The sequence below is a fragment of the Mesocricetus auratus genome, unplaced genomic scaffold (assembly GCF_017639785.1).
Source record: "Mesocricetus auratus isolate SY011 unplaced genomic scaffold, BCM_Maur_2.0 Super-Scaffold_100020, whole genome shotgun sequence".
Taxonomy (NCBI): Eukaryota; Metazoa; Chordata; class Mammalia; order Rodentia; family Cricetidae; genus Mesocricetus; species Mesocricetus auratus.
In genome coordinates, this window is record NW_024429201.1 from 17125265 (window position 1) to 17197353 (window position 72089).

Here is a 72089-nt window from a genome sequence, read left to right on the forward strand (position 1 = left end):
AGGAATGACGAACAAGTGGGTCAACACCACACTGGGAAAACCCACAGAAACACATGACCTGAGCAAGTGGAAACTCATGGATCTCAGTCTAACAGCTGAAGAACCAACATAGGACCAAACCAGGTCCCCTGAACGTGGGTGTCAGCTAGGAGGACTGAGCACTCTATGCTGCCTCTGGTAATGAAACCAGGATGTGTCCCTAAAGAACTTCAGGAGCCCATTCCTCATGGAAAGATACTCTAGATACACCAGGGAGGGTCTATGCCCTGCCCCAAATGAATTGGCAGGTTTTGATGATCCCCCATGGGAGGCCTCACCCTCTCTGGGGAGTGGATGGGAGATGGGATCGGGGGGTCATTAGTGGGCATGGGAGAATGGGAGGGAGAGGGAACTGGGATTGATATATAAAATAAGATTGTTTCTAATTTAAATAAAATTTATTTAAAAAACAAAACACCAGAGGATAGATGTGTTATACTGAGCGACCCATTTGTAATGCTCTGTTATAGCAAGAATAGAAAACTCATCATTCGGCATTCCTTGTCTCTGAAAGCAAATGCTTGTAAATGATACCATGAATTATAGAATGCTTGGAGGATCCCAGTTTTTATTTTTCAAAACCCCTTGACCCTGTCTCATTAAGTGTCATTGACAAGCAATATTTTTGGCAAAATCTGTTTATTTGAAGGCCTTTCATTTAGTCTGCCAAATTGGGAAGACTGCCAAATTATATCTTATTGAGGGTTTAGTTGTTTATATTTGTATTTTGTAGCTTCACTGTCTTTTATCTAAAAAGAAGAGCAAGCAGAGACAAAGCAAATGAAATGAGGAAAAATTGTATTGGATTCCAAGATCTCCAAGCCTCTTCAAACACAATCACATCATCCGTGTGTGTTGTGTTTTCTAATCATGTGTAAGGTTGTAAATGGCCCACCATCACCCAAACAAGTGCATCTCCTATTATTTCCTCCTCACTTAGAGAATGCATTAAAAGCAACACGAGATAAAATTGCTTCTCTGACCACAACTAGAGAGAGTTTGCCTGTGATAAATCCTGAGGGTCTCTGCAAATTGTCATTCCATCTTTTTCCTACCAGCACTCCTTGAAAAACAATCCATTATTCAATAAATGTGGTAGGATAATAGAACACAGGAGATGTATTTGTCAAACAGATGGTTTTAAGCTTTTTCAAGTAAAAAACCATTATCTTGAAGCTGGAGAGTTGGCTCAGGGGTCACAGGAAATTGTTACTCTCGTAGAGGACCCAGGTTTGATTCCCAGCACCCACATGGAATCTGTAACTCTACTTTCAGGGGAACCAATGGCCTCTTCTGACTCTGTGAGCACCAGTCATGTATGTGGTACACAGACATGCATGCAGGCAAAACATGTTTACATATAAAATAAAACTAAATCATAAAAAATGAAAGCAAAGCAGTGTTTGGATGAGACCTGAAACTCATACAGCTCTGTGTGATGACTTTGAATATCCACATAAACACAGAGCACCTAATGGAGTAAAATCGGTATTTTCTGACTGACCCTTACAACAGGCACTATCAAGAACTCTAAAATTCCAAAATGGCTGTATGAGTTGGCACTCCCACCACCAGTGGAGGAGTGTTCCCCTTTCACCACAACTTCTCCAGCATAAATTGTCATTGTGTTTTTTATTTTAGCCATTCTAACAGGAGTAAGATGGTATCTCAGAGTTGTTTTGATTTGTGTTTCCTGGATACTAAGGATGCTGAGCACTTTATCAAGTCCCTCTCAGCCATTTTAAACTCCTCTATTGAGAATTCTCTATTAAGTTCTGTAGCCCACTTTTTAATTGGATCCTTTGGTATTTTGGAGACTTGCTTCTTCAGTTCTTTGTAAATTTTGGAGATCAGCATGGAGATTCCTCAGAAAAATGGGAATAAACCTACAAGACCCAGCAACTCCACTCTTAGGCATATATCCAAAAGATTTACATTCATACAACAAGGGCATCTGTTCCACTATGTTCATAACAGCATTATTTGTAATAGCCAGAACTTGGAAGCAACATAGATGCCCCTCAACCGAAGAGTTGAGAAAATGTGGTACATTTACACAATGGAGTACTATTCAGCAGAAAAAAACAATGAAATCCTGAAATTTGCAGGCAAATGGATGGCACTAGAAGAAACCATCCTGAGTGAGGTAACCCAGTCACAAAAAGAGAAACATGGCATGTACTCTCTCATATATGGATTTTAGACATAGATCTGGGGAGTGCCAGAGTACAATCCCATGACCAGAGAGTCTGGGAAACAGAAACTTCATTCAATGGCTGATAGAAGCAGAAGCAGACTCCCATAGCTAAACACTGAGCTGAACTCAAGGAATCCAGTGACAGAGAGGGAGGACTGATGAGCAAAGGGGTTAAGACTGGGCTGGTTTAACCCCCAGAAACAGCTGACCTGACAAGGGTTAACTCTTGAATCCCAGGCATTAGCCTGGGAATCCAGCATGGGACTGATCAAGACCCCCTGAACGTGGGTGTCAGTGAGGAGGCCTAGGTAATCTATTGGGCCTTGGGTAGTAGATCAGTATTTATCCTAGGTATACAAATGGACTTTGGGTACCCATCCAACAATGAGAGATGTACTCTCACCCTGAACTCTTGGGGGAGGGTCTAGGCCCTGCCCTGGATGAAATGACAGACTATGGACACCCCCATGGAGGGCCTCACCCTCCCTGGGGAAATGAGGGGATATTGGAGGGGTTGGTGGGAGGGCATGGGAGGAGGAGAGGGAAAGAGAGAGGGACCTGGAATTGATATGTGAAGCAACCTTGTTTCTAATTTAAATTTAAAAATAAAAATTAAAAAAAAGAACTCTAAAATTCAGTGGCTGATACAATAGAAAATGAGAGCTGTCAAGACCTCGTTAACCTCAACTTCAGTGCAAGAGATGGCAGAGGAACCAAAAGGAGAGTGAGGACTTGGGGGCAGGAACAAAGCAGGTGTTTTTTGTTTTGTTTTGTTTTTTATATCATACCACCATCTCTGGAAACTAACAGTAAAGCTCTGTGCTATTTGCTGACTCCCTCTGTTGTCACAGATTGAAAATATCATCACACCTTTAAAGTGCCTTTGAATGTTGCCAAAGGAACAGGAGTGAGTCTGAGCAAGTCTCAGAGTTCACTTACCGGTCTGTGAGAAATGCAGAAGGAGAAACCTGTTACGTGGAACTGTACCCAGACAATCTACAAAACTGTGAGTGTGGAAAACTTTGTGTCAAACCTCTTATTTCCTCAAAGGAAAACATGGAGGGAAAGAAAGCAGATAACAGCCTAACATATAGATTTTAAAGCTTTTTTAAAAAAAACACAATGTCAATATTTCTTAGCAGACATGCTTAAAATATACCCAGGGATGCTAACTGGCATGGTAACAAACACCTGAAAAGAAATGACAGGAAATGGTTTCTGAAAAAGACAAGATAGTGATTGCGTTGGAGATGAAGAAAGAACAGTCACTAAGGTGGGATATGAAAGGAATGATAAGAGTTGTTTATGACCTCAAAGTCCTTTTCCCCTTCCTCCATGCTTGTCCTCATGGCAAGCTGATGAGAGTACTCTTGTTCTCTGTTGGCATTAGCTGGAAGTTCAAAGTAAGTATGGAAACCATGTTCAGACTCTCTAGGAAACCTATAGTTCTCTCTCCAGGACTCATTAGATGAGCAAGAAGTCTTTTCCTAGTCTCTTTGTGAATGTTGGAAGACTGTAGACTGCCACAGTCAAACTTCTAGAGTGACTGAGGAAGCACTGTTTTTGAAAGACTCCCTGTATAAAAATGTCCTAAGTGAAACAGAACCAAATGCTAAAACAGAATTCAAAAAAAAAAGAGTTAATGACAACACAGAAAATCACAGGCAGAGTATAAAAAAGAATAATTTAAGTTATTAATATTTTGAAATATTAAAGACACAGGTAAATTGACAAAAAATATAATTATACATGTGATATAGTGCTTGGGGTTTTAGCTACACCATATTGTTTCTAATCTCACTTTTTTCTCCTGTCTTTTGGCTATTTTCTTCCATTTCTATACTGTTTAACAGGAATCAATCAAGAAACATTTTATTACCAAATGTAGCCAATTCCCAAAGCTAAGAGAATCCCTTGTTTTGTTTTGTTTTTCCCAGACACAGTAATTGACATGGATGTAACCCAAGCAAAATGAATAGTGTCTTTCAATGAATCTAGAATAAATTTTATGACTCTAATGCTATGTAGTTGAAAGACTTGTGTTTTCTTTACAAAATCATGTGTTAATCAGCAGTTGTGGCAAAAATGCTAACATAGCTCCATGGTTTGCAACAGAGACATTCATTTCCTATGCTAGGTTTTTAGGTCATCTTCGGATTTACTTGGGGCTAAGTTCAGCTTTTTCTGCGTGTTTTGTTATTTCAGGATCCAAGTTAAAGGAGAGATTTCTATCTGAGGCATGCTACAGTCCTGGAACAGGAGAACTAGAAGACTCTTGGAAACTTGTGGAAAACTGGTAGAGCCATATGGCCACACCACACACAGGTGGTGTGAGAAAGTAAGCCTTTCAATTAACAAGGGCAGAAGAGTAAATTTTATACAACAGTAGCACCTACCAAATGTTATATTAATATATTACCACTAATAGTCATTGATATATACTATTGGTTATGTTAATGTATATTTGAATTATATGCACTATGTTGTTGAAGAAGAAATGTATTTTCTTGTATCTTATATTCAGGAATTTTATTGAGGTCTCATTCACTCTCATTCCTTCTAAGTTTTCACTCCTTTTTTTGTATACTCACTATCTAAAGTGTCACAATACATTTCGGACACACCATGTAGATTTAAGTAAGCCTATACTTAAATGTCTATATAAACTCAGCACAGTTGAACTAGTAAATTAAAAGGTCTCAAATAATGTATTGCTCTCATCTATGCTTTTTTACATTTATGATCTTTGATGAGATTGGCATACAATTTTTTTACTCTTATATTGGTGCGATTTGGGTGTTGGGCATGCTAGAATAAATAATGCTAACTTCTGCAACATTGAAACTTGAAGCAATAGCAGTTCATTTTAATAAAAGTTTCTCAGCTCCAGCAAACCCTAATCTGATTTTCCTTGTCTCCTGGCAACAATCCATCTGCTTATTTTCCTGCCATTTTCTGAGGCCTTGCCTCTTTCCTGCATCTATCTGTCATGTTCCGAGGGGCAGGAAAGAACGTGTTGCAGACCACAAGGGAAGGATCAAAGATTGAGGCTTGAAATCGGTACTGTTTATTATAATCCTCCTGCACAAGCAAAAACTGAGTCATGTAAGTACAATCAGAAGAAATTACAATGAATTGTGCAGATGGCTTCCCTCCCATGTGTAGCGTTCTGGAACCAAGTCCCAGCACTGAAAGAGAAAAACTGGAATCAGCTTTTATATAAATGCTTGATAGATCTTCCTGCTAAAGCCACTTAAGCCAGATTAAGACACATTTTTAATAATTTTTATTTAAATTAGAAACAATCTTATTTTAAATATCAATCCCAGTTCCCTCTCCCTCCCACCCCCCCATCTACTCCCCAAGGAGGGTGAGGCCTTCCATGGGGGGTCATCAAGTCTGTCAAGTTATTTGGGGTATTCCTTCATGGGGCATGGGTTCCCAAAGTCCATTCGTGCACTAGGGATAAATACTTGTTCCACTGCCAGATACCCTATAGACTGCCCTGGCTTCCTAACACCCACGTTCAGGGGGCCTGGTTCGATCCTATGTTGGTTCCCCAGCTGTCAGACTGAGATCCATGAGCTCCCACTTGCTCAGGTCAGCTGTTTCTGTGGGTTTTCCCAGCGTGGTCTTGACCCTTTGCTCATCACTCCTCCCTCTCTAAAACTGGATTGCCGGAGTTCAGCTCAGTGTTTAGATGAGGATCTCTGCTTCTGCTTCCATCAGCTATGGGATGAAGGCTCTAGGATGGCATTTAAGGTAGTCGTCCTTCTTATTATAGGGGAAGGGCATTTAAGGTAGCCTCTCCACTATTGCTTAGATTCTTAGCTGGGGTAATCCTTGTGGATCTCTGAACATTTCCCTAGTGCCAGATTTCTCTTTAAACCTATAATGGCTTCCTCTATCAAGGTATCTCTTTTCTTGCTCTCATCTTTTCTTCCCCCTAATCCCTCATGTCCTCCTCCCTGCTCCTCTTTTTCCCCTTGCCAAGTTGCACTGGTTTTATATCTAATTTCCTAGCTTGTTCTTTTTTAACTGTGGATGTAAACAAGGTGCAGAGAGTAGGAGCATGCCTGACTGCTATCCTGACTTGAAATCTCCTTCACCAGATACATTAGTCCATTACTTTTAAATTCAAACTTAACACAAATTCTCAGGACAATGATAGAATGAAGAAAACTCTGCAAAAAAATCCTATTCTAGCTCCTAATAGACTCATTGTTCCTCTATGAAACCTTATAAACTGAGAATCCACTGTTCTCATTTCTCTTAGCCTTTATAAAGGCCTACCAGAATCGTCCATTGAGCTCTGTTTACAGTACGGTACAAATTTTCTATCCCAAAGTTCCAAACTCTTCTGTTGCTTTCTTGCATATCAGTTCTGAGAACCTAAATACATGATCACATCATGACCCCACTCTTACTACAAATTTTCTTAATGATTTATCTTTCTCATTGCTGTGAGAAAATGCCTGACAAGAAACAACTCAAAGAGAGGCAGGGCTTCTTATGACTTATGGTGTGAGCAGATACAAAATGCACTATAGGAGAGAACGTGTGGTGGTAAGAGTGTGAGGCAGCTGCTCACGCTCTATCCACGGTCAGGAAGAGGAGTGTGAACATGAAGCTAGCCTGGGCTATAATATCCCAAGGCCCTCCCTCAGTGACTCACTTCCTCCAGCAAGTTTCCACAGCCTTCCAGACAGTTCCACCAGCTGAAGACCAAGTGTTGAAACACATAAGACTGTGGAGGCATTTCACATTGAAACCATGAAGTTGATTAGCTGACTAGTCATTTTGCATGTAAACATCCAGTTGTCTCAACAACATTTATTGAAAAATCTCCCTTCCCAAACTTATTGCTTTTGTTGATTTGCCAAAGATCAATAGATTTTATTTATGTGTCAATTTCTGTTCCCTTTATTCCATCCCATTGGTCTATTTGTTCTTTTGCCAATATGATTTCAATTACTATAGCTTTCTACTCTGTCTTAAAGTAGAATGATTCTGCTAACTTTGCTCTTCAACACTGAGTTGGCACCCTTATGTCTTTCTTTTTCTGACTTATATAAATTTCATAATCAGTTTGTTGATACCCACAAAATAACTTTATAGAATTCTGACTGGTACTCTGCATTGCTGAGTCTCATTATCCACGGACATAGGTTACCTTCCCATTTATCCAGCTCTTTATTTCTTTCATCAGAATTTTATATGCCTTGTGATAAATGTGTAATTGAGTATTTAACTTGGAGAGAAGATTATAAAAGCTATTGTGTATCTTTGCTGATTTATAACTCCTCTCATTTATTGCTGTGATATGGGAAAGTGATTGATTTTTTACATTTATTATACATGCTAGAACTCTGTTGCAATCACTAGTCTAGTACTTTTTGTTGGTTATTTCAGATTCTCTACATATATAGCCATACCATATATAAATAGAATAGCATTTCTTCATTTCCAATCTCTACACCATTTATTTTACCCCCATTTTGATTATTTCTTTACCTCCACGAAGAGTTCAAAATGGCAATTACTATCTTCCATCCCTTAAGCAGAATTATACAACTGTGATTTGTATTGGTTCTGTAGAAGCCTGATAGTAATTTTTGTTGCCTTATTAGGAAACTTTATTTTCTAGCTTCAAGATTGTATGCTTTACCTTTATCTCGGAGTTATATTAAACCATATTAAAGCTTGTTATGAGCATCAGTGTTCAGTCTAATTCTTTGGCCATGCAGAAGTATAAAATCTGACCTCTGGCTTCAGTTTCTGGTCATGATTTCCCAGCTCCCAATGTCCTCCCTACCTTGCCACTTTCTAGCTGTGCCAGGGTCAAGCTGAGACTTCAGGCCTTGTGTGAGTACCAATGTAATCTCCATGCTTCATAAGATCCTAGATTTTGGTCTTTCTGCCCTGAAAAACTTTTAGGAGAGAGGATGAACTTCCTCCTTGAATACTGGCTTCAGCAGTTGTGCCTAACATTAGCAATGCTGCCCTATTACAGGCTGTCTGCACATGGATGGGGTGAGAGGCTCTACTCTTTGCTCTCTGTAGGTGGTAATCAGAAGAGCTACCAAATGACACAGTTGTTGGCAGCCCAGCTTGTCTTCACCCTGTCACACCCTGGGCCACAAAGCTTTCTAGGCGACTGCACCTGTTGACATATGGGTCATGAGCACAGGCCACAGTGGCCCAGCATCCCTGCAGTAGGATAGCCTGCTCATTATTAGATTTCCACTCAGCAACTTTAACCCAGCGGTGGGACAAGAGGCAGAAGTCTTTCAAGAAAACCCACATGCTACTGTGAATGGGTAGCATGCCTTTGAGGCTTCCCAGAGGGAAGCAGGGAGCTGCACAGTCTTCCTTCCTCTCTTAATGTTCAGACCACTGCCCTGAAATGTGTCTGGCCAGCTGGTCAGGGAAACAGGTGCCAGGCTTCAGGCGAAATATTGAGTCGTGTATGGTTTGCCTTTCCTATCTATCGGGCAGCTCCATTCTACACTTTTATCCTGAGGATGAAAAACAAAAAGAAATTAGGCAGTCATTATCCAGAATATACACATAATATCCTCTAGAATAGACCCTCTACAACTCCATATAATCTAGGTGTGTGACTCCCACAACTTTAAATCTCAGATTTTTAGTTCACAGTGATTCTAGTTTTCAAAAATGTTCTAGTCATCACTATCCACTCCAATACCCATGATAATTCACTTTAGTCAGCAAGTGGATGTCACAATAAATTTAAATTTCTTCATTCACTTATCATATACTAGTCTGTACTCACTATCTTCTGTCAGTCACTGGACTAGGTGTGAGGTATATAAGAATAGAAATCCTGGACAAGATCCCTGCCTGTGGAGAGTTGGTATTTTAATGGAGGAAACAGAGTAGAGTTAGCAGCACAAATAAAAAGTTCAAACTGCCATAGGTGCTTTGAGGGAATTGAGCCTGAGCCAACAGAGATCTGTTTCTCATCACATTAGAGTGATCTGTATTTTCATCTTCCTCATTTCTGTCAAAAGCCCCCAAAACTGTAACCTTCATTCATTTATCTTGCTTTCCCTAGTGCTTAAGAGAGAGCCTGACCTGTGATGGTGCAGAGAGGGGAGGTGGTAAGGAATAGTCACATTGATCCAGGACTCAGTGGATGATAGCAGCTTATTTTACATAGAATACGGAAAGTCCCAAGACAATCTACACTGCACATTCTTGGAGACGTTTTGTGTTTCATATTCAAGCTCGGTGCTTTTATCTGACATAGAGTCAACCCAGAAGCAAGTGTGAGTTTTATGGAAGAACAAAGACCCTACTTTTCCTCGTCCCTTCTAGTCAGACACAGTGAAGCACGGAAGACTGGGGCTGCAAGGGTTAAGCTGTGCAGTCAGTGCTGAGAATGTCTATGTGTCCTGGGAGCTTTGGTGATAATTAAGTTCCCTGTTCTCAGGTTTCTTGTCACCTTCCTTTTAGTTGCTGGAACAGGAACAGCGTGTTTCAGTCTTTGCTGCCCAAGGACTAAATGAGCAGCTGTGTTTTGTCCCTGTCCCTTACCTCTGGACCCTTGCCTGGTTGTCCTGCTTCCTTGAACGTCCTGTCACTTTGGAACGTCCCCAAAAAAACACTGGCTGGAACAGTGCTGGTATCTCTAGGCAGGTCCCATGACCTCCTCAGGTGACACACATATCCTTTATGATTGCACAACTTCTGGTGGCTGAGAGGCACGTACGGTGGGAGACAGGTGGGTGAGCACAGCTTTTGGAAAACTAGAAACATTGTACTGTTTGTGGGGAACTGAGATATGAGTAATTATCACCTCCAAATGACTGGCAGCACAATAAAGAGGCTGAGGCCCCAGGGGTTGACATCAGTAAGTGAGTGGTGTGGGAAGTAGCTGGCCCAAGGCGGAGCAGGCAGGCCACCAGCTCTGGGCACAGGCCCTGCCTCTACTCCTCTGCCCAATGGCACCTTTTCTCTACAAATCCTGCAGCATTGACTGTGCGAGTTCTTGCTAGAAACTGAGAACCACAAGAACATTTAGGCAATAGTGAAGCAATTGTTATGAGCCATGTGTCAAATACGTGGACATTATTATAAAAAAAAGAATGTGAGACTCTCTCTGGGGAAAGGAAAACAAACCAACACCCCAGTCTTGGGAATGGGAAGAAACTGTAGAAAATTTAAGCTACAGCCCTAGTATTCAATAAAAGAGGAAAATCCTTACGAAAGGGAACATGATTTATTGAGTTGAATCATTCGTTGATAGAAGGGCTGGCATGCATTTCACTGTGTCCCTCCGGCTCTGCTTAGTTACAATGAGGGAGTGAGGGCAGGGAAGCCTGAGCTTAGTGCAGACTGGGGGGGGGGGCTCAAACAAAGACTCATAGGACAGTAATTTATGTGTGTGAGTGTGCGTGAGAGAGAGACAGACAGACAGACAGAGAGAGACAGTGAGAGAGAGAGATACAGAGAGAGAGGGAGAGAGAGAGGGAGGGAGAGAGGGAGGGAGGGAGAGAGAGAGAACTGAAGGAGGAGGGAGGTCAGGAAGAGAGGCTGAAGCAAGAACATGAAACAAACCAGGTAACTTTAGCATCCAATAAGGAGACCTGAAACACACACTGAATGTAGGTGCTTCATGACAACAGGGGAGAAATCACGCAAAATAAACTGTGGTGCTCAAAACACACAACTGAGCACCTCATGTATACCAGCTGGAGACAGGCAGGCGAACAAGGAACATGTCTTATGATAATGGCTTTCTTACGGTGTCACTAGAATTTAGATTCTAAAAAACAGGTAGGATTTGCCAAATGTACCAATAGGAAACAAAAACTATGAGGAACTTTTTCTGATCTTAACTGGAGATGACAGGACATGATGAACACATAAGTGATTTTTTAAAAAAAGACAATTCTTAATCTATACTAACAGACAGTGATATCTGAATGGTGTTCACTGACATTGAAAGTGGGTTATGGTCCTTCTCACCAAAGTAGGCTACCAACCTCAACTAGTGCAATTCTGACAGTATTTGCTGAAATTAACATGTCTCTTTCTCATTTCGTTCTATTTTCCTCCACTATAGTAATATTAAAATACACACAAAAGTAATGATCTAGAAGACAAACTCCACAGTACTGGTTTGAGTAAGAATGCCCCCCATAGCTCATATGTTTGAATGTTTGATTCCCAGTTGGTAGAAATGTTTAAAAAGGATTAGGAAGTGCAGTCTTGCTGAAGGAGGTGTGTCACCAGGGATCACCCTCTCTGCCTGCTGTCTGTGGATCCGGATGCAAGCAAACTATTAGCTACTGCTCCAGCGCCAATTCCTGCCTGAATGGCGCCAACATCTCTGCCACGATGGCCGCGATTTCACTCTCTAAAACTGTAAGCAAGCCCACATTTAAATGCTTTTTATAAGCTGCTTTGGTTGTTGTGTCTCTTCACAGCAAATAAAATAAGGGTATTACCTCAAAAGTATTTGAATGCATTCATGTTAGCAGTCAATAAGTGTTCTCAAGAACAGCAACAAGAATGATGAAATTGATAACTAATACTTCTTTCTTCCACACATAGTACAAATGGCCCTTTTGTAGAGGGAGGCCATAGGCCCAGATAGTACATTTTTCCTGTTATGTCCTCAGATGTGTGGAAGACCTGAGCCAATCAGATGCTTAATCCCATGCACAAAAAAAAAGACCTTTCTAAAAGGCAGCACCACCGTGCCAATACACTTTTTAAAATCTAAGCTTACATAATGTTCATATTAAACAAGTGTGTGTGTACATGTGTGTCTGTATGTGTGTGTGTGTCTGTGTGTGTGTGTGTGTGTGTCCTTTAGGGAAGTCATTATATCATTATAACCTGTTTTATTGTCATTAAAATGAGAGGGCTGAAGGTATCTATACCTGATAGTCTTCCTAGTATTAACATTTTACAAGCTATTTCTATAAATAAGTTATAAATGTCTATAAATAAGTTATAAATAATTTATAAAATATATTATAAATTTCTCATACCAAACACTGTATCTAATATATTATTTATATATTATGTCTCTTTTTACTGTGGGAACATTCCATATGTGGCATGATGTTATGCAAGTCTTTATTACAATCATCAACATTTATTAAAGACCTCTGCCTAGTCAGATGTCACCAACTGCTACCAGGAAGGAACGTGAGGAAGCCCACATTGTGCAGATTCCATTCATAACTATGTGGCAATCTCAGATCACACATAGACTTCCAGTGTCTAACATGCCCTTGGCCTTCTATCACCCAGTCCTCTTAGGAGGAGTTGCCTTGGTCCCTGGGGGGCTGAAAGCCTGGTCACTTGGCTGGAAGGAGCCTTGTAGCACTTACAGAAATGGACATGAGGAAAGATTCCTCTTTGGAAAGTGATAGCACCTTGCACCATGGTGTTCAGGCTCTGACATGCCACGGATTAGCTGGCATGCCTCTGGAACCAGGCATGCCCTTCCATCCATGTCCTGTGGTTCAGAAATTCTTCTCATGCAATATAAACCATTTCAACCCAGTTGGAACTTATCTCATTTTTTTAAGGTTCAAGTATAACACATGAAAATGTGTGGTAGGGACTATAATTCAACTTCTGAATGCTGTGATTTCTTTTTTTCTGTTGGATACAGCTTAGAGTATACAGGGTACAGTGACTGGAAGCTGTGATTCATGTGAGTAAGGCCACCATGCAATATTCTAGAATACAGTGGATTTTAAAAGTGACCTTTGGTGCCATATAGATGTGTCTTTGATTCTCATCTCCATTATTCATTGATCACTTGACCCAAGAAGGGCTTATTTTCAGAAAATTAAAGTGAATGCTAGCAAGTTGACATGAGAATTAACTAAATTAACACATGCAAATTACTCAAAGAACATGTAGTACCTATGAGCATGATGAGTCTTGAATCAGTTATTATCATCACCAGTAACATTAGAGTGATAAAGCCAAAGAACCCTCCTCTCCCAAGTCTGCCTGTGGCATATGTCTTTAAAAAGTTGTTGACATAATTGAACCACAAAGCAAACAGTTGGGTGCCAGATGCCTATGGCTTGTCCTGTTCACTTTTGAGTATGTCAGCAAAGGCCACACTACTTACTGCCAAGTAGGCCACAGAGGTGATAAACTTAAGGTACAGATGTTACACAATATGCCTGAGGTATGACATAATTGGCACCACACATCATGACATACCTCCTTCCTGCTAAAGATACAACGTAGATTTTTCCATAGGATTGCTAGAGAATCTTCTGGGCCCAAAGTTCAAATACATGTGCAGACTTGAAAAAAGAGAAGAAATTATTATGGAAACTTTTTCAGAATAAGTAGCTGTGTTATCTGTGACCTAGATATACTCTCCATAGTCAATAACTCATATCTGAAATATTGTTTGCTGTTTGTCTTCATATATAGGTCAAATAAAATTTTAATTAAAAGAGTTAAGGATAGGGAGCTGGGAGTGGGGGCACACACCTTTAATCCCAGCACTCAAGAGGCAGAGGCAGGCGGATCTCTGAGGTCAGTCTGATTTCCATAGTGAATTCCAAGATAGCCAGGGATATGTAGAGAGAAACTGTATCAAAAAAGAAGAAAGGAAGGAAGGAAAGAAGGAAGAAACAAAGGAAAGAAGGAACAAAGGAAGGAAGGAAGGAAGGAAGGAAGAAGGAAAAGTTAAGAATACCTTGGTGAAATGACTCAGTAGGTAAAGATGTTTACTGTCAAGCCTGATAACCCGAGTTCGAGTCCCAAAACACATAGTAAAGAACTGATTCCTGAAAATTGTTCTCTGACCTCCACAACATGTGCCACGGCATATGCATATATAATCACCTCCCATTAATAAATAAATGCAATGAAGCTTTAAAAGAAACATTGTTTTTAAGGAAAATTATCAAATATCTTGAGTAGACAATTTATCTGCCATTTTTGTTAACTATTCCTCTACACACTCCATCTCATCAAAGCTTATGGGGTAAATAAAGTTGATCATGGAATACTATGGAGCCTATGTCTTCAGAGTACTAGAAATATTTTATGGAAGAAAAAAATGTGTTGATAGTTCTTTGATTTATGTAAACTATACATACTGGAGAAAAGTTACAGGCAGAATAAGAGTTTAATGTTATCCCATTGAGATTTTCACTTGGGGAAAAGAGGCAAAGATGCTCATGGGAAATGAGTCAAGGAACAAATCACATCATTTCTATCACTTTCTAACAAAATCTCCTGGTAGTAGTTTTGCCAATGGAGTTCATAGAGGACACACCAAATGGCCAAACTATATGGCATACAGGCCTAAGCATAAGGCTGCTTGGAGGTAAGGTGGCTACCTGGGGAATCTCTGGGCTTCTAAGCCTTGATGTCAACATAAGCAATTAAGTGCTAACTTGAGCACACATACAGCCTCTCAGAAGTACTCAGATGGCAGTCAGGGGTGTAAATTAATATTATACCAATTTACTCTGGATCTACATGTAACTCCAGAAACAATAAGCCGTGTGTGGGGCAAGTGCATTAAAATATATAAAATATATAAGCAGCCAAAAGCCACAAGCCTGAAGCATCTTCAAAAGAGACCTAACATTAGACATACTTTAATGACTAACAGGTTTGATGAAAAGTCCAGTGTGTGGATTCACTAGCTAGGATATCTACTACCTTTGAGATCTTGCACAAACTACCTAAGCTCACTAATCATTAGGTTTCTCCTCATTGTATAGGTATCAGCTGTTCAAGACATGACCACGAACGCACAGTGTTTAGCACAAAAGCCAGAGTCCCTAAAGTTTCACTTTGACACTCTGAACACCGTCCCATAGGACCCAAGAATTCATCAGAGGTTGGAGGAGGAGGCAAGCAAAAGCCCAACCACTGACCCTGCCCCCTTGCCCCAAGAAATGAAGACACAGTACTAGTTACTGCCAGGTCCTCACATGACTCTAAGGATGTGGATCTGACTTGGGGATGCAAGGGAATGAAGAAAAGGCAAACACATAGACACACAGAACTGGGTAACGTGGGCTGTGCTTTCTGGCAAAGAGACAGCAGAACCCCGGAAGCTCAACATATTTATTTTACACAGTTGAGCAGAGATGTAAGGTCATTGAATGCAGAAAGACAAGGAAGCGTGGTTTATGGTATGTAGTTGCATCAGAGTGAGTGTTAGCTAATCACAGTAAGAATAGTCTCCAGGCTGTTAAAATATCAATCAGTTGAGAGAAAACCACAGTGGACATTTTCTGCACATGGTCTCAACATTTTCCCTCAGACCAAAGGCTTTGCCATTCCTCGGAGCCTAGCCTGGGGAAGGCTTTGACACTTTCCTTTGGGTCTGAGGTTTTGGATTCTTGATATGGCTGTGTCCTGTCAACAATAATGTCAACAATACACTTTTGTTCAGGACTTCATACACTCATTGCTTCCTTCAACAACCTAAAGTTACTCTTTTGGATGGGACTCTATTTCCCTGTTCTGTGATATCCAGTTCTAGACTTAGAAACATATGAGCAATCTAAATGAACAAGAATAACAAGAATAAATCATTTGCATCCACACAGACTGCAGAAAACTAGTTTCAAAACCAAAACCACACAGGTTTTGTGCCTTGTGTCCCTGGGTCCCCGTCTCAGGGGGTGGTATGTCTGCTCTCTGACTTGAAAAACCCCTTGGCTCTCCACTTGTTTAATCTGATGTTGTCTGACAACCCTCCTGCCTCCACTGGCTTTAAATCCTGAAGCTATTCAAGTTCAGAGGCCATGCTGTGGCACCCAATCAGAATCCTTGGCAGCCTAAGCAGCTACCTGAGGTCTGAGTTGGAACAGGCTGTGACCCAATTTCTGCCTCATGAGAGAAAAGTAGACAAACGGGTTTTCTGAATTTCCTATTTTCTCTGCTCATAGTGTGTTTTAATCTGTTCTTTGAACATTGGGTCTCCTTATGTGAAACCACTCAGCAGTCTCCCCTTTCCGTCAAATTTGCATAGAGTCTCCTCAGGACACCTTTGGTCACCCAGAGTCTTTTCACCTCTCACAGCAAAGGTGCCAAAGAAGAGGTTTAGTTACTAGGGAGCATGTGGCATCAAGTTTGACACATGCTCCTGGGTTCACAGTCTTCACATTTAGTTACTTATTCAAGCCAAATTAAGTTCTTGTCTTCATTCTGCCAGGCTAAGGAGAAATGCCACTGAAGATCTCAGCTCTGCTACTCCTCTCCCTCAGTGAGTCTTCAGAAGAATGCCTCTGGTTTTTTTATTCACTCTGCATACTTTGGAGATGCAAATCCATTCATCCTGTCTGAATTGCTATAAGCTGGGTACTCACTAGTAGGTCAAGGATGGTGGATGGAGACTCAGACTGAGATTCACTTAATGCCCCCATTGCCTTCCATGCAACATCAGAGTAAGGAGAGAAGCATAAGTCCCACAATGCATGATCTCAAAGAGCACTGTCTTCTGTTTGGTGGCCTCCACTATTCTGCTGCTTATATTGTTACTGTCTCCCCGCTGGCTTGACTACCTGTGTGAACTCACTTTCCAGAGAGGAGAGTTCTCAGGTACCACTTGCATTTCCTGAAGTACAACATGTAGCTTCCTGGAAGTGAAGAGGCCTGTCTACTCCTTGATCATTTTCTTGGAATGGCTGATAACACATAGGGAAAATTAGACAGATTATCTTGGTCAACTACCTTGCAGTCCTTACATATAAACACACTGTATACTGCTTTCAGATCTTATTCTACTGGAAATACAGAAATAACAAACATCCTAGTATGTTTATCCATTGAGCTGTTAGTGATGAACATTTTAAGGTAAGATTTAAGACGTAAAATGATCAGGGCAGAGGATATCCACAAATAGCATGTTTAATAAATATTAATAAAAACAATCAGACATGGTTGCCTAGTCTCCTGAGTCCCTATCAGAATTTGACACCATTTTTAAACTTTATCAAATTGATAGGAATCCCCCAAAACCTTGCTTTCATTTTTATTGTTTTGGATTTTAGTTAGGCCAGCAATTGTCCCCATGTATTAGCTATTTTGCCTAATACTCTTAATGACAAAATATTTCTAGAGTACTGAAGCTCGTGACTGAGTACTGATTCCTATGGAATAAATGAACCCTCTAAAGCCCCATAAAATTAGCCAAATTTTCATACTCTTCTAACAGAAGAAAATCAAAGTATCAAGTATTCACATCATGAGATGGAAACATGGTTCTTAGGATGACGGTGCCTGCCACCAAGTCTGACAACCTGAGATCAATCCTCAGGACCTACTTGGTGGAAGAAAAAAACCAGCTCCCACAAGTTATTCTGACTTACACACACACACACACACACACACACACACACACACTATAAATATTCAGTCACACCTACACCCACTGATGAACAGCAGTAATGAGATGAGGACCTGCCAATCTCAAGGGAGACTGCCAATCATGTAGGAGTCCTCCCCTGGCATCCTTTCACCTGCTCAGGACTAGAAGGGGAAAGTTCTGAGTTGTAAGTGTTAATCAAAACCTTCTACAACCACCTAGCGAGACTGGTGCTTAGAGTAAGAGGTGTAAGTAGTGTGCTTCTCTGACAGTTATCTTTCCTGCATACATAAGCTTTGGACAATGTTCTCAATGCTTTTCATAATATAGAAGCCTTGAACAGGCTTTTGAACCCACAGACAAACTTCCAGATAACATGTAAAATGTACAAAAAAGAAAGGAATATAAAAGTATCCAACTGTGTTAGAATGTACTATATTATATATTTATATTCATTTACATAAAATATACTCAATAAATGTGAGACAAATATTCATATAAAAATCATTATTTTATATTTGTGTGTGAGTGCTTAAGTATATGTATGTGTGACACCTAAAAGCAGTAGATGTGGAGGCCAGAAGAGGGTGTTAGATCCTCTGGAACTGGAGTTTCAAACAGTTGTGAGCCTCCTTGTGGGTGTTGGGAACCAAACTTGGGTTCCCTGAAAGAGCAGCCAGAGATTTTAATATATGGGTCATCTCTTCAGACCTAAATATTCTTTTTTTATTTAAATTACGAACATGAATGCTTCACATGTCAATTCCAGCTCCCTCTCCCACCCCTCCCCCCTGTCCCTCCACCAGTCCCCTCAGCCCCCCATCCAATCCCCACATCATTCCCCAAGGAGGGTGAGGCCCTTCTTGTGGGGATCTCCAAAGTCTGTCATTTCATCCAGGGCAGGACCTAGGCCCTTCCCCATGTGTCCAGGCTGAGAGAGCATCCCTCCTTGTGGAATGGGCTCCCAAAGATCATTCATAAACCATGGTAAACACTGATGTACTACCCAAGGCCCCAGTGATTTCTGAGGCCTCCTCACTGACACTACATTCATGCAGTCTGGATCAGTCCCCTGTTGGCCTCTCAGGCATCAGTCTGGGATTCAACAGCTCCCCCTTATCCAGTCAGCTGTCTTTGTGGGTTTCACCATCATGGTCTTGACCCCTTTGCTCATCACTCCTCCATCTCTGTCACTAGGTTCCAGGAGTGCAGTTCAGTGTTTAGCTGTGGGTATCTGTCTCTGCTTCCATCAATCACTGGATGAAGGTTCTAGGATGGCATATAAGGTAGTCATCAATCTTACCATCAAGGAGGGGCAATTAATGTAGTCTCTCCACTATTGCTTAGTTTGCCAGTTGGTGTTATCCTTGTAGATCTCTGGAAATCTCACTAGTGTCAGCTCTCTCCTCAAGACTATAATGACTCAATCTCTCATCCTGCTCTTCTCTATTCTTACCTCGACTCAACCAACTAACAAGACTAATGAGAATCTCATCAATTTTGGCACAGTCAGGTGCATTCAGGGTGGTATGGCCATCCACAAGTCTCATAAATTTAGAATTAGTACTGGAGGTAAATAATATCAGCAACAATCGTGAGACAGCACCAAAGGTAAAAACTAATACTGATGTCCTTTGTTGTCACCATTCATCATTTTAAAAATGCGAAGTTTTGGTTGAAAGTGTTAGAAGTTGGGGAAAGTAAGATATAATTTTTACCATTTTCATTGTGGGCATTAAGAGCTCTAGGAGTAGATTAAGAACTTGTTTATAACAGATGGAGAATATTAATTGAGGAAGAATCATGCTTCAAGACTTCCCTTTACAAGCCCCATAACACACACACACACACACACACACACACACACATTATAAAGAATTTTTACATTTTTTATAGAGTCCTATTTTAACTATTGCTTTGTATACACCCACATGCTACTGATTTCTTGGTAGACAGACAGAAGGATAGGGATGGAATAGATATCAACAAGCTGTTTGTCCATAAAGTCAAATGGGACATTGGAGCTTACAAGCCTGTGGTTGGTAAAGGACTGTGGAACAGGCCAGCCAAGCAAGCCTGAAGAAATACATAAACTGGTCCTGGTGCTTGCTTTCCCAACCAGGAACCATACAATTATTATCCCTTGTCTCCTTCGAGAATTTCAGAAGATAAAACAGGCTTCAATCCTTCTTCCATCTGAAAAGAGTGCTGTTAAGAATGAGGAATCTATTTATTTTGCAAATGGATGATCATCTGTCAGCGCTTTCCTTATTTTTGTTACTCCTATACTTAATTCTTATACATTATTTGTTTCTGCATTCCCTTTCCAGTTTGCTAACTTCTTTATTCCACAAAGCTTAGTTACTTCATATTATAACTCATACAAAGTTGGATTTCTACGCATTACATGGGAGTAGAACAATACATCTTGTAATGCCAGACTAGAAAAAGGAGGGAAGGAGCAGATCTAATATGGCATCCTTTTGGCTTTGTGCAATTCAACATCTTCAAAGATTTTGTCCTTCCACATTGGATAGAATCCCTCCTGGCTTTCTTGGAGTGCCTCTTCATTCTCTGGGCATTTCTTACCTTACATACTTTGAACATCAAAAGACATCTGGTTCTAAATCTTATGGCTATGCAGCTAGTTCCCTCAGCAGAATAGGATCTAGTTATGACCACATAAAAGCAAGTACAGATTTTATCTATACTTCTAAGAAAATATTATTGGCAAAAACCACGCTTTTAATGTACTCAATGTAGTTGAAATAATGGAAATCTCATCTTTGAGAATATTCAATCCCCTAGACCCTTTCTGCCACTCCTGCCATTATTTTACAACCCTAAACTATTTCTAATGTTACTTTAAATGCCACTTAGTCAGAGAGTAAATAGGTATCATCTTATAGACGCTCATCATACACAATAATTCTAATTATATAAATTGCTTTTTAATTATTATGTTGCTGTCGCTCTCCATAGTCTAGGTTCCATGGTGACAGTGATCATGCTTGCTTCAATGCCCTCGATGCCTAATTCAGAACCTAACAGATAGTATGACTTCTATAAATTTTGTAACAAAATATTAGTTCTTATTATCTTCAACAGTGGGACAGCATTACAGAAAGTTATAACCTGTTTCGAGGTCAGAATGCCTGTATACAAATCTATCTGTAACTTTTATTAGCTGTAAGATCTTAGGCATATTTCTAGGCTTGTCAGCACCTCATTGTACGGATATGTCAAGTGAGGACAACAGCATGTGTGAGGGAAGCTTTCTGAAGACAAAGCATGTAGTGTAGCCAAGTCAGTTCCTATCATCATGACCATCATTGGGGAGGAGGCTATTTGAAGGAAAATAAAGATAAGGCATGGAAAACTTAAAAATATCTCACTTCGCATCAAGTCCTTTCCTGGATTTTTTTCAGCTGAGGGTAATACAAAGAAAACCTCCCAAAGAGAAAGACTGCTTTAAGTAAGTCATGATTGGCACAGATTCCTATGAACATGAACTTTCCAGTAGGTAAGAAGAGCTAGGCATACATATTTTCTTCTGTACAAACTCATAATTTTTTTTGGCTTTGTGCAACTCAACATCTTCAAAGACTTTGTCCTTCCACATTGGATAGAATCCCTTTTGGCAAGATTTCTCTATGTAACAGCCCTAGTTGTCCTAAAACTCACTTTGTAGACCTGGCTGACCTTGAACTCACAGAACTCCACCTGCCTCTGCCTCTTAAGTGCTAGGGATTAAAAGCATGAGGCACCATATGTGACTCAAACTAATTCTTTTACCCCCCCCCCAAAAAAGAAAAGAAGAAACATGTTGAAAATAGTTGCCTGGTCACAAAAGAACTTCTAACAATGTCAGCAAATTTTCTGACAAAAGTCCTTTTTGGTGGCACCCTTACCAGAGTGTGTGGGAGAATCTAGGGGACAATGACTAACAGATGCCTTGCATTCACATCTAAGCTGTTGGCTACCAATGGCAATCATCAGATTTGAAATCCATGCTGACTGATTAAGTACTAAGTTAATCTTGATCACAAGATCACATCTTTCTACTTATGTTTAATCCTAGTTGAGTACTTGCTGTTTAACTTCATGAAGAGTTTCTCCCTTGGCCTATGTGTCAATTTGGAGAGGCAGGTTCAGGAACATTTCTATAGGAAAGAAAAAAGAAACAGAGCACCATCAAGTGTATGTATACATATATAATTTTGGATACAAATAAGCCCCTTAATTTGCTCCTTCCCATTACATCAACATCTCTCAACAAGCACAAGCTTAAAACCCCACGCTCTATGTCCAAGAGGTCTACCTCTCTATGATAAAATGTTAACACATACCCAGTCTCATGCAGGTCTTGTGAAGATAACCACAGCTGCAGTAAGGCCATGAGTACAGTGGTTACATCACATCCAGACAGTACCTTTTTTTCTACACACCTTCCCATCCTCTCACTCTTGTATCCCTTCTGCTCCTTTATCCATGATATTACCTATGTGGTCACCACAGGTGCGTTACCACTCAAAAGGTAGTTGCCATTTAATGTTTGAATCTTAGATACTCTGGAATGGAATTGTTTGAAAGAAATAGAAGGATTAGGGGGTGTGTTCTTGTTGGAGGAAATGTGTCACTGAAGGTGAATAGGCTATGACGTTTCAAAAGCACACACTAGGCCTAGGCACTCTCTGTCTCTCTGTGTCTTTCTCTCTCTGTGTCTTTCTTTCTCTGTCTCTGTCTCTCTGCCTGCAGGTCAGAGTATAAAGGTCTCAAGTCCTATTCCAATGCCTTCCTACATGCTGCCATACTCCCTGCCATGATAATAATCGAGTAAACCTCTGAAAATGTAAGCAAGTTCCTAGTTATATGCCTTCTTTTATAAGAGTTGCCTTGGTCATATGTCTTTTTATAACACTACAACAGTGACTAAGATATTCCCTGAGCCTTGAACACTCCATTTAGAGCAGAACACTCTATCACTTATTTTCAACACATTGGCCAATTAACGGCTTTCTACATGAACTGTTCCTGCTTTAGCAAGAAGTTTCTCCAATGAAGACTGGGCATAACACTAAATTATGAATGTAAAAAACGAGTCTTTGGAAGGCATTTTGACAACCTGACCATGTACCAAAACAATAAAAGTAGTTGCCCCATCCAAGGCATATGACCTCACTACCCCTAGGCTCTTCACCAGGTTTACAGAGTCACGCATGTGTTCCCTCTGGTGGGAATGGGCCTCAGATCCAAGCAGAAACCAGTTGGCTACTTAGTTCATCAAACTACCCTCCCTACCAATGTCCTGTCACTCCTGGAGATGCAGAATCAGAGTCCCTCTTAAGTCTATGAGCCAGTTCTTTAATGGGAAAGAAAGGTTAGCAGAACGAAATGAGATGCCCAACTTTCCTGTTATCTTAGTACTCTAAAAACCTGAACGACTAGCCAGTATCAGTAAGGCTCTCAGATTGATTCACTTAGGAAAACACAATTTTGTTTTTCTTTAGTTTTATTTAAGCAACTTGCAAGTATAATCATTCTTCATAAACCTATTTCTAAATGTGGCACTGACTTCATGTAGGAGTGATTATAACTCTGAAGGACAGGGCTTGAATTTTCTCTTTTATCATTATGATGTGATATTGCTAGCAATAAACAGTCTCTTTTCTATTTCACTGGGTAAATGTTTATGTCCAAAGCCAGATGTGGTGCCTCAGACTTAGAATCCCAGGATTCAAGAAACTGGGGCAGACGAGTCACAAGTTTGAAGCCAGCTTGGTCAATGTAGCAAGACTCAGTCTCAGACTCAGAAACTAAAACATTAAAACAAAAAATAAGAAACTCAAGTCCGAAACTAAACAAACAAACAAACAAAAAAGGATGAGAGGGAGAAAGGGTAGGAGTGGTAGGCTAGAGAGAGCTAAGAACCAGCAAGAAGGGGGACGTGTTTGAGAAGAAAGCAGTGAAGACAAATGAACAACAAATGCTGTTGAGAAAAAGGAGGCAGATCTTGCCAGAAAGAGAGGACCATGAAGCAATAAGAGAACAAATCAGCGGTTGCTGCGCATTTATTCCTGGTGGCCTCAAACATTACAATGAATGATCCTTTGGTCCTTTGTGGCCAGAAGGGTTGTTATAAGCTGGAATTTGGTATATGAGAGAGAGACAGAGACAGAGACAGAGAAGAAAGTACCTATTCTCCTAAGACAGACCCCAGTACAACAGTACCAGTCAAGGCAGTCAAGGTGGTGACATCTGGGGCAAGAGATCTGATTGCTACCCCAGCACCCTGCACTCACTAAATGGTTATGACTCCAGATACTGGATTCACTAAAAATATCTAGCTGTTTCTCTTCAAATTTGGGTTGTTTCCTTTCGCAATACGAACTACAATCCTGCCAATTTTAAAGTTTACAACTCCAGCTGTTGGGGAGTTATGTAAGAACAAAAGTGATCAAAGGGCCTCAAGAATGGAAAAATGCATGTATCCCCCCACCCCGTGCTTGTGTAACTGCTCAAATGGAATGGTGATGTAAAATGCAATGAAACATTCTCTGCCTATCCTCTCTGCCTCTAACAGCTAACAACTATCTCTCCAAGGAGGTGGGGTGGGGGGCGATGGGAATAACATTGAAGAAAAAATTTGTTTTTATTGAGAAATTTTGCTGGATTCAAAATGTAGTGCAATCATTCTCTCTCTCTCGATATATTTATTATATATAATTCTTTCTAATTTAATACATGCAATATTAGACAGATCTAGAAATGATGTAGTGATAAATTTTTGAAATAAAGTCAGAGGATTAACAAAAACACAAAAATATCCAGTGTACCTTTTCTATAATGGTTCTGATTTTAAAAAAGAAGGAAAGAAAGAAAGTTCATGAGAGGTCATTGAAGTCAGGTGACAGAAGTTGGTATAGCTAGAGGTCCCTGAAATTCCTTAACAAAACTCCAGAATGTCCTCAGCATTTTATAAGCCAGTAGGCTGTCCTATCCATCTCTGGAAGTGTCAGCTATTGGCCTCTAGGAAGCCGTGACCTGAATCGAAATGTGCAATGATAGAGGGAAGCATGAGGCCCACTGAACTGAAAACCATGTAACAAACAATATTCTTAGATTCAGGATACACTTGGTCAGTGACTAGTTCAAGGTAGATTCAGGACAACTACGAAGGAGCTAAGGAAACCCAACCACAAAGAACTGATTGGGGTCAATGATAGGAGTGGGAGGGTAAAGGGAAATTCCAAAGAACCACCACAGCTCAGTGTGCTCCTCATCAAGGAAACTGCTCTTTACAATAGATGGAGACCATTACAGAAAGCCACAACCAATGAAAATGCAGAGTTCTGGAATCCAATCCCAACTGATGCATCTAAAGTACAACTCCTGTATCCAAGGCCTAGGGAATCTTGTTAGAAGAAGAGCCCCCACCTAAGACTCTGGAGTCATCGCAGAAAAAGAAGCAGAAAGAATCTAAGAACTGGAGGAACAGGGAGTTTGCTGGGGGATTATATATCCCAAGACCATCAAAATCTACACCTATAAAGTCCATGAACATCACTACCTAAACATGAGCTGAACAAGGATGACACCAATATACATGCTAAAGTGGGCAGGGCAGAGCCCATACGGCCTCAGCTCTACACAAAGAAATAATGACAGCTAAACAATACCAGAGTGTCCCATTTCTGGGACACCTGCCTGTGCTTGGGGACTGCTATGGTGGCTTCCATCCTGGCAGCAGCAGCCAAGGCACCCCAGCATCCTAGTTTCCTGCTCCACCCTCAGACTAGACCAACTGCCTGTGCTTGGGGTCTACCACTGCGGCTTCCATCCCAGCAGTGGGAACCAATGCACCCTAGTCTCCTGCTCCACCCACCGGATTAGGTAAACCAGGGCCCATTTCTGGCTGCCTGCCTATACTTGGGGACTGAAACAGCTGCTTCCATCCCTGCGGCAGGAGCCAACACACCCCAACATCCTAGTCTCCTCCTCCACGCATGTGACTAAGACTATCAGGGCCTATCTCCAGGCCACACTCCTGTGCCTGGGGTCTACCATGCAGGATCCCATCCATCCCAGTGGGATCCAAAGTACCCCATCATCCTAGTCCATTTCTCCACCTACAAGACCAGGAAGTGGAGAGCTACCAGAGCACTGGACTTGCCTACACCCACCAGAATTGAACCCTGGTCTGTAATCCACCAGGAGAGGAAGAGGCACCTTCTGGAACCCACCACAAGAATGGATGTGAAGGAGACAATATAAAAACACAAGGAGCAACAGAAAAACCAACATGACATCGCCAGATTCCAGAGATCCTATACCAGCAAGATTGGAACACCCCAACACAAATGAAGCAGAAGAGAATAACATTAAAAACAACTTCACGAAAATGATAAAGGCCCTCAAAGAGGATATGAAAAAGTCCCTTAAAGAGATGGAAAAAATCCAAAAAAAAATGCAAGAAATGGAAGAAAAGACAAAGCAAAAATTGCAAGAAACAATTCAAACAGTGCAAGGGCTGAAATCTGAAATAGAAACAATAAAAAAAAAACCACAGTCTGAAGGAATGCTGGAAATAGAAAAGCTGGGAAAACAGTCAGGTACTACAGATGCAAGCATAATCAACAGAATAAAAGAGATGGAAGACAGAATCTCAGGTGTTGAAGACACACTAGGAGAATTAGAATCATAGACCAAAGAAAATTCTAAGTCCAACAAATCCCTAACAAAAAATATCCAGGAAATATGGGACACCATGAAAAGACCAAACTTCAGAATAATAGGTATAGAAGGTGAAGAAAACAACCTCAAAGGAGAAGAAAACATATTCAACAACATCATAGAAGAAAACTTTCCCAACCTAAAGAAAGACACACCAATGAAGGTGCAAGGAGCTTACAGAACGCCAAATAGAGTGAACCAAAAAAAAAAAAAAAGAAAGAAAGAAAAAGAAAAGAAAACCCTCCACACATAATAATCAAGACCCCAAATATACAGAATAAAGAAAAAATATTAAGAGCAGCTAGGGAAAAAGGCCAAGTAACAGGATTACACCTGACTTCTCCATGGAAACTTTGAAAGCCAGAAGGTCCTGGATAGATATTCTACCAACATTAAGAAACCACAGATGCCAGCCAAAACTACTATACCCAGCAAGACTTTCAATCAATATAAATGAAGAAAACAAGATATTTCATGACAAAACCAGATTTAAACAATACATATCCACTAATCCAGCCATACAGAAAATTCTGGAAGGAAAACTCCAACCCAAGGAAGTTAATGACAAACAGAAAAACATAGGCAATAGATAATCCCACTTTACCAACAGGCAAAAGGAAAAGTGGTGGAAATCCACAAACAATCCCACTAACAACAACCATTGCAAGACAAACGAGAATGAGCTATCAATGGTCATTAATATCCCTCAATATTAATGGCCTTAACTCACCCCTAAAAAGACACAGCCTAACAGAATGGATTTGAAGATAGAATCCATCCTTCTGCTGCATACAAAAAACATACCTCACCCTCAAAAACAGACATTACTTCAGAGTTAAGGGTTAGGAAAAGATTTTCTAATCAAATGGACCCAAGAAACAAGCAGGGTTAGCAGTCCTAATATCTAACAAATTAGACTTTAAATTAAAATCAATCAAAAGAGATGAAGGAAGTCACTTCATACTCATCACAGGAGAAATCCACCAAGATGAAGTCTCAGTTCTGAACATCTGTGCCCCAAATACAAAGCCATCCATGTTTGTAAAAGAAACATTACTAAAACTCAAAGCACATATAAAACTTCACACACTTGTAGTGGGAGACTTCAACACCTCGCTCTCACCACTAGACAGGACCACAAGACAGAAACTTAACAAGGATACGAATGATCTAATACAAGTTATGACCCAATTGGGTTTAATAGACATCTATAGAACATTCCATCCAAACACAAAAGAATACACTTTCTTCTCAGCACCACATGGAACCTTCTCAAAAATCGACAACATATCAAACCTCAACAGATACAAAAAAATTAGAATAACTCCATGTATCCTATCAGACCATCATGCTTTAAAGTTAGAATTCAACAAAAACACAAATTGCAGAAACCCTGCAAACTCATGGAAATTGAATAATGCACAATTGCACCACTCATGGGTCAAATAAGAAATTAAAGACTTCCTAGAATTCAATGAGAAGGAAGACACAACATAAACAAACTTATGGGACATTTTGAAAGCAGTGCTTAGAGGAAAGTTCATAGCACTAAGTGTCCACATGAAGAAACTGGAGAATAGTCATACTAGAGAATTAACAGAACAACTGAAAGCTCTAGAACAAAAGGAAGCAAACTCACCCCAGAAGAGTAGAAGCCAGGAAATAATGAAATTGAGGGCTGAAATCAATAAAGTAGAAACTAAGAAAATGAGGCAAAGAATCAATGTAACAAAGAGTTGGTTCTTTGAAAAAATCAACAAGATAGACAAACTTTATCCAAAATTACCAAACGGCAAAAGTATGAACATGCAAATTAACAAAATCAGAAATGAAAAGGGAGACATAACAATGGACAGTGAGGAAATCCAGAGAATCATCATGTCATATTTTGAAAGGCTATACTCAACAAAATTTGAAAATTTAAAGGAAATGGACAATTTTCTGAATAGATATCACTTACCAAAATTAAATCAAGAACAGATAAGGAATTTAAATAGAACTATAACACCTAAGGAAATAGAAGTAGTCATCAAAAGTCTCCCAACCAAAAAAACCACAGGACCAAATGGCTTCAGTGCAGAATTTTACCAGGAATTCAAAGAACAGGTTATACCAATTCTCCTCAAAGTATTACATGTAATGGAAGCAGGAAGGTGTTTGCCAAACTCTTTCAACAAGGCTTCCATAACATTGATATCCAGGCCACACAAAGACATAACTAAGAAAGAGAACTTCAGACCAAGATCCCTCATGAACATTGATTCAAAAATACTGGCAAATAGAATCCAAGAACACATCAGAAAAAGCATCCACCATGATCAAGTAGGATTCATTCCAGGGATGCAGGGATGGTCCAACATAAGAAAAATCCATCAGTCTAGTCCAGCATATAAAGAAGCTGAGAAACAAAAATCACATGATCATCTCACCAAATGCTGAAATAGCCTTTGACAAATCTAACACCCCTTCATGATAAAGGTCTTGGAGAGATCTGGGTAACAGGAACATACCTAAATGTAATAAAAGCTATATACAGCAAACCAACAGCCAACATCAAACTGAATGGAGAGAAACTCAAGGCAATTCCTCTAAAATCAGGAAGAAGGCTGTCCCCTCTCCCATACCTCTTGAATATTGTACTTGAAGTTCTAGCTAGAGCAATAAGACAACAAAAGGAGATCAAGGGGAAACAAATTGGAAAGTAAGAGGTAAAACTTCCACTATTTGTAGATGATAAGATAGTTTACATAAGTGACCCAAGAAATTCTACCAGGGAACTCTTACAGCTGATAAACACATTCAGCAAAAGGGCAAGATACAAGATTAACTCAAAAAATCAGTAGCCCTACTATATATAGACAATAAAAGGGTTGAGAAAGAAATCAGAGAAACATCACCCTTTACAATTGCCACAAACAACATAAAAAAAACCTTGGGGTAACACTAACCAAACAAGTGAAATATCTGTGTCACAAGAACTTTGAGTCTTTAAAGAAAGAAATTAAAGAAGACACCAGAAAATGGAAAGATCTCCCATGCTCTTGGATATGTAGGACCAATGTAGTAAAAATGGCAATCCTGCCAAAAGCAATGTACAGACTCAATGCAATCCCCATCAAAATCCCAGCACAATTTTTCACAGACCTTGAAAGAAAAATTCCCAACTTTACATGGAAAAAAAAACCAAGATAGTCAAGACATCCCTGCTCAACAAAGCAATGTCTGGAGGCATCACCATCCCTGATGTCAAGCTCTATTATAGAGCTATAGTCCTGAAAACAGCTTGGTATTGGCACAAAAACAGACAGGTAGACCAATGGAATCGAATTGATCACCCTGAGTTTAATCCACAAACCTACGAACACCTGATTTTCAACATAGAAGCTAAAATTATACAATGGAAAAATGATAGCATCTTCAACAAATGGTGCTAGCATAACTGGAGGCTGGCATGTAGAAGAATGTGGATCAATCCATGTTTATCGCCATGCACAAAACTTAAGTCCAAATGGATCAAAGACCTCAACATAAATCCAGCCACACTGAACCTCTTAGAAGAGAAAGTGGGTGGTACCCTTGAATGAACTGGTACAGAAGACCGCTTCCTGAACATAATACCAGTAGCACAAACACTGAGATTGACAATTAATAACTGGGACTTCCTGAAACTGAGAAGCTTCTGTAAGGCAAAGGACACAGTTAGCAAGACAAAAAGGCAACCCACAGATTGGGAAAAGATATTCATTAACCCCACATCTGACAGAGGGCTGATCTCCAAAATTTACAAAGAACTCAAGAAGCAAGTCTCCAAAGGATCCAATTAAAAAGTGAGGGCACTGAACTAAATAGAGAATTCTCAATAGAGGAGTCTAAAATGGCTGAGAGACAATTAAGAAAGTGCTCAACATCCTTAGCCATTAGGGAAATGCAAATCAAAACAACTCTGAGATATCATCTTACTCCTGTCAGAATGGCTAAAATCAAAAACACCAATGACAGTTTTTGTTGGAGAGGATGTGGAGAAAGGGGAAACACTCGTCCATTGCTGGTGGGAGTGCAAACTTATACAGCCAGTTTGGAAGTCAGTATGGAGATTCCTCAGGAAAATAGAAATCAGTCTATCACAAGACCCAGCAATTCCCCTCCTAGGCATATACCCAAAAGATGCACATTCATACAACAAGGACATCTGTTTCACTATGTTCACAGCAGGATTATATGTAATAGCTAGATCCTGGAAGGAACCTAGATGCCCCACAACTGAAGAGTGGATAAAGAAAATGTGGTACATTTACACAATGGAGTACTACTCAGCAAAAAAAAAAACAATGGAATCTTGAAATCTGCAGGCAAATGGATGGCACCAGAAGAAACCTTCCTGAGTGAGGTAACCCAGTCACAAAAAAACAAACATGGTATGTACTCACTCATATATGGATTTTAGACATGGATCAGGGCAGGGTCAGCCTACAATCCAGTGCCAGTAAATCTGGGAAACAGGGAGGTTCCCAAGAGATATGCATGATACCCCAGAGAAGTGGAATGAGGCAAGATCTCCTAGCAAATTGGGAACATCGGGGGAGGGGAGAGGGAACCAGGAAAAAGAAAGGGGCATAAGAGGAGGGGCAAAGAAGGCATGGGGGAACAGGAAGTTTGAGACGAGGTAAGAATAGAGGAGAGCAGGATGAGAGATACCATAATAGATTAGAGATACTATAATAGATCAACTCATTATAGGCTTGACACTCTCCAGAGATCTACAAGGATAACACCAACTGGCAAACTAAGCAATAGTGGAAAGACTACATTAATAGCCCCTCCCTGATGATAAGATTGATGACTACCTTATATGCCATCCTAGAACCTTCATCCAGTGATTGATGGAAGCAGACAGATACCCACAGCTAAACACTAAACTGAACTCCTGGAACCCAGTGACAGAGATGGAGGAGTGATGTGCAAAGTGGTTAAGACCTTGCTGGTGAAATCCACAAAGACAGCTGACTGGACAATGGGGAGCTCTTGAACCCCAGACGGATGCCTGAGAGGCCAACAGCGGACTTATCCAGAATCTATGAATGTAGTGTCAGTGAGGAGGCCTCAGAAATCTCTGGGGCCTTGGATAGTACATCAGTGTTTACCACAGCATACAAATGAACTTTGGGAGCCCATTCCACATGGAGGGATGCTCTCTCAGCCTGAACACATGGGGAAGGGCCTAGGTCCTGTCCTAGATGAAATGACAAAGTCTGGAGATCCTCCAAAGAGGGCCTCACCCTCCCTGGGGAATAATGTGGGGATTGGGTGGGGGGCTGAAAGGCTGGTGGAGGGACAAGGGAGGAGGGGTGGGAGAGGGAACTGGGACTGACATGTGAAGCATGCATGTTTCTAAGACATAATTTATTTTAATAAAAATTTAAAAAAACAACACCGGAGTGAGAAAAACAGTCTTCTCCAGGGAAGAGCACACCAATTAGTTACCCAATACCAAATGGTCAGCCCCAAAACATACATTCAGGTAATATTGTATAGACTGAGCAGATAGCATTTATGTATTTAGGAATACATATATACACAAGCAGCTGTGTGGGATAGTTGTGTATTGGATGGGAGGGAAGAAAAGGAAGCAGAAGTGGTGTTTTTATATTATAATCTAAAAGAAATAATTAAAAAATGAAGAAGACAGGTTAGGCAGGATCAAACTAGTTACTTTACCTGTCCCCCAACCTTAAAGAAGATACTGGGTGGTAACATATGCAGCCTTGCCTTCTCGCTGTTCACTCCACCAGCCTTACATGGGCCTTCTACTTTTCTGGTCTTTATCGTTTATCCAACTGAGAAAAGGGGGATTCACACACTGGGAAGATGATGATCTAGAGGACCCCTGAGGCCCTTCTGACTCTCAGACTCTAAACATTCAATCACCCTTTTCACTGGTTTCTGTGCATACTTTCCCTCCTACAACCATTCCTATTATGTAGAGACATAAGGTTGCCTTCACTGACTTACGAACGAGCTCCCTACCTGCTCCAAGATTAACAAATAAAGGTCAGCTCAACCTGGCTTTCAGGGTTCTCTCTCTTATCTGCTCCCTTTCCCGGAAATGGCCTCCCCTTCCGTATCATGCCCATCTTCTGATACTGATCTCTCATGCCTTGTACCTAACTTTCCTAGGACACAGAATTACCCCAGTCTTCTGAGATCTTTCAGATTACGTGTTTTACAAGGAAGCTTGTGTGTGCTCCACTTTCTAGTCCTTAGAACCATAGGCCAGCTGCTGATCTGTCATCTACAGTGTCTTCTTGAAGAACTTGAAAGGGTCCTGGTAGTTCTAAGAATGTTGACACAGAGTGATGTCCAGTATCTCAGCATCTGCTTAGCTGCTTCCTGGCTCTGTGATTGGGAAGAGGATTTTCCATCATGTATAGGAATTGGGCCTATACTCTTCAGCAACAGGAGCCAAGGATCTAGAACTTCAGATTGTTCCAAATGTGTATTCAGTATCATAATATTATGATTTAGAGTGCAGATCACTTGAGCACACATAAAGGAAAGGTTTGGCTAACTCTTAGCTACACTGTGCCCTTAGAAATCAACCCTATTGACAGGTCTTGATGTTTCATCAGAGATAAAAGGTTTGCTTCCCATACTGTATCAGAATGTCTGGGGGACATGAAATTTCTATAGTCATTTTTTAACATTAAAAAGTTTCAAAAACATAACTTACTACCTTTAAGTATTATCTACTGAAACATGGAGAAAACAAATTATCCATGGACTGTAGGAATTAAATGAGACAAGGTCTGCACGTGTTTGCAAGCATCAAAGTGCTTTTAAATATAGCCTCATTTGAAGTGTCTTATATATGCAACCTGTGAGTGTAAAAGATGCTCTCATCATGCGAAGTTAATTAATACCAGAAAAAAGAAAAAGACAACTTAAACTAAATCTGTTTTAACAGAAACCAAATTTGACACAGGAAACAGCAGTGAGAAATAAAAACTTAGACTCCAAATAGCTCTGAAAATACTAGCTAAAAATAATGAAAGTATTTCCTTATCTTACATTTCCTACTCTTTATTATTTCATCTCTATGCTAAATCATGGGACAGCACATTAACAAAATCCGTGGAGTTCTGTGTATAACTTACTGAGCAAGACTGCATCACAGCACAATACAATCAATTGACTTCACAGTGGACACCTTCATATCCTCAGAGAAGAACCTTTCATAAGGGTACTTCTGGGCTCCTGAGATCTTCCAGGGGCTGCTTTCTCCTGAGACAGTCTACTAGATCACCACTTCTGTCAGCCATCTTCTCAGTGTTTGACTGTGAACAGCCTTCTAGTTTCACATCTGATTATGTCTCTAATGCCAATTTCATTGATGCTGTAAGACCTCAAATGTATTCAATGTTTAGGGTTTGCTTTCTTGTCTTGTTTTCCGAATATAGAGTATCAATCAGTTCGCAAAATGCAAAGAGAAATGTTAAGTTAATCAGTCGTTGGGTTTTGTTTGTTTATGAGACAAGAACTTCACTATTTAACTAGGAAGCTCATGGTGGACTCGATTCACACACCTCTTGTCTTGGCCACCTGAGTGCTGGGTTTTCAGGTGTGCAGTATAATAGATTCACTTTACAAATGGTTGATTTATCTACTTTTATGTATAGATGACTTGTTTCCCTCTCTAACCTTGCTATCTACAATAACTTGAGTGATGAATGCTCTGGTAATGAGAACTTGGTTCTATATTTTTATTTCTGATGAAGGCTATCATATGGTCTCTTGACTGAATAAGTAATGGAGTTGAGTGGAAAAAAATGAAGAAACTGAACAAAGAAATTAATAGCCAGAAGCTCTGGGCTTCTACTATAGAATTTATGTCTTACCAAGGAAGCTACAAAGGATAGCAGCTAAGCAGGATAAACACAGCATCCCGGGTAAAAACGGATCAAAACTTGGTCTTCCCGGGGTTCATGAAGAAAATGTACAGGTCCTCAGTAGGCCCATCTCTAAGCACAGCTGTAAAAAATATATGCACAAATCTAGTAACATTTGGGGTGAGAACTGGCACTGAGGACCCCTGTATGCCAGACACTGATGTACAGTTGTGATATTTCAGGTTGTCCCAAGAAAGTCACAAAGCTCCATGGTGAGAATAATTAATTGTCTCAAGACAAAAATTTCAATCAAAGATTCATGAAGGAGATTATTCACATTATCTGTACCTTAATTTTTTAGATCTATTTATTTTATGTGCATGAGATTGTCTACATGCATGTCTAATGGTCACAAATGTCAGAAGAAGACATCAAATACCCTGAATTTCGAGTTACAGATACTTGTGAGCCCCCATGTGAGTGATAAGAACCAAATTCAGGTCCTCTGCAAGAGCAGCAAATACTGTTAACCAGTGAGCCATCTCCCCAGCCCTCGTGTGTGTGTGTGTGTGTGTGTGTGTGTGTATGTGTGTGTGCAGAATATAAATCATCCATACATTTTTACAATAAAACTACAATTTTCTAAGATGGTTTACACTTTTGCCTTTTTTTTTTGGAGGTTTTTGAGGTTGTGAGGTTTTCCCTCATTGAGCATCTCATCATTGATCCATCCTTTTGACATATCCAGAAGCTGGAAGCTGAGTCTGGATGTTTCTATTGCCTCATTCGATCAACTCACCTTAGGCCTATTTGGTATATAGATATTCTCCTAACCACCAAAGTGGGGGGAAAAGATAAATAAGCAAATATGTAGCAAGATTCTTATGTAATGAAAAGGGAAGTCTTTGCTGGACATAGAATGGAGTCCCTCTCAGGAACTATGGCAACTGGTCACTGCAGCATCTTCCAGAACAAAACATCATCCTACTCCAGCATCTCCCTGACACTGAAAGTAGAGTTGGCTCCCCAGGCAGTCAAGCTTTCTGCCTCTGGACTCTTCCAAAACCCAGGAACATATGAGCTGAGAAAAAGCCCTTAGAATCATCCAGGTTGGCTGGGCCAGCACTTTAATTTGTAGAGAAACCACAATAGGACATAACATTCTTTCTTGCTAAGCTCCTATATAATTCTGGTTTGAATATGTCCATACTTGTGGTTTCTATTTCTGCCCTAGCTTTGTTTCCTAAATTTCAGAAAATCTGGTGATCTCTCTCTCTCTCTCTCTCTCTCTCTCTCTCTCTCTCTCTCTCTCTCTCTCTCTCTCTCTCTCTCTCATTTATTTTGACATGAAAATTAAAGATCAAAGAAACTCAAGGCCATACAGACCTTATCTGATAAGTTAACCAGGGCCTTCTAAGGAAGGCATGATAAAAATTTATAGCCAGGCTTGTCATTATATTCATGCAAGGAACCAGACTGGCCAAGACAAAGAGGGGAAAGTTTGCAGCAGGAATTGTAGAGAGAAGGTACACTGACTGACAGGCCTACTAAACTGTGACTACATGACAGGTACCATCCTACATAGCTCGAATAACCCTTCCAGGCAACCCACTATAGGCCGAGGAATGTTTTATAATCTGTCTGGAGTTGAGAAAGGTGAGGCACACAGAAGTCATGTACTGGCTGACCTGGTGGTTCAGGCCTACAAGTCCACCTACCCAGCAAATCTGAAGAAGGAAGATGCAAAGTTCAAAGTCAGTCTGGGCTACAGAACAAGTTCAAAGATAACCTGGACAACTTAAGGAGACCCTGTCTCAAAATACAAAATAAATAAATAAATAAAAAGAAGGCTGGGAAAAATAGGTCAAGAGTAGCATATTTGACTAGCATATGTGAAGCCATAGGTTCATGCGAAGCCAGAGGCTTAACACTCCATACCCTCACTACACATATACGCACATGTACACACACACATATACATATACACATGCACACACATGCATGCTCGCACATGGGTGCATGCACACACACACACACAATTGTTTAAGACACACTAATATATGACAGGGGCAGAATTTGTACCTAGCCACTTAGGTCACCAACTCACAGTTTTGTCCTCAGTGCCATGCTGCTGGGACTTTATTTACTTACCCATCATAGCCTAAACTTCCCAGTGCCTTCTTTTTTATTTCCTCTATTATTTTTTTTCTGTGTATCTCACTTTGTATTTGTCCCCATAAGAAAAAGACTGCTTCCTGACCAGTGTTTGTCATTGACATCATACATTCTTCATTTATTCGGTAGACAGAATACTTCTTTTGGTGAACACTTGAAAAAAGGTTGGATTTGCTTACTTAAAACACATACAACAAATAAACATTTCAACTTTTGTGTATGTGTCATAAGAATACTCCTCAGTGGGTTGGAAGGAAAAACCAAATCCAAGCCAAAACCAAATCTTTGTCTTTGCTTCTTACTCTATGGGTTGCAACAATCCTGTACTCTTGTCTCTCCTGGTCCTTGGTATTTGATATACTTGAGTATAGTCTATGCGGGATAAAACTTGTCTACCCTTCTCTTGCTGGGGGCCATTGCTACTTCCCTCTTACCTGCTAGGTTGGAGGTTTGCTGTGGCCACTAGAAGATCACTGTGGGACAGGTCATCTTTTTGAGATTCTGTTTTTGAGTTTCCCATTGGACCTGAATCATGTCTGTAGTTTTCAATTTGGTGTACTCTATCCCTGTAAGGAGGAAATCAGCTTTTAACTGGGCCTGGGCCTCTTTTCATTTACTGAAGTTTCAATTTCTCAAGGGGAGAACGTGCTGGAAGACATGTGCCTGGTGCGGCTATCCAACCCTGGCAGGTGATTAGCAAACTGAGTTTAAATGAAAATAAATACATGAATTGTCCTCCCATTTTTGTCATTCCCTGTCGCACACTATGAAGAAGTCACTCCCTCCCATCCAATTTACTCAAGAATTCATCCCCATGTACATTGTGCAGTTAAATTGAATCCTAGACTGAGGACATATGACTGACACAGCTTCTTTTTCATTATAGTAATTTTAAAAATAGTATTGAAAGTATAAATACATCATTATCCCTCTTTTCTCCTTCCAACCCTGCTGTGTATCCCCTTGCTCTTTCTCAGATCCATGACCTCTTTTTCTTTAATTGTTATTACATGCACACACATAATGTATGTACATATATACATACATACATACACTCATATAATTATAACCACATACATACAACCTGCTCAGTCTATAAATGTTACTTGTGTGTATATGATATCAAGACTGACCACTTCATAACGAATAACCAATTGGAGGTGCTCTTATCTGGGGCAACTAGAGAATTCTAAGAGCAAGTGACACAACTTCTGTATACTTTAAAATGACCCTGACAAGATATTCAACACAAAATCCATAAGTGAGTGGAAAGTTCTGTGATATAAACCTATACCACAGGATATCATAGATATGCCTATACAAACTGATCATGTAATTAAGATAATGGTAGTTTTAAAGCATGTGGTAGTAGCAAAAACTCTGTTCCTATCTTCCTGATGTAATTGCAAAAGAAGATACTTCTATTTGCTGCCACACATTTGAGTACTAATTTAAAATCAATTTATTGAGACTCTTGTGAAGGCATTTTAGTCCTAGGCTAAATAGATTACTTCCCTGGAAATAATATTTATTTTGTAGTCTTCCTGTGGATCACAGTATCTGTCTTACCACACTGCTCTTACAGCTTCAGGCTCCCAAGGAATCTCGGCTGTGATACTGGAATTTCCTAGGAACTGCAATATAAAACGGTACTTAGGATAAAGTTAACTGGAAACTTTAGACACATAAGATGGCTGTGTGTGTGGAGATGTGTGCAGACAAAGATTTACAATAAGAGATATTCCTCTTAAGAGAAAATGGGAAATGTTGGCTCTATAAACTTTGAAAGTTCAGAAATGTCAAAACAGCAGAGTTTTGTCTCTAACCAGGCAATTGGACCTTCCTACTATATAACTGGGTGAATTAAAATAAAGGCATTAAGATATCCTTAGCCATAACAGCATGTACATTGCAAACAAATCAGGCCATGGCTTCTTATCTGTAAACTACCTTAGACACTGGACATTTTCAATGAAATAATTTACACAGGGAAGAAAAAACATTAAAATAGAATTATTGTTTGTGACTTTCAGAAGTTAAGATTCAAGCAAACTAACTGGGTTAGGATCTGTGAGGCAAGTTCACACGCCATGATATGGCTTGACACATGTCTGAATTTTCCAATGTCTCCATTCCCTGCTATATTTAACTGGAAGAGGTAATTCTATTTAGAATTAAAAGTCTTCAACTTTGAAAGGCAAAGATTGCTCTTAGCACACCTGGTGGTTTTTCTTTTATATGCAACATCTGAAAAACTGGTGCCCACTCATCAGGCAGCAACAGCAGTAGACTTCTGCTTGAAATGTGGTACCGTCTGTCTTGTGTTGCCAGCTGATTTGCCAATGATGAGGTAGTGGTATGAGAGCTGAAGATGCTTCTGGAATCCCTCCTAGCAAGGGTGCATGTCAGCTTACATAAACATAATGCCAGCCACGTCCAAGATCTGCAAGCTGATTATGCAGGGGCTAGCAATTATGCTAGTGAAAGAATCTAGCCCTAACAGAAAGTAAACATGATGCTATCTCAACCATCAAAACAACAAACAACATACCCTAAACAAAACAACACAACCCCAAAACTCTGAAGAATACAGGGTTGACAAAGGCTTGGCCTGCACATCCATAAATATGAATAGGTTGTCTTGTGAGCACGGTACACACCACATTTGGTTTGAATTGTTTTGTTGTGGTTTGTCCAGAAGAGGTTAAAAGCTGTATAAATATTAAAGTGATCTGGTTTCTTACTGAGTGAACCAGACTCAATTAATTTTGGTCAGTATGATCCTAACAAGCTAGAATGTTGCAGATGGAACATTCCAAGTTCCGCTGACCCACTTCAAATGAAAGAATATGCAACTGAGGCCAACGCATGACTAGATGGGCATAATTAGAACTGTTTGTTTTCATGTTTCACTGCATGTCTCCGCATCAGGAATATGCCTGGCTGGTTTCGGCCAACTGGTCTGAGGCTGAAATATGTTAATGTACATCACTCAACTGCTAGTCCCTGAAGGCGTGCAACCTTTGATCACAAATCCCTTTGGCTATTCACTCTATGTTACCAGATCAAAAATGTGAGTATTTATTTAATTTGGCATGAATTGGAAAATTAAATCAACACATCACCAAACACAAGCTCTCTAGAAGATGTGGCTCAGGCAAGGATCTGAGCACAGTCCCAGTGGAACAATTTCTATGGCACATAAAGTTTTTATTATACATAAACTCTAAATTTATTTTTCAGTTTTTTTCAAGGCTGTCAGTGGAAGGATGGCTGGCATACAGCAAATTGCAGATTGTAAAATCTTTCCACAATGAGGCAACTGCATTTTCCATAGTGACTGTGGTCCAGGTTCTCACAGCCATGTTCTTACCACACTGGACCATGGCCAGGCACCTTGGAGGTCAGACAAATACAGCTAGCTAAGGAAATCCTAGATGATAGTCCTGTCACTGTGTCCTTTCCCATACCCCTCCCAGTCACCAAGCCACTGACTTCTTTGCCATAGGACCAGCACAAGGTCCTTCTTTCCTGCCCAAGCTTCCACACGATGGCTAAGATTCTACATTGTTCTTGGCCCAGAGTTTAGCCCTTGCTCCCAGAGCCTTGGAATCCATTTAGCAATGAGGCTCTTCTAAGCCCAGCTTCCTGTGCAGACTTCAAACACACACAGGGACCAGAACCAGCTCTCATGGAGTAAGAAAACAACATAAAATACACAAACCTGGACCTCAAACCTGCCAACAACAGGCTAATAAATCTTCCCTTGTTGTCCTGGGTGGAAGAAACACTCTGAGATCACTTCTTCTCTACTTGGGGGATAAAGAACCCTCCAAACCCCAAAAATGTAACCTAGATTCTTTGTAGACAGTCTGCAGTGAGTTCCAAGTGGCTTGTGAAATAAAAGGTTACTTTTTGGAGATCGTAGGAAGAACATCTTTTTTTAGGCATTCAACTTTATCTCTCTCCAAACATTGCTCTTTGCAAAATATAACACTCTTGGAATGGAACTAGATAAACTCACGCGAGCACAGCATGCATCTTCTTGTGTTACAAAATGAATCTATGAATCTGTAGGATATAGGTCCCTTCTAGCAATGCCTTCCAACAATTACAATTAAGTCTTTTGCTCAAAAGATAAAAAAAAATAATTCTTCCTTGAGGAAGTATGATTTGAATTTATAGTTATAAAAGTGATGGCTACCTCCATCAAATCTTCCAAGGAGAAAATATGAATGTGCCAAAACCGCAGCAATCCCTACCAGAAATTCACAGAGATGCAGCCACACATGCATGGTCAATGTTTCAGTGGCCGCCACAGGGCCGCATCCACTAATTTGTCTTGTCATCCTCATACTTTCTAGGAGTGACTTCAAGATGCAGCAATGCAGTTCTGCTCAGTAGCCCTACTATAGAATTTAGGCAAAAGAGAAAGGAAACAATAGTTTCCATTTGACTATGTGCCATCTGTGGCTTCTATGCAGGGGTGGAATGGAAGTCAGTGAACATGTTAGTATTTCTCCTTTCCCCCTCCCTGGGATCAATAGATGCTTTCATTTGTTGGGGAAGGGGAGCTCTAACAAAACAAATAATCAAACATTCGTTCAGTTCTGAACCTGTCTTCTGGCTAGTAGAAGTAGAGTGTTCTTCCTCTTTTCCTAGAACTGAAATGTATGTATATTCCATGGCAAAAATAAACATAGTTTCTATTTATGGACCGGGGACAGAAAAAGAATTAGAATCCAAGCACTTTCAGGCAAACTAAGACAGTCAGTCAGGCGACAGAACCTCAGCAGGACACAGAGCAGTAAACACCATGAGTCACGCTTTCCATCAATAAAAGTTCTTCAAACTTATGTGGCTACTAATTGGGCAAGGGGGTCACACAGCTCCAGACAACGGGAAGAGCTCTGACTCCCAGACTCTAAGGACAACTGAAATAAGATGCAATGGGCACATCTGCTCAAGCCTCGGGGTGCTTAAGCATGCTCAGCAACAGGGCGGCCCTTCACACACCATACAGTCTGAAAGATCTTTCTCGGGATGACTGGAGAGCACCTGAGAATCTTAGTGCAATCTAGAGACCTGATATGAAGCCTGTGAGTTCTTTCAAGAAGGATAAAAGCATGCCAATAAATACTCATTCCTTGCCATTAGAAATCTGCTTACTTTCTTGGCACCCACTCTCTCCCTCTCCCTCACTCCCCTATGTCTCCATATATGTATATATGCAATGCAAGTAGCTCTGAAAGGTGGTATGATTTTAAAACACAAGCAGGTAAAATTACAAAACAGTAAGTTCCCTAGATGACTAAAGAATAAGATGTAAAACTTAGGGAAATTTTTACTCTGCTGTATTAGAGAAACATTCATCAGAAGAAAAAATAGGATCTTGTATAGGTTTAAGAAGGCCTTTGTGTATCCAAATTTCCAACACACAATAATAAATCTCCAGTGGTAAGATGTCATAATATCTTCAAATTAAAATTCTTAGGCTCAGATAACCTGCAGTAATGCCTTGAAGAAACTGCAGTGCTTATGTTTGTATATGTATATAGTTGTGTATATATTATAGTACATAAATATATAAGCTCATAGAAACACAGAGAGAGAGAGAGAGAGAGAGAGAAAGAGAGAGAGAGAGAGAGACTGTTTCTGTAAACTGTCTCTTATTCACTGGCCTAGTTGCGTCCTACTCCATACTATTCAAAAGTCATAATAACCAGTTCTGCTGGGGACCCCTCACATGTTGAAGTTGTTTGTTTGTTTGTTTGTTTTTTGTTTCAAGACAGGGTTTCTCTGTGTAGCCTTGTCTGTCCTAGAGCTCATTCTGTAGGCCTCAAACTCACAGAGATCTGCCCGCCTCTGCCTGCCAAGTGCTGATATTAAAGGCACAGCCCAAACAGCTTCGTTTCTTCAAAATCTCGGTCCTGCTTTGCGCTTCTGTTTCCTTCCAGCCTTTCTCAGCCCTGACCTCTAGCTACAGCCTCCTCTTGCTGCTGTTCAGACACCAAAGGTAGAGATCACTCCTCCACATGTGTGCTGCTACTGAGTAAACTCTTGCAGAAAATGCCGATTGCAGTGTTACTCAGGGAAAGTATGGGGGCAGGGTTGGAGGGGTCCTGACTAATGTGGCTGTGCTCTAAATGCCCCACAATGCATGCTCATGACAGGCTCACATCCTGGAGAAGCAATGATGAAAACACTGAAACCTAAGAGGGTTTGGAGACAATAAACAAGAAGCTTATCAGAACCCTCTTAATGGCACTTACTATTACTTTCTTTATCAATACAAAGTAACACATATTAACGTAGGAATTATAGAAAATAGAATAAAACATACAAAAATGATCATTTGAAATGTCACCTATATCTCATCACCTAAATATGTGCTAGCATTTGCTTCATGTTCCTATAGTTTTTAATGTATATTATATGTCTGTATAAGGAATTAAATTCATTCTAGTTATTCTATTTATTCATATTTGTCTGATTTCACTACACAATGAGCATTTCTCTCATTAATTATATTAAAGTTGAAATTTTCTTTTATTAAAAAAAAAGAAAAACCAATAGAATGAATCCATGTGACTGACATAAGCAAGCACCGGGGTTCAGCAGCGGCAGTTGTGAAGCTCAGTCTGGTGACGCAGTCAGCCAGACTCACTCTGTCTGACACAGCATCGCTTGAAGGTAGAGATCTTCCACGAGAAGCCCAGACCACGAGGCAGACAGCTCCACTCTCTAACATGGAGCTGAACGTCAGACACCTCAGCCAAAGCCACAATCAGGCCTGACTAGGGCTGACTGCACAGTCTGCACCACAAAGGCCATTGCCACGTAGAGGAGTCACTGTGAAGATGAATGAGATGATGCTGTGACCGGAGAAGTGCCAAGTAAATGCAGCCTACGGTTCATTGTTCCATGGAGCACAGCCTTCACTGTGATTGACACCATCAGGTTTCCAATGATCTTACCTGTTCTCCTGAAGTGTGGAAGCAGGAAACCTCTCCCTGTCTTGGAATTCCCACCCCGCTAACTGCTCTAAAGTCACTGATAGCCTGGTAGATATTTCACACCAACCCCATCCCATGAAAGATCAGCTAAATGGATGTTGCTAGCCTTGCTTTCTTTTTTTTTAACCAAGGTTTTTCCCCCTAAAAGACAATAAAATAAAAACAAGTTGCTTCACAAGGAATACACCTCCCTAGTAATGAGGAAGGCAACTCCTGAGTTGCCAGCAGGATCAGACAAAAGGAGAGTCCCATGCTACTCCTGGTTACCCAGAACACAGCTCAAGTGATACCAATACCAATATTGTATCCCAAGTATTAGCACAAACACATTTATGGTAACTGAGCACTTGATTCCCAACTACACGATGAGCCCAATGAAGCACAGTACCTTTAGGACATTCTGTGATCTCTATGACTCTGGTCATAGCAGGAAGTTCCTTAACCCACTGACCCAAAATATATAAAGAACCATTAACACCCAACAATAAGCAAACAAGTAGCCCTGTTTAAAATTAGGCAAAAATTGGAAAATTCAATCAAAAATTCGCTTCAAAGGATCCCCTGTTCTTGTTTGGATCTGGAGTGTCCTTGAAAGGTTAACATGTACCTTTCATTCCCAAAACTGTGGCAATCCTGGGAGGTGGCGAAACTTTTAGTAGTGGGGACTAGTGAAAAAGTTGTCATTGGGGTGTGGTTGAAAGGGGCATCAGGGCTGCAGTCTTTCCCACCTTTGATAAAAGAGTTCCTTCCACCACACTTCTACCACGATGCCCTGTGATGGCAAAGGTTCAAACCACAGCGCCAAGGAACCTCACTAAAACCACAAGCTGAATCAAAACGTTTCCACCTTTTAAGTTGATTAGTTCAAATACTTTTATTACAGTCATAGAAAGCTAATGTATTGTCGCTACTACTAGTAATAATAATAATAGTAATACAGATAGCAAATGAGTTTATGAAAAGACACTCAGTATCATAGAGGATTATAGAACTACAGATTAAAAAAATAGCAAGGTATCTCTATCCATCTATTAGAATAGCCAGAATTCAAAACCCTGACCACATCCAAGACTGGCGAGCATGAGGAAATGGGAGCTCTCTTTTATCCTTGGCAAGAAAATGATGTAGCCACCGTGGAAGAGACGGACATTTTTTTATAACCCCAAACAGTCCTTACCATATAACTCAAACAATATACTTCATATTTACTCAAAGCAATTAGAAACTTATTTTCAAACAAACCACGAGTGTTTAGAGGGGCTCGAGTCACACCTACTGAAACTAGAAAGTAACCAAGATGTCTTCCAATAGGAATAGATAATCAAAAATGGATCAAAAGGAATCAAAAGATATGAGCTATCGAGTCATACAAAACCTAGAGGAAACTTAAACATATCCTGCTAAATGAAAACATCCCATTGAAGGCTATCTACTGCATGTTTCCAATTATACATCATTTGAGGAAAGGGAACTCTGCAAAGTCACTAAAATGCCCAATGGCTGCCAGGTTCCTGTGGCAGAGAGAGAGAGAGGCAGAGAGAGACAGAGAGAGAGAGAGACAGAGACAGAGAGACAGACAGAGAGAGAGGAGAGAGGAGAGAAGAGAGACAGAGAGAGAGAGGACAGAGAGAGAGAGGAGAGAGAGACAGAGACAGAGACAGAGACAGAGAGACAGACAGAGAGAGAGAGAGGAGAGAGGAGAGAAGAGAGACAGAGAGAGAGAGGACAGAGAGAGAGAGAGGAGAGAGAGACAGAGACAGAGACAGAGACAGAGAGACAGACAGAGAGAGAGAGAGGAGAGAGGAGAGAAGAGAGACAGAGAGAGAGAGGACAGAGAGAGAGAGAGGAGAGAGGAGAGAAGAGAGACAGAGAGGACAGAGAGAGAGAGGAGAGAGAGAGAGAGAGAGAGAGAGAGAGAGAGAGAGAGAGAGAGAGAGAGAGACCTTAAAGAAGTAAGTCATGGGTAGTGAAACTCCTCTGTATGATACTGTGATAGCAAATGGATGAAGCGGCCTCTGTGTCAAAGCCCATTGGACTAAATAGGTCAGAGTGCAAAACTGTGAGCCTGAGTATCACATTAACGAAAGGTGTCGATTAATAGGGAGAACAAGAAACAGCAAAGGAAGCATAATCTCTGACCATTTTTAAGCACACAATTGCTCTAAGAAATACAGGTTTTAACTCTCCATCTCTTCAAACCTCTCCTGATGGGTGGGTTTCCCTGAAGAGCAAGGGAGGCAGCTCTTCTTGGGATCTGGCTACATTCTCTGAGCAGGGAATGCTACTGCGATTTCTTTGATAAAAATTTAAACTGTGACAAGTCTGTCCCTTGAATACTAAGCACAAAGGCAATATGGAATCCGAACTCATCCGGCCGCCTGCCAAAAGAACATCCTTCAGAGCCCGGATTCCTTCTGAAGTGAAATCTGCCAGAACTTCACAGGCATGGAAGCAAAATGGCTCCTCCCCACAATCCCCAGGGTGGCGACCCGTGGCCTTGAACATAAACACAGACAGGGAAAGACAGCATACATACATCTCTGAATAATCTGGGTGTCTCGAACTTGTATGGAATCATAAGTAACTTCCCAGGCAGCTTCAAAGCCTTTCTAGTAAGCTAAGGACATATTAATTCATTTGTATTAATGAACTTTGAACTGTCACCAAATTAGATGCATATTACTTAGACCCATGATGGGGAGCTGACAAAAGAATATTTTAGGCTAAAGGTGTCACCTCAATAAAGAATAAATGAAGGAAGAAGGGAGGGAGAACTTCTGGCACTGAGGTTTCAGGGAAGAATCTTAAAGCACAGGTATTTAAATACACCCACCATGTCTTGAACTCTGAGGTTATATGCATGTTAGAGAGGAAGGTCTCATACATTTCCAGGAGAAGATAGCCTGATGAGGAAAATGGTGTATCCCCATGGTTCTCACACTTGCTCTTAATTCTTGCTCTTTTGTCTCAAAACCCTGCACAAGCCAGCATATTTTTCTAATATTCTGTCTGTGACATCTGTAAGGATCTAATTAATAGCCACCTTCTTTCCAACTCCTTCCTCAGAGCCCATGTTTTCTATCAACATTTCCCTACGAAGGATGATCTCCTTTGAAGTGTCTAGATTGTGTGGTTCATAGAGACTAGACATCAAAATAAGACCAAAACCAATAACAAATAAAAACATCAAAGCTGAAGTGAATATGATTATCTTGGAAAATTGTTTCTTAATTTTAAAAATACATATAGAAACTGAGTTGTGGAAGGGCTCCGTAACTTCCTCAGGGTCCCATCATGCTGAACCGAGGAATAGAGCCTCCCTTCTAAGATTCTCTTTTATCTTATGCAGACAGCAGTATCCTTTAACTTAAATACAACTTCCATTGTAAAGCTTTTGTAAAGATTTTTTAAACATCATATTTTATTAAAAAGCATCATCTACTAACTGATTAATTCACTTGGATGTGGTTGAAAGCATAGTCTGCTATGGTCCTGCCAGCAGATATAGTGTGCAGATTGGTAGGGAAGATATGAGTTAGATCTACCTAGTGCGTGACATCTTTAACACCGCCATTGGGGGAAAAGCTAAGAGGTGGATAAGAATATAAACTTCACTCTGAACGGGTTCTCCTGGAATTTAAGGTCAACCAGAAAGTGCATGATTGAGAGTCAATCAGAAAGTACATGAAAGAGAAGAGAGAAATAGAATTCAAGATTGGAAAGAAGAGACTCAGAAACTAATCACCCTGTTCACAAGCGTAGGCTTTTCTCTGTTCACAGGAGTGGGTCACAGGGCATCAGAGGCAGAGACCTCATGGGCTGACATCTGTGTTTTGGGAGAATCGATATAGTGAGCCAACGATCAGCTTTGCAGCCATTGAGCCTTTCATCAGTGGCTTCAGAGTTGCCGGGTTATACAGAGGAAGGTTCAGGGTCTCCAAACTTCTCCAAAGCAAACGTTCACCGCTGCTGCCATTCCAGAAAAGAGGGGTCTTTTAGGCCAAGTCATTTAAAATTCCGCAGCTACCAACAAGACAGTGTAAATCAGAATGCAGACCAAGTAGCTGCACGCATTGAAAACTAGGGTCAACCCCACATCTCTCCTGAGCCTGCAAGAAGCAAGATGCTTCCAAACTCTTCCCAGACTTGTAGGGAGAATGGAGCCAGATGAATGCTAATTAAGAGAACCCATTTTTATTTTATACAGCAGAGGTTGGCAAACTTTCTGTAAATATTTTATGCTTTGAGGGCCACACAGTCTCACTGCAACCATTCAGTTCTGTTGCTATAGACAAAATGTAAATGAGTGACTGTGGCTGTGTTCCAATAAAACTCCAGTTACCGAACAGGCAATGGGCCAAACTTAACCTTGCAGGCAGAGTGCCCCGCCCCCACCTCCTGTCCAGTGGGAAGCCATGGTCTCCACAATTTTTGCAAAGACTATATTTGCTTTGCCTCGTCCACTCACACCCCTCTACAAGTTAAAGGTTGCATTTCAGTAGAGGCGCTACTCTTCATTTTTCTGTTCCTTTCTTCCATTTATGCCTGTGAAGCAGGCCATCATTTCTGAGAAAGTGAATGTTGAATTTGATTTCATATTAAGTATCCATGAGAAGTGACAGATAATAGTCTTAGAGAGCCAAAACATTAGAACAGGAAAAGGGGTTAAAGGTGCCCCCATCTGATCACTTCCTTGGCATGACCACCTAAAGCTAAAGAGACAAAGTGATTTCTCCAATGTAATACAGCCAGTAGTAGAGGATGATACCCCTCCACCCAGAGTTCTGTCTTCTAATGCAACCACGTTTTTCTTTCATTTATTTAATTTTAGAAAACAAAGGCAATCCTTGTTCAAGGTGCCAGAAAAGTACAGCCCACCAGCAGTCCACTCCAGCTAGCGAACTGTCCAATCTGAGGGCCATAGCAACAGAGGCACCACTTGCCAGGCAGATGCACATGTGTGGGCCTGTCCCTCAAGTTCTTGTTATGGCATGATAGTGGCCAGCCTAGGATGGACCGAAGTCACAGAGCACGCTCAGGACCAGCCAGTCTTCTCTCCAGAATCATGAGAGCTAATGTGTCCAACTCGCCTCTTGGGTTTGTGGTGGACATCCTAGTATGTTGCCTAGGGATCTGTGAATCTCACTCAAGTCTGTTAGATGTAGTGAAAACCAGACACTAGAGAAGTTCTTGGAACTAAAGTCTTTGTTTTGACATCATTTTCTTTCTTCTGTGTTGCCTTCTCTGTAGGATTTCCCCTGTACATGGAGGCCCAGGTGAGAACACACAAGGATTATATACAACAGTGTGCATTTACATGTTCAAGATGGAGCATTTAGTCCAGCACTGAACATTTCTGTGGAATGGAAGTCATAAAAATAAATTACAGGATGTCCAACACTGAGCCATCCTACAATGGATGGACTGCATTCACTCCGTTTACTATGTCCTTCCACTAATAGTATGCTGGTTGGCATCTTGTATTGGAAGTATTCTGAAATCTTTGTCATGCATATTCTCTTTCATCATGCAAAAAGATCGCCAACTCTTTATTAATTTGGTATTGTTGTTTATTTCTGTCTTTCAATGCATTTTCCTTGTGCTTTCTTTACCAGAACTAATTCAGTCACCCAGCCAGCATGCATTAGCATTGATGCTGACCCAGGCAATTGAAGCAATTCAAAACAGTGAGGTTTTTTTTTTTTTGGCATGATCTGGATGGATACCAACACTTTTAAACTCAGTAAGGTCTCTGGGTTTTTGTTTATAATTTTGCTTGTAGTGTGCCGGGCTTTGTGGGAATGATCACATTCAATGTCTTGAGAACCCCATAGAAAAAAGTGTAACCAGGTTCGTTTTACAGAGAAGAACATTGAGGCTTAGAGAGGTTAAATAAACCATGGAAGCCCACAAAGTTAAGAAGTGAGTATTCCAACGTGGTGTGTGTGTGTGTGTGTGTGTGTGTGTTTTCTATGTTCTCCCTTCTAGTTCATACCACATTTTCTCCTCCATCCTTCTGGCTTGCAACCTGTGAACCAAGTTGGTCTTTAAGTGTGATGGACCACTTAACTCTTCTCACATGACTCACACTGCTCTCTCTGCCTGAAGTCCTCCCTCCCAGTCTCCCTGGGAGACAGATTGAAGAGGGAGGTCAATGCAGAATGGAATATAATATATTTATTTACCAGAGAAAGAACTTACACAGAAGCTGAAAGGTCAGAAGCATGGCAGGCTTCCAGAGAGAGAGAGAGAGAGAGAGAGAGAGAGAGAGAGAGAGAGAGAGAGAGAGAGAGAGAGAGAGCATTTTTCTTTTCCTTAAATATCCCACCTATGCTTATCTCTCTATCCCTGCCCTTTTGGGTGGATAGTTTTGTGGGCTCACCCCTACAACAGATACTTAGTCATTTTTAATTTCATAGACATGTTCTTTCAAGACTTTTATCAGCCTCTCCCAACTTTCTACCCTCAGCCCCTGTTTTACCCATATGGGTTTTTCAGTTGAAATCTGAACAGTCTCCCTAAGGCAAGGCCTGAGCTTCACTTATCTCTGTTTCTCACTGCTAATAAATAATAGGTTCCCCCATCTTAGCAATAACCAAGAATTGACATTCATTGAGCATGATCTGTCCCTAGGTTGTTAATGTTCCTTAATTATATGTGTGTTTCTGTCCATATATAAGCATATGTGCATACTTATGTGATATATAGCATATGTAATATATTATGTATGTTCATGTATTATTACTCACCTTGCAGGTAGGAAGAGCACTGTAGCTCAGTTGTAGACGTTGCATAAATTGTCTAAGAACACAACGAAAGAGAGCGGCAAATGTAACGGCTGGTGCTGGGGATGTGGCTCAGAGGTAGAGCACTTACCTAGCATGGTCATGGCCTAGGCTTTAGGTTTTATCACTAGAGGAGAGACAGAAAGAGAGGTGGGGGGAGAGAAGCAGGAGTTCTCAGAACTTGAAACCAGGAGGTGGAAGGAAGAAAAGTGAATTTCAAGGTCCATTATCTCAAATGAACTGAATTAATCAAAAGACATATCCTGCATCAGATCAATTTCTTACATTGCTCCCATTCAAAGAGCTGCAATAGTTTTGCAATTGAGGACAGTAGAACTGGAGATTTTTCTCTTCGAAGCTAAATTGGAAGCATTTTGAGATGGAGGGATTCATACTAAGTATGACTGCTGCCCCGGAATCACTTACAGTCACACATCCAGGAACAAACGACAAAGCAAGCAAAAGAGAGCACAGGACTCAGATGAGCAGATGGCTCAGTCAACATAATGTTTGATGTCCAAGCATGAAGGACCTAGGTTCAGATTCTTAGCACCCAGGTGAAATTTGGACATGGCGGCTGTGCTTATAATCCTGTTGTATATATCTGCCTTAATTGCAACTAGTCTGGGGGAAGGAGCTAGAACTTATAGCCCAAGGGAGGACCAGGGGAGTGGGGCTCCATCTGTGTGGCTATGGGAAGTCCTCATCCTTGTTGGGTAAAGGCTTGCCATGTGTGGTCTGTTGGAGGAGGAGCACTCTAGCTCTGTAAGTACCCCTCACCTAAGCTCTGGAAGGAAGCCTAATAAACAATCTGGTCCCCTAGAGTGAGCTCTAGCAGAATGGAGCCTCTGTTTGTCCTTGGGATCTTAGGAGAAGGAGTAAAGGGTGCTTAAGTTTCCCCATGGGAAGGGATTCTAACAACAGCTGTGTGTACAGAAGCAGGCTCCTGTGGCCTAGCTTCACTAATACAGTACACACACATACAATTTCTTTTACATACACAAAGACACACATATATGATGGCACACCTACTCATATACTCCTACACACTCCATGCACTCTAACACAATTACACATAGACATGAACTCTCTCCAAACATGTTTAACACATTCACACTGACACATGTACATACTCTCATACTCACATGCACAAAAATTGACACTCACTCCAACGCATTCACACACACACACACACACACACACACACACTCATATAAATACCCAAACATACTCTCACAAAAATTCATATACTCACAATTCACATACCAACAACCAACACTCCCCACCCTCACACAAATTCACACATGTGTGTACTCAGACACTTATACATATTTATATATTCACTCATACACTAACACCCACGTCCATTTTCACACACACATTTGCACACACATACCTATACACTAATACACATTCATATATACTCACTCAGACTCACATGCATACACACACTAGCATATTCACACACAAACTCTGTCTTACTCAGATACACTCATACTTGAACATATACATTAAGTCATGCACACACTCTTACTCACCTGCACACTCATATAATTATAATCATACTCATACACTTATTCTCACATACTACACATGGACACACACTCCCCCACACTCAGGTACATGTTCATACATATATACGCACATACAAACTTATACATCTACTTACACTCATACTCATACACACTCATATAAATGTGTGCTCAGACACACATTCACATATGCTCTCACACGTCTTTAGCACACTGAACCCCCTACACACTCATATACACACAAATATAGTCACACCCACACCTGTTCATGTATCCACAGACTCACACATTCACTCTTCCCCACTGTACACACACACATTTGCATTCTGGGTATGAAGGCATGGCCAGGCATGTGCTGTTTCTAATCTATGAGGAGATGGAAGAAAATTAAACAAGTGTGTTTTCTATTACCTTCATTCACTCGTGTGGATAATGTATTTCCATGATGCATAGCACTGATTATTTCACAACTCCTTGTAAAGAGCATTTATTTCCAGTGGGGGCTCTCAAGCTAACACACTACTTAGTGATCTGTAAATCTAGTTGATGAGCATCTGCTAACCCCAGTCTCGGGGCTCTTGATTCAGGGTTTGGGAGGTCCTGGGTTTTGCACAGCTAACGAGTCTAGGGGCACGCAGAAGCTGGTGGAGGAGCCACACTTAGACACAGGTATGGAATTGGACGTTCCACTGTTTTAATGGAAATTTAATTGGGGTGTGTGTGTGTGTGTGTGTGTGTGTGTGTGTGTGTGCTTTCCTTGCATATCTGTCTGTGGCACACACGTCCGTGTGTGTTATTTTTCTATGGTTTAGAAACACAGTTTTGTCCAGTGACTTGAAGGTGAGAATTTTACAGCTCATTTCTTATTCTCAGTTTTGCTTTCAAACTAGATGGCCATTATTTTCAGTTTAAATGTTCCACGGCAAACATCAGGTTCATCCCCAACCTCACATTCCCAGTGGGACAGTTGAAAAGGAAATTCCCAACCAGTCACGATCTGTTACAGAAAGAGGAGGAGGTAGGTTGCTGGTTGGCTTCCCACCTTTAAATCAATGCCCAGTTATCTAAAAATAGATGGTCCGGGTAGGTCCAGTCAGACATGATGGAGAGTAGGAACCATTTGTAGGACTGCTTGTGAGCTTTTCAGTCTTTTAGTCACATTTCCTTTCTTTCCTCCATTGGGAGAACAGAAATGTGCCTAACCACCAAAATACCAAACTCGGTGCTCCTTCAAGAAGAACTATGAGAAAGGGCGAGTGGGCACTGGGGACACTGGAAGACCAACATGCAGCTCTAAAACATGCTTTGAAGTGTGCTGAGTCCTCACGAAGGGTGATGTTCTCTGTGCACACAGTGTCTTGCTATGGCGGACTGCATATATGTGTTCTTTCATACACGTATCTGGTGTTTGTTTTAAAACAGAGCTTTAAGCCTTTAAAAAATAGCGTGTCACACGTATCAAATTAGGAAGCATGGATTTGCATATTGTTAACATGGCCATAACAATAAAGCAAGTCATGGACATCCCTAGAGACCCTCACATCCTTTCAAACTGCCTACACTCTGTAGCATAATGTCAGTCTTCTGATATTATACATACATTTTGAGAAAATCCATTATTTTCAGTTTAAATGTTCCGTGGCGAACACCAAGCTTATCCCTAACCTCACATTCCCTGTGGCTCAGTTGAAAAGGAAATTCCCAACCGACCAGGATCTGTTACAGAATGTTCCAGGGGCTCCAGGTGGGTCCAGGCAGACAAGAAGGGAGAGGGTTTTATTTTATGATTAAAAAATAAAACATATACTAAAACAAAAAGTCTGCGCTGCAAGATACAAAAAATAATGTTATGTAGTTTAATGATAGCTTATTCATTATCACTGGTGTGTAATACTCCATTGTGTGGCTATACAACAATCTACATTTTTTAGACACTGCAATAACTTTCCGTTATTATTACGATTAGAGCTACTGTGAGTGCAAGTACATGTAGGGGACACATATATAGTTTTCCTTGGTTTCAGGAGTAAAACACTAATTCATATGTTATACATATATTTAGTTTAGTAGATACTGGCAAATCCTGATATTTTCTATAGCAGTTCTAGTAGTTAACATTTTATTCAGGAATGTATGAAAGTGAAGATTATTTCTGTCCTCAGATATACACAAAAATCTTTATCTTCATTTCAGCCGTTCTGTCATTATATGTCATTGTCTCCTTATGTTTAAGGCGTTTAAGAGAACACTTTCTTGGGCTGCTGCCGTTCGTACGCGAACACCTGTGACCTGCTTTGTGTGTTTATGTGTGGGGAGCGGTGTTATGGGTCTCCTGCTCCTTCCTTTTGGTGACAGGGATTCTGTGCAGATTCAGGTTCTGAGTTCTCTGCTGGGTGTGTGTTCTGTCAGTCTCGTTTCTTTTCCACGTGCTCTGCTGTCCTTTCATAAATACTTTTCTCGTGTGAGCACCACCTTCTTGTGACCTGTTACCGGAAGCATCATGAACTTTAATGTCATGTTGAAATCTACAATCTCTTTGGAATTGCGTTTTTGTCAAGATTATGAAGTAGGGCTCCAATTTCACTTTGTTTTTTATATGGAGATAGCCCTCATTTTCTGCAAAAATAAAATAAAACAAAACAAAAAAAACCCCACTAATCTTTGTGTCTTCCATGGACCTGAAAGTATTCAGTTTAAGGATCCCTTCAGTGTCTAATCAAAGTGGCTCAGGGACAATTTTTTTCAAATAGAGTTATTTTTCCCCATATACATAGATCCTTTTCCCTTATGGTCTGGGTCCAACCTCCAGACTGCTGGGTGTTTTGTTGCCCCATGTAACAATAGCTGTAATCGCAGCTCAACAGCAACAATTTTAGAGATGGCTCAGTGAATAAAGGCACTTGCTACAAGTCTAACAACATGAGTCCAAACCCCAGGATCCACAGGAATGGAAGAAGAAATGGACTCTGTCCTTTGGTACACATGAGCTGTAGCATTCATGTGTCCATACATGTCCACACACAACACACCTGCATACAGACAGCTTCTCACTCACACACACACAGACACACAAATTAAATATTATAAAAACTTTAAAAATCATAAACTTACTTAAAGTATTATAAGATCGATTTTGTGTTTAGTCAATCTAATTACCTCTTATTAGTAATAACACTTTACAATGGACAAAGAACATAATAGAGCAAAATGAAGATTCCATGTCTAGCACAAGCTTTTTCAAATAAAAACTCAAATATTAACAATAGTGGAATACAAAGGGGATAAGCTCTTTTCTACAGCACTATAAAAAATAACTTGTTTTTCTTTTCTTGTTCTTTGACATTTTCATACATTTATATAATGAATTTCAGTAACTTCCAACTGCATCCCCCTCCCCCCCGTCATATCTCTCAATGGGCACCCCCCCTTTTCCTGTCTTCTTTGTGTGTGTGACCCGCCAAGTTTAACCAGAGTGACTTGCCTGAGTGTAGGTGTGAAGTTGCTGGAGCAGGGCAGCTTCGCTGTGGCTGGACTACTGAAGAGAGCAAGAACGGCCCTGCCTTCCCTGCCCCCCAGTCTTTGAATACATGGCTCTGGAGTGTCAACTTTGTAGATAATGCCAGCTCACAGTGTCAAAGGGCTGCTAGCTCTTTGCCACAAATACAACAGCTGGCAGCTGAGTTCCACGATCTGCCGCTTTCATGTCTGGTCTCTCATTTCTAGAGTAATGACCCTAAACAGCACTTTTATCACAATTAATGAAGCACTATTAATTTTCTGTGGCTGCTAGAACAAATGATCACAAATTATGGGCTTTAAACAGCAGAAGTTTCTGTTCACCCTGAAGATCTGAACTCCTAATAAACAGGCCCAAATCAGGATATCGTCAGAACTACATGCAACATCCCTGAAACTCAGGACTAGTGAGTTCCTTGCCTCTCTCAAATTCTGGGCCTATAAAACTCCCACTTCCCCACCCTTCCTCCTTGTTTTCCTCCCCTCTTTTCCTTCTTTCCTTTTTTCTGCCTTTTCTTCCTTCCTCCTTCCTTTGTAACAGTATCTCTTGCTAGAATCGCCCAGACTGATCTTGAACTTAATGCATGGTCCCTCAATTTTTCATCCCTCAATCGCCAGTCCCATGTGCTAGGGCCGCCAACAAATACTCCACCTGATAACTTCAAGGCTAGAGGCTTCAAATTCTCCATGTCTCGCAGTCACGTGTCTTCTCTGTCATGTGTTGGCCCAAGTCCCCTCTCATGCATTTAGCAAGCACTTTTAGATAATCCAGGAAATATCTTCCCATTTCAAGGTCTTCAACTTAATCATATCCATAAACACAGAATTTCTGCAAAAGGTGACATTATAGGTCAGGCATTGATCCATTTAGGGAACTGATTATTTATTTGTTTGTTTGTTTGTTTGTTTGTTTGTGGCCTACTGCAGGATATTTTAACCAAGTCCTATTACACTGTAAAGTTTAAGTTTGCCTGGTGTGGTGGCCCACATCTTTAATACCAGTACTGGGGAGGTAGAGGTGTGGGGAGGGAGGAGGAGAGGGGGTGTTTCTGAATTTGCTGCCAGCCTGGTCTACAGAGCTAGTTCCAGGGCAGACAGGGTTACACAAAGAAACCTTGTCTCTGAAAGAAAAAAAAAGGACTTTAAATTTTATAATTGAAAAATAACCATATGAACTGATGTGTGTAGGTTCTTAACTAGTTTTCCTTTTGTAGCTATTTAATATGATTGTAACCTTTTTCCTTTGAGGAAACTCTAAGCTTTCCTCTTAGGGTTCCTATTGCGGCAATAAAACACCAAGACCAAAAAGCAAGTTGGGGAGAAAAGTGTTTATTCAGCTTATACTTCCGCATTGCTGTTCATCACCTAAGGAAGTCAGGGCAGGAACTCAAAGAGAGGAGAAACCTGAGACAGGAGCTGGTGCAGAGACCACTGAGGGGTCTGCTTAATGACTTGCTTCACATGGCTTGCTCAGCCTGCTTTTTTAAGGAATCTAGGATCACCAGCCCAGGGATGGCACCACCCACAATGGGCTGGACCCTCCTTCATTGATCACTAATAAAGAGAAGGCCTTATAGCTGGATCTTACAGAGGCATTGTCTCAACTGAGGCTCCTTCCTGCCTGACAGCTCTAGATTGTGTCAAATTGACATAGAACTAGCAAGTACAGTGATATAACAAACGTCTTTGTAAACCATTGCATTAAGCAATTTGCTTTTATAGGATAAAAGCTAAGAGATGGGACTGTTGGTTTATAGGGTATGTGAAGTTAATTCTGTGATAGAATTACCAGTTGTATATCTGGATTTAAGCTCTTCCCATAAAAATTGATCCTTTGTTTCATATCAACTAGCTAGGAAGAAGACGAAGGGTAGGTTACTTGTAACTGGTCTGGCAGAAATGAAGATACAATAAAGAAACACTTGTGCCTCCGTATTACTATTAAAACAATGGGCCCCAAAGACATGGGAATTTCCCATGCTGGGAGAAGGAAAGGGCAGCAGCCAGCAAGGGAACTAGTCTTCCAGAAAGAGATTTCACACAGACGGAACAGCTTCTCAGACCACCCTTTGAGGGTGAGACTGCAGTCCAGACAAGGATGGGTCAGTGATGGCAGGGCTATACCTCGATTAGGACTGTTGAGATGTACATATCTTTTGCCCCTATTTAGACTTTGCTCTCACTTCAGGATTCCAGAGATGGACTTGAAGGGTTTGCTGGATCTTTGTCTCTCTTCTCAACGGGACTATTATTTTGGTTCTATTACCTGGCTTATTGAGCATGAGTGGCTGGTCCTGACTTGTGACACAGGTTGTGACACCCCTCCCCCAGGCCTGATAACAAAATGGCAGTCATGAAGGGACGCAGACTTTTGGGAAGTCTGCCAGTCTCAGTGAGCTGACCCTGGGTAGAGAGAGAAGATGGCAGCTCCCAGCATCTGCTGGGGTCATTTACTCCGGAGACATTTGCCTTTCCCACTTTAGCAGAATCAGCAGGTTTTTACCTCTGCTTGGTTTACCTCTCTTGTTATGGATTCTCGAGAAAATCCAACCCCTCTAAGTTTCTTGCCTGGGCTGCTTTGCCTTGCTGTTTGTCTTTTGACTCCTTTGAGAAATTTGGGGTTCTTTTGAACCGTCTGGGGCAGTTGCCACTTGTTGACTGCGTTTGTCTTTCAGTATTCTGGTAAGTGGCATTGGGGTACGATTGTAAAAGAGAGAAATGCAATGACCTGACAGTGATGCAGCGAGCCCTCAAAGACATTGGAACCCTGTCTTAACAGGGAGAGGCGCCCTCTTTTGAAGGCTTCAGGGAGATGTGGTTAGGTCTCCTCTGTCTGGGTGTTTTAGGAAGGGCCTGCCAGTTCTGGGAGGAAGGGGGCTTGACTTTCTAGAGTGACCAAGGTCTTAACAGTAAAACCACTTGTAGGGCAGGTCTTGCCCATTTGGAAACTCTTTTGAGAAAATGTGGGGTTCTGTGGAACTATTTGAGACAGTCACCATGTGACAGGAAAGGTTTGGAGCTCTCTTGAAGGACACTGAGATCTGCTGTGATTTATGTAACCGTGAGAATATTAAGTCTTGACTAGCATGGCACACCCTGTGGAGAACTGCAGTTGCCTAGTCATTTACAAAGGGTTTCTAAGACAGTAAGGAAGCAAAACCCAATCCCCACCCCTGGAACTCCTTCCTAATGAGAAAATTCTGGCCATGCAGTTTCAAATTTCTTTATTAAACTCATTGAGCTGATAATCATGATTGGCATGCTTATAAAAGTGTGTGTATAAATGTCTTTTGAGTCATTTTGAATTATGTAAGAGCAATTGCTTCCGTGTCTATTTTTTAAAAACTAAAAACCACGGATTCAGACATTTGGAAGAAAAAGAAGCTGGCTTTTAGACTTTACCTCTGTCAGGCTTATCGAAAATTGATTGAAGTGTTAATTTCAAAGCTACCCCTTCAGGTGCTTCCAAGTGATTTGTATAGAAACTTGGGTTGAGAAAAGAAAATCTGATTACAAAATTTACAAGTGATAAAACCTAAGATAGCTAAACATACCTTATTAACTGCTCAAAAAGATCTGCACTGCCTTCGCTAGACAAACTTAAAGTATAAAATTAAAAGATTAATTTCAGAACTCACCTGTATACAGATATGCCTCTACCTGTTTCAATTAAAATGTACTTGTAGTGAAGATGTTGAAGATGCCTTGAAACAGTTGCTAAGAGACATTGCACTGTGTGGTAAGTTATGAATTTCAGTATCGAAATATGTCCTTAGTGTTCCCTTTCCCCTCCTCTTAGTCACCTTGATGTGGCAATTTGAAAACAGGTCTCAGAAGGAAGTTGGGACCTTTTGATTGGGGGGAGAGGGAGCACCAAAGCAGGTTTGTTCTTGTCGCCTTCAGGTCCAGCTACCTTCAGCCTTCCCTAAAGAAAATTAGGGGAGAGCCATTGGTGGAGGACATAGCTTTATTCTAGTCCTATTGTAGTCCTAGCTTTGGAAAAATGGAGTCCATATACAGCTGCCATGTTCTAAGTGGGAGGTGATGTCAAGGGGGGGGGTGAGTGGTTGTGAGAAAATAGATGGGGAAAAAAACCTCCCTTACTAGGTGAGTTCTTTGTTCTCCAAGGAAAATCCCTTAAAGGGTGGAGATTTGCTCAGACTCCAGGAATCTTTTTTCAGGCCCACTGGGGACCAGCTTCTCTATTAACATATTTAAAGAAAGGAGGTCTCAGAAACTGAGAGCACCAGGTAAAGAAAGTCTAGTTTGCAAGTGAATGCAGCCGAGGGTGGAGTCCCCCGGTAACCCCCAGGGCTTGTTTACTTTGCCAATCAATGCTAAGCCGAGAAGAGCAGCTTGCAGTCCTAGACAGATCTCCAACGCAACAGCAGACTGCCTAGTCTGTAACTCCAGATCCAGGGGATCCTATACTGACATGCATGCAGGCGAAACACCAATGCACATAAAGGAAAAATAAATAGATCATTAAAATATTTTTTAATTTACTTTTGCTCTTTGTTAACTTTAGTCTGCAATAAAGCTATCATTCCCAAAGGTGTAGAGTTTCTGTTTCTTTGATGGTTAAGATAGGTAGGTAGCTAGGTAGGTAGCTAGGTAGGTAGATAGATAGACAGACAGACAGACAGATAGATAAGCTGATCTTATGATGTAACTGACAGTTTCACTGTCAAGTCTCCTTTGAAAGTTTACCTTTTGTTTTCTCCCTTTATTAATCAAAAATGATGAGCTCCTTCTCCGTCTTCCTCCAAGCTTTTCTTCAGTTTCTCTATTTTGTTCAATTCTTTCTATTTCTTTGGAGTATTGAGATTTGTCTTTTGAAAAATGTGGTCTTAAAATAGCCTTGCTTAGTGCCAAGTGTCTTGTCTGTTTGAAGCTTCGGTGCTGTGTCTTCTGTTATGACAGTGCGTTGGTTAGGGTGTTAGATGAGCTCCTACTGAAGAAGGAAAGGAAGGGGAGGGGCGGCAGTAACTGAGGAGGAAGCAGCAGAGGCAGCGGCTGCAGCAGCAGCACCAACAACAACAATAGCAAATCTTTGGTTTAGTTGATACGTCCATCAAGTGAAATGTGCCCCCACTCTCTTTGCTTAAGGTTTCTAGAAGCTACTTTTGTAAAATACAAAATTAGAGATGCAGGCAGACCCTCAGTAGGTACTTAATATTTCCATTACAAATTAATGAGAGAGGGAAAGAAAAACTACCTGGAAATCCTAGCTCAAATAGAACATAAACTTTGTTTTCTAAAAAGAGTTTCTGCAAATGCTTTCTGTGTGGTTCATACTATTTAGTTTTAATTGCGTTTCCCTCATTGTAGATAATATCTCAGTATTTTACCTGTTACTTAGTTTTAAAATGACTGCTTATGTGTCTTGCATTTTCATTTCTTTTTTTGGGGAAAGGGTGAGGATTTTGATACAAGGATTCTCTGTGTAGCCCTGGCTGTCCTGGAACTCGATCTGTAGACCAGGTTGGCCTAGAATTCAGACATCTGCCTATCTCTGCCTCCTGAGTACTGAGATAAAAGGCATGTACCAACAACACCCAGCAAAGATTTATTTATTTATGCATTTTGTGGATATGAGAGTTTTGTCTACATATACATCTGCACACCAGAAGATGGCACAGATTCCATTATAAAAAGTTGTGAGCTTCCATTTAAGAGTTGGGAATTGAACCCAGGACCCCAGGAAGAGCAGCTAGTACTCTTAACTGCTAATCCATCTCTCCAGTTTTCATTTAATATGTGTATGATTGAGGAGACAACAGGGGAGCTAATTAATCAGTTTTGTGTAAGTTTTCATTTTTAACGTATCTAGTTATTGTTATTAAAAGCACCTCTCCTTTAACTTTAGTTGTCCATCTTTTCATGTATGGTAGATGAATATGGATGGTTATTTTTAAAGTAACCTGTGTCCTTTGTATGGTATCTGCCCATTGGGAGTTATGTGTGTGTTGTTATTTTGCTTAAGATTAGAAATTAGAAAAAAGGAAAAGAAAGTGTCGCAGGAGACAGGAACCAAGGGCAGGAACCGGGGCCAGGAACCCTCGCAATACAACATGAGCCATAGACAGTGTATTAATCATAGTTTATTATAGCAAGACCAAAAAGGGGGGAGACAGGCATGAGAGAGAGAAAAAGGTAAAGGAGAAGAGACAATAAGAGCACATAAGTAGAGAGGAGTCTATCTTTTAAAGGGGTCAGTTGCACCTGTGTGTAGACTGAGTCTCATAGAACTCTGGGCTGGCCAGAGAACTTCCTGAGTGAAACCTGCCAGGTAACAGGGACAAGCGAGCATAATGCCTGAACCTCTCAGTGTGGGTATATCCTGTAAATGCTACCTGACATTTTCAGAGAGGAATCATTTTTGCTCTGTTTGGTGAACTAAGAATAGGCTTCTCGTCTTGTTTTAAAAGTTATTTTATGTTTTTCTGCTGTTGGTGTTTCAGACTTTGGTGACATTGTGTTCTCTGTACCTTGATTTCCTTAAATCCTTATAGGATGCTTCACGAAGAAGCCCTAAGGGAAAGAACAAGCCACAATGTTGCCATAGGGAAATGAAAAGACATGTTCTAGTTCCAAGGTAAGTGTAGGCAAAATGTAGAGAAAAGAATACAATGTGGATGATAGAATCTAAACACCATGACCGTTGCTATTTTGCTTAAATTAGAAACCAGAAATTAGAAGTTAGAAGGGGTGAAAGGTGAAACGTGAGCACGCAACAGGGAGCAGCGTGATGCAGCAGGAGCCATGGAGTGTACAAGTCAATAGTTTTATTATATTATAGCAGAGGGAGAGCGAAAGGGGAGACAGACAGAGAGAGAGGAGGGGGGTAAGACAGAGGAACGTGGAGTGTGTAAGACAGTGGAGAAAAAAGAAGAGAAGAGATAAGAGAGCGTCTCAGGAGGGAATGAGACGACTTGTGAGTTAAAGGCAAGTAATACTAAAGGGAGGGGTAGCGGGGAGGGAATGAAGAGAAGAATAGAGGCAGGGAGGGGGGGAAACAGATAAGGAAGGAAGGACTCATGCTGCGAGTGTCAGGGGGACCTCCAGGGTAAGGGTGGAAGAGCAGACAGGCAGGTGAGGACTAGGCTAGACTGTTCAGGCACCAGGGAAGGGACCAGACCCTCACCCACCCCTGCTTTAGCAGCCATGACAGGCTGCAGAAAAGACTCAGCAACATGTGCTTGTCTGACCTTGCCCTTCCTCTCAGTCACTAGGATGTCAGATACCCTCCACGCGGCAAGGAACCAATCAGAAGTTAGCTGGCAGGCTTTGGGCTTGCTTTATGGTGCTTTAGGGCACTTTACCATAAACATGGTGGAACAGTGACGTGCAGAGCATAGCAACCACTCTGTGAGGGCCTATAGGCCATAGCAACCAGTTGACCAATCAACATGGGACAGGCTGCCCAAGCCCAGAAGTACACCAATCCTGAGACTATTGCAGACCCCTAGACACTCACCTTGTTCTACCCAATATATTCCCCTCCTTGTGGGCCCCTTCAGGGTCCTTCTCATTCCACCCTCCCAAGATGAAGGGGCGAAGGGGTGGAGTTAATAATAAAAGACTCTTTGCTTTTGCATCGGAAATGGGTCTCTTGGTGATTTTGGGGTTCAGAATTTGGGTGTACCACCAGTCCTCTCAACTCAGACAGGGCCCTGATGTATATGTCCTTTGTACAGGCCACACCCAGACTGTTGTATTATGTAATCTACATATTGGTTCCGAAGCTCTCCAGCTCTAATAGAATACAGGCTTCACATCTGTTGGCCCAGGAGAACCCGCTGTCTCTCTCACTACAGCTACTTGAGGAAAAGAGGTATTAGAACCTTGTTCTAGATCTCAGCTGGTCCAAACTCCTTGCAGTTCACCATGTGGCTACAACTTCCCTGAAACACGGCGTCAGTCCATCTCCTTCATCCTTACACTATTATACTCTTCTCCATCCAGAGTCTCAAGTAATCTAGCTAGGCAACTTTTTTGCTAGCCTGCCCTCCTCCCACGTAGAGTCTGGTCAAAGTAGACTGAAGGCCAGAAAACACTTGGCTGGAATTCCAGGCTGAGCAGTGGCAACTGGAAAGTGATTATTTATGTATTCCTCCGCTTGGAATAGTAAAACATTTTAAAAGGTATGGTGTTTAATCATGTCTGAGCCTGAGGAATGTAGAGCCCCTGTGAGGAATTCTGTTTCCAGAGGATAAAAATAAGACACCAGGAGCTTCCCCTGTCAAGTTTCTTGGGACTCCTGCCTCTTGTCTGTGCATCACTTGGTTTTCTTACCCAATTTGTACTTTGTGCTATTGTGCTGTGACTAATGTGCATGTCACCATGACTTCAAGCACTCAGCCTTGAATCCTCTCCTCATTTCACCTAGCTCTCCCAGCATGCATCTGATGCAAAGAGAACAATGCATGTCACTCCTCAAAGCGAATTACTCAGTCACATTTATACTTCAGTTCATTGCCACTTTCAAAGAGTTTGGGTTTCCTTCGCTCCACCCAGTCTTTGAGAAGCAGGCAGATATCTTCGATTCTCATAGTTATAGCATAAAACCCACCAACAAAAGGTGCAGAAAGTAAGATGAACACATTCTCTCGCCTGGAGAGAAGCTTATCATTTCAGTGACAGTCTTAGAGTCTCCTTACCACAGTGTCTGAGAATTTGAGACCTGAACCTGATCTCTTTAAATTGCAGGGTAATATATGGCAATTACATCATCTGGGTTGCTTTCAAACGGGGAGCTGCTATTTTTAAGTAAAGACAATCCCTACCTTAAAAGATAGCATTGCTTACTATGCAAACTTGTGGAATCAAATTTCAAGACACTATAGGTTAAGGTGTCATGTTAGACAGATTTGACCTCATACATTCAAGAATGCATAAGTCACTTTGAAAGGTTACCCTCTAAGTGATTAAACCCCTCGACTTGAGCTGGGCCTGAAATACAGAGCAAGTGGGTGAAAAAACTTAAGATCACTGCCATGCCTCATAATTTATACCATGGTAATGTGTACCAATGTATTTAATTCTTCTTAGGTGAAAATATTCCTCTAAAGGAAATAAAAGGAACAGATATTTATTGTTGCTTGTGTAGGGAATATGTTTCATGTGAAAGTAAATATTTTTACTTTTGGACCGGCTACAAACCTTAAGAGGCCTCCACTGGCGTCTTTAACCTTTTATGGCGTATCATGTTCAACCTTATTTTGGGTTATGAAATCCTCAGCCAAACTTCCATTGTGGGAAAAGCGAGACATGATATTGAGAAATCATAAAAGCAGAATCTTATCCAGAGCCAGGAATAATTCTTTTGCTACATCCAGCATGTGCCAAAGTTTTATTAAAACATACTTCCAATTTTAAGTGTTGCATTATATGGAAAAAAAAACACAAAAATAATGGACATGCCGGAAGATGAAGCCTGTCAGAAGGATGGCTTCAGGGAAGTTTCTCAGAGACACATGAAGTTGACAGGTGTGGGTACTCAGATGTTATGAGGAACTGAAAGGATGCAGAGACCATATGCACTCTACAAACAACACTTATTTCTGTCACCTCTGTCTACCCAGCCAAGGTCAGACATGATATCCACTGTGTGTCTTGTGGAAGTGGAAACATGGATGGGTCAAATGAACCTACTTATGAGATGAACTAGGGAGCAAGGTGAAACCAAAACCTTTTGATCTCCAGACTGATGCGGTTTCCACTAAGACAAAGGGGATGATTTGATGCCACACACCTCTAGGACCTTTCCTTATTCCCTCAACCATGGCCTTGCTTTCCTCGGGACAGGATCATGGTTTTTTGGGTGGAGTATGAAAGGTTCAGGCATTACTCTGGCCTGCCCTGTTACCTGGTAGGATGCACTCAGGCAACACTCTGGCCAGCCCAGAGTTCCGTGAAACCACGCAGGTGCAAAGGACCCTTTTAAAGGACTGACCCCTGCCTGTTTACACTCTCTTGCACTCTTATCTCTCTCTGTCTCTCTCTCTCTCTCATATCTTATCTATCTCTCTCTCTCTCTGCTCTTCACGGGTTGGTTACCTCTCACCCCCCTTTCCCTCCCTGTCCACCAATAAACTCCATGTGGGATCGTTGAGTCGCAGTTTGTGTCTCCTTACTGGATAAACTTAAACATTTTAACAACAGAGTAATCTTCCATCACGATGTGAACTAAGTGATATTATTTCTGTTATATATGTAATGTGCTGATTGATTTCAGTAATCCATGAGGATTGAAAAGAGGAAAGTTATGTTCAGCATCACTTAGTCCTTGACTTTTAGAAGGCTGTTTAATGTGATTGTGGACTTTCCACATTCGGGAATATTAAAAAAGAAATAGAAAACCGTCTCATCTAGGCTGTTTGGACATTTATTTTCTGAAGCCAAATAGTAAGACTTGACTTCTTAAAGGTTGGTTCCTTTAAGTTCAGGTTGCTACTCCAGCCCTTCTGGCCCATCCTTTGTCTCGCTGTATGCTTAGGCAAACCTCTTAATGGAACCGCTTGGGTTCTTATATGAACTAAATTGTGTCTTCACCAAATTCATACATTAAAGCCCAGTGTCCATTGTGTATTAGAGCCATGGTTTTGCAGGAGATTGAACTTGAATGAGGTCACAGCCTAAGTTCCAATGCAGTAAGAGTAGTATATATCTAAGAGGGAGCAGGCACATGTCCTAGTCTTTTATTGTGACCAAAAGAAACATTGGCAGTTCAGAGTAAACTTCAGTTTGTAGCTTTTAGTCCATCATGAAGGGAAGTCAGGGCAAGAAATCAAGGATAGAACCTGGTGGCAAAACCTGAAGCAAAAACTATGAAAGAGCCTGGCAGTGGTGGCCCACGCCTTTAATCCCAGCACTCGGGAGGCAGAGGCAGGCGGATCTCTGTGAGTTCGAGGCCAGGCTGGACCGACAGCCTCCAAAACAATACAGTGAAACCCTGTCTCGTAAAACCAAAAAAAAAAAAAAAAAAACTACGAAAGAACACTGCCTACTGCCTTGCTCCTCATGGCTCTCTCAGTTTGCTTCTCTTTAATAACCCAGGACTACCTAACCAGGAGTGGAACTGCTCCCAATGGGCTGGACCTTCCCACATCAATCAAGAAAATGGTTCACAGAATTGCCTACAGACAACTTGAGGTGGAGGTATTTTTCTTAATTGAGTTTCCTAGTCTCAGTTTACTCTAGTTTGTGTCAAATTAACAAACAAACACCTAACCAGAGCACCACATTAAAGGAAAACATATATTATCAGGAAAAAGAATGTTGGTAGAAATATGAACATTAGTGGTCACTCTGAGGTTTCAGAGAGGAATTAAATTAGGTAAAAAAACAGACAGAAAATCAAGGGAGAAACCCTGGATAAATTGTGCTTGATGACAAGGCTGTTGTCCAGGACCAGGCTTCTCATCCTGAAGGGATTTGACTGCTATGTAGAGCTGAGTGCTTGGGGCTCCCAGATAGTGCCATGGGGATGATGGAAGTCAGAGCATCTATGTAGGTGCTGATCATGCTTGAGCACTAAGAGCTAATGGGATTTAAGTTCCTAAGTTTGGTTATCTTACTGTCCTGTCCAGTTTATCCCTTTTGCAATAAGAATGTCTAGCTTATATCCATATTTTATAAGTACATAACAAATGTCTAGTTTCCTAGGTACACAGCTTAAAAGTCTGAAGAGCTTTTATCAACATTTTAGGAGGGCTGGAAGATCACAAATGGCAACTCAGACTAATATACCCAGCAAAACTATCAATTGAAGGAAGAAAAAAATCATGATAAAAGTAGATTTAAGCAATTTCTATCCACCAACCCAGTAGTACAAAAGGCAACAAAAAGAAAATTTTCGTTTGAAAACAAGGTTAACTACACCAAAGAGGACATAATGAATAAGTAATTACAGAATAGTTTATCAAAAGAAGAAACAAAAACACAACAACAAAATAATGGGAATTAATAAACACATCTAAATAATAACACTCAACATTAATGATCTTCATTCCCCAATAAAAAGACAAAGACTGGCAGATCAGAAAACAGAACCCATCTAAGAAACATACCTCATCATCAAGCAAGCACAGAAAACTCCTTAGAGTAAAGGATGGAGAAAGGTATTGTAAGCAAATGGAATCAAGAAGCTATCAGATGTAGTAGCTATTTTGATGTTTGACAAAACAGACTTCAATAAACAGAAGAAAGGATACTGCACACTCATTAAAGGAGAAATCTATCACACCTCTAAACATTTATGCACCAAATACAAGAGTAGCCAACTTCAAGAAAGAAACAATACTACATCTAAAATTGCATATTGACTCTGAAGAAGTGGTGGTAGCTGTATGTCAGGGTTCTCAAAAGTAACAGAACTGATAGAAGCAATACACACACACACACACACACTCATCATATTAAAAGATATGCTTACTAATACAATGAATGTATATCAATAAATATCAGATATATCAACATTCATATGTAAATAATTTATATAATAAATGTGTAATATATTAATAAACATTGAAATATTTTAAATGAATTTAAAATGAATATCCTTTTAATATAGTTATATTATACATGTTAATTATATACCAAACTATATGATATATATTCATATATTGAAAGGGGATTTATTAAAGTAGCTTATAGGCTCTGGTCCAAGTAGTACAGCAATTGTTGTCTCTTGACAGAAAGGCCAAGAATCTGAGAGTGGTTCAGTCTATGAGACTGGATGTCTCAGTAGTCCCAATCAAGTGTGGGAGCCCCAGGGAGGTCTTAGAGAACTGCCAGTTTTCAGTGCACAAGAAATCTAAGAATTAGGTTCTAATAGCAGAGAAGAAATGGCTCATGAGAGATGAACTTGCTGGTGAGAGTTAGGTCAAGCAGGCAAAAAGCAAAGTTTACTTCTTCCATATCCTTTTATGCAGACTGCCACCAGTCCAGAAGGTGTGGCAAGATTTAGGTTGAGTCTTCTGGCTTCAAATGATCCAACCAAGAAAAATTCCTCACAGACATGCCCTAATTGCTGGAGTTTTAATTAATTCCAGATGTAGTCAAGTTTGCAATCAAGATTAGCCATCACATTGATTATTTTATCTGACTAGTACAAGAACTCCTGGATGCATCACCACCCCAGATCTCAAATTATATAAGAAAACTATATCAATAAAAACAGTGTGGCATTGGCATAGAAACAGACATGTTTATCAATGAAATGGATTTAAAGCACTGGTCATAATTCTATACATCCACAGACTCCAGGCTTTTGACAAAGTAGTCAAAAATACATACAGGATAAAAGACAGGATTTCCAACAAATGGTGGTTAGCTGCATGTAGAAGAATAAAAATAAATCTATATTACCCTGAACTCATTGCCAAATGGATCAAGACCTTCAACATAAGGCCAGATATCCTGAATCTCACAGAAGAGAAGGTAGAAAATAGGCTGGAACTTGTTGTCTTAGAAATGGACTTCGAACAGGATACAAACAGCAGAAGCATTATGACCACAATTAATAAATGGGGCCTCGAGAAGCTAAGCAAACTCTGGCCAGCAAAAGAACCCCATCATTAGAGTGATGACACAGCCTATAGAATGGGAAAAATTCCTATCAACTATACATCTGAGAGAGGGTTAGCGTCTAGAATATAGAGAACTAAAGAACATGAACATTAAGAAAACATTTTAAAATCCCGGTTTTGAAAAAAGCAGGATATGGAACTAAATAGAGTTATCCAAAGATATAACACAAATGGCTTAGAAACACTTTTTAAAATGTTCAGCTTCATTAGTCATCAGGGAAATGAAAGTTCAAACTAAGATTCTATCTTGCACCTTTCAGAATGACCAAAATCAGTAAGATAGCACATACTGGCAAGAATGTGGGGAAAGAGGACCATTTATTCATTGCTGGTGGGACTGCAAACTTGTACAACCACTGTGAAAATTAGCATGTAGGTTCCTCAAAATGATGAAACTAAATCTACCACAAAATCCAGGCATGTCACTCTTGGGCATATATTCAAAGGATTCTATATTCTACTATAGAGATACTTGTTCATTCATGTTCATTGCTGCTGTATTTATAATATACAGAAGTTATAATCAGCCTAATTGCCCATCAATTGATGATTGGATAATGAAAATGTGGTACATTTATACAATGTAATGATTTGATTGTTAAAAAACCAAAATTATGAAATTTGAATGTAAATGAGTGACAATAAAAAGGATCATCTTAACTGAGGAAACGCAACTCAGAAATACAATATTTTCCTGCTTTCTTTAATATGTAGATGCTAGTTTTTAAGCTTTAGATACGTTTGTTTCATTTAGGATATTCATAGATGTTAGGCAAAGGGACCAGACACAAGGAGAAGATCTTCCAAGGAAGGGGATATAGAATATAGTGCTAAAAATGGATGAAGGGGAAACTGGACAAGAAGAAGTAAAAGGGGAGGTGGGATTAATGGCAGGACAAAGGAGGTAACACAGGGAGGGATAGCTAATGCTAAAGATGTGTTGAAAAGGCATGTGGAAACCCACTATTCTAGAAGTTTCCTAAAATATAGAAAAGGAATTTAAGTTGAGTTACCATATAATGGAAGAGACAGTTCCCCAACTAGACACCATGTACTACCAAATAAAATCCCTAGTTCCAGGAATGGGTTACATCTTGTTGAGCCGTTCACCAAAGGGGTCCCATATTCCCCACAAACAGTACAAACTATTACCAGTGTCATTGGTTAACCTCCACAATATAATAGTAAACCCCTATCGCTGTAGGTACCAGTTATGTATGGTCATTGAACATGGAGATGGAGGTGGTACCCAACTAGAACCTTTACCCCTGACCACTGTTCATAGTGCTGGCAGGTACTACATACATGCTATTAGGGGCGAAGACATTAGTCTCATCTAGCTACAAAACCTGCAACAGTGACCTGTCTGCCAGATATACTGATGCAATAGTGGCCCAAATGCTGTGGGAATAGCCAACTACATTTTTATTGAATTTAAGGCCCATTTCATGAGTTAGAACCCACACTTGACACTGTTAATGAGTCCAAAAACTTGAGACAAGTTAGGTCATGGGCCCTACGGGAAATAGTCTGCTAAATGAACATAGCAATAAAAAGACTGCTAATGACATATTGCTGTACCCATAGACTGCTGCATCGTTTAATCATGAATGGAACAGCTTCTTGTGTGGTGGGGATTCTGTCACAGGTCAGCTAACCAATTGAAGGGAGTGTTTTTGGTCCAAGAGGCAGGGATTTTCATTGGGCCTGGCCATGACCTAGGGGTGGCCCTTTTTGAGTTAAGCACGAGCAAAGGCAGGTGTAAACAGAGGCTTGTGACTCGGTTCAGGTTCCACATTTGTCCTTTAACATTTGTGCACAGATTTTGTCTGATAATAAAAGGTGAAGACACTATTTCTCATTCTTGCAGTAGATTGTAGTCAACACAGAGGCCCGCAACTGAACAGTGAGCAGAGAGTGAGAGACATCATCCTTAAGGGGGATGTCTGTGCCAAAGCTCTCCCCTCAAGGCTCAGGGATCTAAGCAGAAGAGGAAGCAGAAGTGATGGGTGACTCCAAGGAAACAATGTCTTTCAGACACAACAGGGCCGATGTACATACAAACCAGCAGAGACTGTGGCAGCAAGCACAAAACACGTACAAACTGAAGCCAGGAAAAGTCGCATCACGGGGAAGATGAAGAGGCATAAAGTCCCATCCCTGACTAAGAAGCTATTTACATTTGGTGCCCACTGGGAGAGGGAAAATTATTTTTCTCCAAATGTCTTTATACTGGGTATATCACATTAGTGGACAAACCACATCATGTTCAGGAGTAGTTGGCTAACACAAAACACACTCCATGTTTTTATTATGTGCTTTTTGTTTTTGCCTTTTAGATTTTTGTTTTGTTCGTTTGCTTGCTTGTCTTTTAGGGTTTTTTTATTCCCTTTAGAGAGAAAGAACATGTAAAGCTGGGTGGATTGGGAGGTGGGAAGTCTCTGGGAGGACTTGGGGAATCAGAAAGAATATGATGAAAAGACATTGTATGAAAAACATTTTTAAATAATTAAAAAGTATCAAATTAAAAGTATAAATTAAAAACAAGCTGTAAACAAACACACACATAATTTACTTTGTCTTAGTTCATCAGTTTAGTGCAGAGGAACATACATATACATACATACATACATGTATATATACACACACAGACACACATACACACAACTCATACAAGCATTCTCAACATTAGAAAATTCACCACTTCACAATAACTACATGTGGCAACTCTGCTAACAGAGCTTATTCCAGTACTCTCATCTTCAGTTACGGTCACTAGAGATGTTAGGGGAAATTAAAGAGGGTTGAAGATGAAAACTGCCCACAGAATTTCTTGCTATGCTGTTCGACTGTTTACATAAACACTGGTTTGAACATAAGCACTTTCCAGGATTTTTGCAGATGTTGTCAATGAGAAAGCCGAGGGTGAAATAACTTTGATAAATATTTAGGGTAAGACAGAGGAGTCCAGTGTAGCACAACATATAAAGAATGTATGATGCAAAGTTGCTTTCTAAACAAGAATTTACATCATTATACCCGTGACGAAGGTGACACAGCATGATGTGGTCAGTGATACCAGGCTGTATCCTTTGGGTCACATTTCCGTCCTGAGATGTGTAGGAGTTCACAGATGACGTATACAATAGCTAGTAAAATTCTTTTAGGTCTCTATTTTAACCCCAAATTTTACTACACTTCCTTAGGGTCCACACATTTCCCACTAGAAACAGGTAGCAGGGTCATCTGTATGCCACCTTGTTCGTAGACAG

At 40.7% G+C, this 72089-nt stretch overlaps 1 long non-coding RNA gene across 2 annotated transcripts; it reads right to left on the bottom strand.

Moving 5' to 3' along the window:
* Positions 1-5287: 5287 nt before the first annotated feature.
* LOC121133143 lies at positions 5288-38010 on the bottom strand. 2 transcript variants are annotated; one of them, XR_005869896.1, is made up of 6 exons: positions 37943-38010; positions 36808-36939; positions 34208-34340; positions 21672-21745; positions 13460-13545; positions 5288-5424 (listed from the first exon to the last, which is right to left on the bottom strand). It is a non-coding gene; the product is annotated as an uncharacterized LOC121133143 (long non-coding RNA). The 2 variants fall into 2 exon arrangements; XR_005869897.1 differs by lacking the exon at positions 34208-34340.
* Between the last annotated feature and the right edge of the window lie 34079 nt (positions 38011-72089).